At 39.3% G+C, this 70,708-nt stretch overlaps 2 protein-coding genes and 1 pseudogene across 4 annotated transcripts; 2 read left to right on the top strand and 1 right to left on the bottom strand.

Moving 5' to 3' along the window:
* The first annotated feature begins 25,774 nt into the window (after nt 1-25,774).
* LOC309829220 (olfactory receptor 5BS1-like) lies at nt 25,775-26,704 on the top strand (annotated as a pseudogene). Its single transcript has one exon. The product of its transcript is annotated as an olfactory receptor 5BS1-like (transcript).
* Nucleotides 26,705-49,237: 22,533 nt separating this feature from the next.
* Nucleotides 49,238-62,386, top strand: ZNF641 (zinc finger protein 641). 2 transcript variants are annotated; one of them, XM_082665334.1, is made up of 6 exons: nt 49,238-49,370; nt 52,040-52,248; nt 52,872-52,963; nt 54,155-54,284; nt 55,083-55,196; nt 56,066-62,386. In XM_082665334.1, exons 2-6 carry the CDS (start codon nt 52,065-52,067, stop codon nt 56,818-56,820), a joined length of 1,275 nt encoding a protein of 424 aa, XP_082521460.1. In that variant the 5' UTR covers nt 49,238-49,370; nt 52,040-52,064; the 3' UTR covers nt 56,821-62,386. The 2 variants fall into 2 exon arrangements, with proteins under 2 accessions (XP_082521460.1, XP_082521461.1); XM_082665335.1 differs by lacking the exon at nt 49,238-49,370 and adding an exon at nt 49,390-49,432.
* A 4,979-nt stretch (nt 62,387-67,365) lies between these two features.
* On the bottom strand, nt 67,366-68,181 carry H1-7 (H1.7 linker histone; the record flags this gene model as incomplete). Its single annotated transcript, XM_082666151.1, has 1 exon — nt 67,366-68,181. One exon carries the CDS (start codon nt 68,179-68,181, stop codon nt 67,366-67,368), a length of 816 nt encoding a protein of 271 aa, XP_082522277.1.
* Between the last annotated feature and the right edge of the window lie 2,527 nt (nt 68,182-70,708).

Here is a 70,708-nt window from a genome sequence, read left to right as displayed (position 1 = left end):
ATTGCCTATAACAATTAAAATATCCCCTCACTGTGGAAAAGTCTTTTAACTGTAAATTAGCACTGTAACAGAGGAACACATTCTAACTAGTAATTAGGAAAATAATTAATCATTAATAAAACAATGGGAGAGGATTATTGTAGGGTTTCTACATTGAACATGCAAACCTAATGGCCGCCAGAGTGCTTAACATATCAAATTAACTTCCATTGTTATTCCTTCTCTGATCTGTGGGTTACATGTAATTATATTGCTTTTTCACCAAACATTTAAGGTTTTCTAGCTATTTTTATTGATTTGTACTTAAATTAGAGACCATCATGCTCTGTATGATTTCAATCCATTGGAAATTTATTTAGATTTTTAAAATATTTTTATTTTATCTTGGAGTATAATTGATTAACAATGTTGTGTTAGTTTCAGGTGTACACAGAGTGATTCAGTTTTACATATACATGTATCTATTCTTTTTCAAATTCTTTTCCCATTTAGGTTATTACAGAGTATTGAGCAGTGTTCCCTGCACTATACAGTAGGTTCTTGATGGTTATCTATTTCAAATATAGCAGTGTCCTGGCTTATGGTGAACTTTAGAAAATGTTTCCTGTGCATAAGAATGAAAACAGTGAGCATTCTGCAGTTGTGAGCTACAATGATTTGTGTATGTCAATGAAGTCAAGATGTTACTCATTCTTTTCCAATCTTTCACATACTTACTGGGTTTTGGTCTACTTTTCTATCAGATGGTAATTAAGGGTGGGGTTTGTCTATTTCTTTTTTTAGTTACATTTTTACTTTATATATATATATGTATATATATTGAAGTTTTGTTATTAGGTGATCTATCAGTCATTTGTTGTTGCACAACAAGCATCCACAAAATCTTAGTGGCATACAGCAGTAACTGCTTAGTTAGTTCTCACTCATGGGCATACAGATCAGCTGAGGTAGCACAGCTGCAGATTGGCTGGACTTGGTTCCTGGCTGTTATCTATTCCAAATGTCTCATTCTGGGGCTTAGGTTGAAGGGGCAGTGCCTTTCTGGGGCTATTAGTTTCATCATGGAGGTTAGAAACTCTCAGAAAGACAAATGGAAATATGCATTCCCTCTTAAGGCCCATGCTCAGAGCTGGCAATCTGGCACTTCTATTTACATTCCATTGGACAAAGCAATTCATTCCCATGGACAAGCCTAACTTCAATGGAATAGAGAAGTGTATTTCTCTATGGAGGTGGTGAGGAAGGGTTAAGTAGTAGGTATTTGCTGAACAATGATCTAATCCACATGTGCTTACAATTAGCATTTTTATATGATCTTATTGGATAGACTCCTCTATCATTGTTAAATGTGTCTTATCTCCAGTAAATTTTTTTTGCTTTAATTCTACTTTGTTATTAATATAGTTTCACCAACTTCCTTTAGGTTAGTGTTGCTTGATATATAATTTTCCATCCTTTTAATGTCATTCTAAGTGTCTTTATATTTCAAACATGTCCCTTATAAGTAGCATATACTGGAGTTTTGTTTTTTAATCCAATATGATCATCTTTATCTTTTAATTGGAGTGTTCAGTAGATTAACACTTAATATAATTATTCATACATTCTGGTTTAAGTTGACTATCTGACTATTTTCTTTAAGTTCCATATGTTCTACATTCCTTTTTCTATCCTTTTATTTCCTTGCTTTCAATTTACTAAGAATTTTTATTATTCTATTTTTCCCCTTTACTAACTTGTTAGATATAAATTTTTTTCACTATTTTTAGGAGTGGCTCCAGAAATAACATGTGTTCTTGTTTTATTCAAGTCTAATGTAGAGTAGTACTTCTGTTACTTTCTAAATAGCAGAAGGACCCTAGAACCTTTTAACTGCATTTCTTTTTTTTTTGCCTTTTATTCTACAGCTAGCATATATTTTGATTATATATATTATTTATAAACAGTTGAACCTTGAACAACATGGGTTTGAACTATGTGGGTCCACTTATACATGGATTTTTTTCAATAGGAAATTCTACAGTACTAAGCAATCTGTAGTTGGTTGATCCAGGGATGTGGGACAGCAGATGTGGAGGAACCCAACTGCATATATGTAGGGCTGACTATAAGTTATATGTGGATTTTCCACTCCACGGAGGGTCAGTGCCCCAACTCTCTCTTGATTCAAGATCAACTGTATATATATATACATATGTATATAACTTCTGTATGTAGATAACTGTATATATATACATATATATAATATCACAAGATATTGTTGTTTTTTTAACATCTTTATTGGAGTACAAGATATTGTTGTTATTTTATTATTACTGTTGTTATTTCATGCAGTCAATATTCTTTCAAATTTACCCATGTATTTATCTTTTATTTTTTTATTGAAGTATAGTTGATTTTCAATGTTGTATTAGTTTCAAGTGTACAGCAAACTAATTCAGTTATTTATATATATGTATAGATATTCCTTTTTAGATTCTTTTCCATTTTATAGGTTATTACAAGATATTGAGTACAGTTCCCTGTGCTATACAGTAGGTCCTTGCTGTTTACTTATTTTAGATATAGAAGTATGTGCACGTTAATCTCAAACTCCTAATTTATCCCTCCCTGCCCCACTCTCCCCACTCTCCCCTCTGGTAACCGTAAATTTGTTTTCTGTCTGTGAGTCTTTTCCTGTTTTGTAAATAAGTTCATTTGCATCATATTTTAGATTCCACATACAAGTGATGTCATACGATATTTGTCTTCCTCTAACTTACTTCCCTTAAAATGATACTCTCTAGGTCTATCCATGTTGTTGCAAATGGCATTGTTTCACAAGTCCAGGAAGCACAGAGAGTCCCATACAGGACAAATACAAGGAGAAACAAGACACATATTACAAGACACATAATACAAGACACATATTAATCAATATCAAAAATTAAATACAAAGAAAAAATATTAAAAGCAGCAAGGGAAAAACAACAAATAACACACAAGGGAATCCCCATAAGAATAACAGCTGATCTTTCAGCAGAAACTCTGCAAGCCAGAAGAGAGTGGCAGGACATATTTAAAGTGATGAAGGAGAAAAAACTACAACCAAGATTACTCTACCCAGAAATGATCTCATTCAGATTCAATGGAGAAATCAAAAGCTTTACAGACAAGCAAAAGCTAAGAGAATTCAGCACCACCAAACCAGCTTTACAACAAAAGCTAAAGGAACTTTTCTAGGCAGGAAACACAAGAGAAGAAAAAGACCCATAAGAACAAACCCAAAACAATTAAGAAATTGGTAATAGGAACACACATATCAATAATTACCTTGAATGTAAATGCATTAAGTGCTTCAAACAAAAGACACAGACTGGCTACATGGATACAAGAACAAGACCCATATATATGCTGTCTACAAGAGACCCACTTCAGATCTAGGGACATGTACAGACTGAAACTATGGGGATGGAAAAAGATATTACACGCAAATGGAAATCAAAAGAAAGATGGAGTAGCAATACTCATATCAGATAAAATAGACTTTAAAATAAAGACTGTTACAAGAGATAAGGAAGGAAACTACATAATGATCAAGGGATCAGTCCAAGAAAAGATATAACAATTATAAATATTTATGCACCCAGCACAGGAGCACCTCAACACATAAGGCAAATGCCAATGTTCATAAAAGGGGAAACTGACAGTAACACAGTAATACTGGGGGACTTTAACACCCCACTTTCACCAACGGACAGATCATCCAGACAGAAAATAAATAAGGAAACACGAGCTTTAAATGACACAATAGACCAGATAGATTTAATTGATATTTATAGGACATTCCACCTGAAAGTGGCAGAATACACTTTCTTCTCAAGTGAACACAGAACATTCTCCAGGATAGATCACATCTTGGGTCACAAATCAAGCCCTGATAAATTTAAGAAAATTGAAATTGTATCAAGTATCTTTTCCGACCACAATGCTATGAGACTAGATATCAATTACAGGAAAAAAAATCTGTAAAAAATACAAACACATGGAGGCTAAACAATACACTACTTAATAACCAAGAGATCACTGAAGAAATCAAAGAGGAAATCAAAAAATACCTAGAAACAAATGACAATGAAAACACGACGACCCAAAACTTATGGGATGCAGCAAAAGCAGTTCTAAGAGGGAAGTTTATAGCAATACGCTCCTACCTTAAGAAACAAGAAACATCTCAAATAAACAACCTAACCTTAAACCTAAAGCAATTAGGGAAAGAAGAACAAAAAAACCCCAAAGTTAGCAGAAGGAAAGAAATCATAAAGATCAGATCAGAAATAAATGAAAAAGAAATGACAGAAACGATAGCAAAGATCAATAAAACTAAAAGCTGGTTCTTTTAGAAGATAAACAAAATTGATAAACCATTAGCCAGACTCATCACGAAAAAAAAGAGGACTCAAATCAATAGAATTAGAAATGAAAAAGGAGAAGTAACAACTGACACTGCAGAAATACAAAGGATCATGAGAGATTACTACAAGCAACTATATGCCAATAAAATGGACAACCTGGAAGAAATGGGCATTGTTTCATTCTTTTTTATGGCTGAGTAATATTCCATTATATATACTTATATACACCACACCTTCTTTATCCATTCATCTGTCAATGGACATTTAGGTTGCTTCCACGTCTTGGCTATTGTAAATAGTGCTGCTATAAACACTGAGGTGCATGTATCTTTTTGAATTAGAGTTTTCTCCAGATATGTGCCCAGGAGTGGGATTGCAGGATCATATGGTAACTCTATATTTAGTTTTTTGAGGAACATCCATACTGTTCTCTATAATGACTGCACCAATTTACATTCCTACCAGCAGTGTAGGTTGGTTCCTTATTCTCCATACCCTTTCTACCATTTATTATTGGTAGACTTTTTAATGATGGCCATTCTGACTGCTGTGAGGTGATACCTCATTGTAGTTTTGATTTGCACTTCTCTAATAATTAGCAATATTGAGCATCTTTTCATGTGCCTGTTTGCCATCTGTATGTCTTCTTTGGAGAAATGTCTGTTTAGGTCTTCTGGCCATCTTTAGATTGGGTTGTTTTGTTTGTGATATTAAGCTATATGGGCTGTTTGGATAGTTTGGAAATTAATCCCTTGTCGGTCACATCATTTGCAAATATTTTCTCCTAATTTGTAGGTTGCCTTTTCATTTTGTTTACAGTTTCTTTGCTGTACAAAAACTTTTAAGTTTAATTAGGTCCCATTTGTTTATTTTTGTTTTTATTTCCATTATTCTAAGAGACAGATCCAAAAAAATATTGCTACAATTTATGTCAAAGAACATTCTGCCTATGTTTTCCTCTAGGAGCTTTATAGTATCTGGTCTTATATTTAGATCTTTAATCCATTTTTAGTTTATTTTTGTATATGGTGTTAGAGAATGTTCTAATTTCATTCTTTTACATATCCAGTTTTCCCAGCACCACTTATTAAAGAGACTGTCTTTTTCCCATTGTATATTCTTGCCTCCTTTGTTGTAAATTAATTGACCATAAGTGTGTGGGTTTATTTCTGGGCTTTCCATCATGTTCCACTGATTTATATGTCTGTGTTTGTGCCAGAACCATACTGTTTTGATTACTGTAGCTCTGTAGTATAGTCTGAAGTCAGGGCGCATGATTCCTCCAGTTTCATTCTTCTTTCTCAAGATCGTTTTGGCTATTTGGGGTCTTTTGTGTTTCCGTACAAATTAAAAAAAATATTTGTTCTAGTTCTGTGAAAAATGCCCTTGGTAATTTGACAGAGATTGCATTGATTCTGTAGATTACCTTGGGTAGTATGGTCATTTTAACAATATTGATTCTTCCAATTCAAGAACATGGTATATATTTCCATCTGTTGTTTTGTCTTCAATTTATTTTACCAGTATCTTATAGTTTTCAGAGTACAGGTCTTTTGCTCCCTAAGTAGGTTTATTCCTAGGTATTTTATTATTTTTGCTGTGATGGTAAATGGGATTGTTTCCTTAAGTTCTCTTCCTTTTTTGTTGTTAGTATATAGAAAATCAGGAGATTTCTATATATTAATTTTGTATCCAGCAACTTTACTGAGTTCATTAATGAGTTCTAGTAGTTTTCTGGTAGCATCTTCAGGATTTTCTATGTATAGCATCATGTCATCTGCAAACAGTGACAATTTTACCTTTTCTTTTCCATGTTAGATTCCCTTTATTTCTTTTTCTTCTCTGACTGCTGTGGCTAGAACTTCCAAAACTGTGTTGAATAAAAGTGGTGAGAGTGGGCATCCTGGTATTGTTCCTAATCTTAGGGGACATGCTTTCAGCCTTTCACTGTGGAATATGATCTTATCTGTGGGTTTGTCATATATGGCCTTTATTATGTTGAGGTACGTTCCCTCTAAGCCCACTTTCTGGAAAGTTTTTATCATAAATTTATGTTAAATTGTATCAATAGCTTTTTCTTCACCTATTGAGATGATCATATGGCTTTTATTCTTCATTTTGTTAATGTTAATATTATTCTTTAATTTGTTATCACATTGATTGATTAGCAGATATTGAAAAATACTTGCATCCCTGGGATAAATCCCAGTTGATTATGGTGTATGATCCTTTGAATGTATTGTTGGAGTCCATTTGCTAGTATTTTGTTGAGTATTTTTGCATCTATGTTCATAAGTGATATTGGCCTGTAATTTTCCTTTTTTGGTGATATCTTTGTCTTGTTTTGGTATCAGGGTGATGGTGCACTCATAGAATGAGTTCAGAAATGTTCCTTCCTCTGCAGTTTTTTGGAATAGTTTCAGAAGGATAGGTATTAACTCTTCTCAAAATGTTTGGTAGAATTCACCTGTGAAGTCATCTATTCCTGGACTTTTGCTTGTTGGGTGTTTTATAATCCCTGATTCAATCAGTACTGATAATTGGTCTATTCATATTTTCTATTTCTTCCTGTTTCAGTCTTGGAAGATTGTACATTTCTAAAGATTTGTCCATTTCTTCTAGGTTGTCCATTTTATTGGAGTATAGTTGCTCATAGTAGTATCTTATGATCCTTTCTTTGTATTGCTGTGGTGTTAGTTGTAACTTCTTTTTTATTTCTGATTTTATTGATTTGGGCCCTCTCCCTTTTTTTCCTGATGAGTCTGGCTAAAGGATTATCAATTTTGTTTATCTTTTCAAAGAACCAGCTTTTAATTTCTTTGATCTTTTCTATTGTTTTCTTCTGTATTTCATTTATTTATGCTCTGATCCTTATGATTTCTTTCCACTACTAACTTTGGGTTTTGTTTGTTCTTCTTTCTTTAGTTGATTTAAGCATAAGGTTAGGTTGTTTGTTTGAGATTTTTCTTGTTTCCTGAGGTAAGCCTGTCTCACTATAAACTTCCATCTTAGAACTGCTTTTGCTGCAAACTGTAGGTTTTGAATCATCATGTTTTCATTTTCATTTGTCTCTAGGTATTTACCTTTTCTTATTGATCTTCACTCCCTCTTGCTTCTGGCTTGATTCATTGTCCTTTTCCCTGAAGGACTGTTATTAAATGTGCTGGTGATGAATTCTCCAATTTTTTGATTGTCTATAAGTATCTTTCTTTAGCCTTTTTTTTAAAGAATATTTTTACTGGCTGTAGAATTCTTGACAAATATTTTCTCCCAGTGCTTTGAGGATCACATGACTTTGTCCTTCAGCTTCCACTGAGAGGTTAGCTCTAAGTTTTAGTATTGCTAATTAGAAGGACTATATCATTTTATTCTAGCTGCTTTTGTTATTTTGGTCTTGGTCAGCTATTTCATTATATATTTTGTTGTGGAATTCTTTGTATTTATCCTGTTTGGAGTTTAGAGTTCTTCTTAAATCAGTAGCTTGATGGAAGCTTGTGTCAGATTGGGATAATCTTTAAATATTGCATCTGCCTAATTCTCTCCTCCCTCTCCTTCTGTGCATTAGATGTTTCCACCATTCGCTACATGTCTTTTATGCTCTTCTCTATATCTTCTGTCATGTTTTTCTCACTACTTAAGTCTGGATATTTTCTTCCAACCCATCTTCATCAAATCTCTCTTCTGTTATATCTAATAGCTCTTATACATATCCATTAAATTATTAATTTGGGTTATTTTTGTTTTCTGTTCTAAAACTCAAATGTGGTTTTTTTTTTTATAGATTTCAAGTCTCCTGAAAATGTCCATTTAGTCATCAAATTTCTTAAACATATTAGTTATATGCGAGTCCATGTCAATATCTGGATCTCCTATGGATCTATTGCTTTCTAATTTTCCTATTATTTTCCAATCATGTGGTATTGCCTCCTGGCATCCCTGATTCTTTTTTTAAACTGAATTCTGAGCATTTTGTTTAACAAATTATAGAAATAATTTTACCCTATGTGATATTTTCTTTCTTCAGAGAAGATATAGCAATGAAGGTAGATGAAAGATAACCTTAATCCAATCAGATTTATGCTGCTTTGAAACTGACCATCAGCCTTTAATGATAGCTGGTCTATTTCCAGTTTATACTTACTCTCTTAGCATGTAGCTCTTCTGAGGTCCTAACTAAAAATCTGAAGTGCTTACCAGATCCTCTCTTCTTTGGTGGTGTTAAGCACCAATTTTTGTCCTCTCAGACTTATAGGACAATTAGCATTTCTGCTCAGATGCCACTTACTGTTCTGATTTTTAACTACTCTGCTTCTGATTTTGTGTTAAAAATCAATGGACGACTTAAGGCAGAAAGCAGTATCAAATGTCATCATAACTTCTCTTCAGTTATATTGATCCCTCAAATTTCAGCTGTTTTGGTACATCTCTGGTACTATCAAAATTCAAAAAAGTATATACTTATACATTTACATTTGCTTAATTTTTAAAGTTGTTTTGGGGAGGGAATTTGGTCTTCAATACACTAGTCTGCCATTACCAAATACGACATCAAATTTAATTGCTTTCACTTTAATTTGGCATCCTTGCCATAATCAGAATGCATATCAGGTGCTAAAATCAGATTCCACTATCCAAATGATTTAGAATTAAAATAGTTTTATATTGTTTTGATGTGAAAACAATTAAAAGTTGTTCTAAGGAAATACAGAAATATCCACTAGACCAGAGAAAAAATATCTGATCTAGGAGCTGCTGATAGGAATACTCCCGTTGAAATGGCGATTAAACAACCTAATTAGAGTCTCCTAATTTATGGACACTAAAGATAAAAGTCATAGGCTCAATGTTAGAGAAACAATATCCATGAGGAAAGTGGATTAGGGCTGCCTCTAATCTGAATGTACTCCAATTCCAATCCAACAACCTCTCTCTTTTTCTTAAACTAATCTGACATTCTCCTTGTCCCTTAATGACCATAATGTGATATCAATCATATTATCAATAAAAAAGCAAGTTAGGTGTCCTCCTTTCTCATCCTTAAAATGTCCATTTCTTACTCCTATCTTTTAACATACACTAATAATTCCGTAATAACAGGAAAAGAATAATAGTTTGAGTGGTCAGTCTTGTTTAGTATCTAATTGTAATAAAAAAGCCTCTGATAATTCACTGTTAGTATGATGTTAGATGTCAGCATATAGCCCATGTTTTTATCAAGTTATAGTGATCCATTTTAGTTGTAAAGAGATATTATCAAAATAGATATTGAACTTTGTGGATTTTCAAAATTTATTGAGATTATTATATATTTCTTCTTGTTGGACCAATTATAAAATTTTCTAATATTAGAAGATCATTACATTCCATGAAAAAACCTATTAATTGATACACCATTTCATAAACCATTAAATTAACATGTATTTGAGAAGTGTTAACATATATTTATAATTAAAAGTGATTGATATTTAGGTTTCAGTATCTAGATTTTCGTAACTTAGTTATTTTTCTCAATTTAATTTTTTATATTGGAGTATAGTTGATTTACAATGTTGTATTAGTTTCAGGTATACAGCAAAGTGATACAATTATACATATACATATATCCACTCTTTTTCAGATTCTTTTCCTATGTAGGTTATTACAGAATATTGAGTAGAGGTCCCTGTGCTATACAGTAGGTCCTTGTTGATTATTTTATATATCGTAGTGTGTATATGTTAATCCCAAACTCCTAATTTATCCCTCCTACTGACCTTTCCCCTTTGGTAACCATAAATTTGTTTTTGAAGTCTGGTGAGTCTGTGTCTGTTTTGTAAATAAGTTCATTTGTGTCATTGTTTTAGACTCCACATGTGATATCATATGATATTTGTCTTTCTGTGTCTGACTTACTTCACTTAGTATGATAATCTCTAGGTCTATGCATATTGCTACAAATGGCATTATTTCATTCTTTTTTATAGCTGAGTAATATTCCATTGTATATAGGTACCACATGTTCTTTATCCATTCCTCTGTCAATGGGCATTTAGGTTTCTGCATGTCTTGGCTGTTGTAAATAGTGCATGTATCTTTTTGAATTACATTTTTTTCCAGATATATGCCAAGAAGTGGGATTGCTGGTTCATATGATAGTTCTATTTTTAGTTTTTTAAGGACCCTCCATACTGTTCTCCTTAGTGGCTGTACCAATTTACATTCCCACCAACAGTGTAGGAGGGTTCTTTCTCCACACCCTCTCCAGCATTTATTGTTTGTAGAATTTTTTGATGATGACCATTCTGACCAGTGTGAGGTGATACCTCATTGCAGTTTTGATTTGCATTTCTCTAATTAATTAGTGACACTGAGCATCTTTTCATGTGCCTTTTGGCCATATGTATGTCTTCTTTGGAGAAATGTTTGTTTAGACCTTCTGCCCATTTTTTGAATGGGTCATTTGTTTTTTTGATATTAAGCTCATGAGCTGCTTGTATATTTTGGAGATTAATCCCTCATCAGTCACTTCAATTGCAAATATTTTCTCCCATTCCATGGATTGTCTTTTTGTTTGGTTTATGGTTTCCTTTGCTGTGCAAAAGCGTTTGAGTTTAATTAGGTCCCATTTGTTTATTTTTGTTTTTATTTCCATTACTCTAGGAGACAGACTGGAAAAGATATTGCTGCAATTTATGTCAAAAGTGTTCTTTCTTTGTTTTTCTCTAGGAGTTTTATAGTATCCAGTCTTACATTTAGGTCTTTAATTCCTTTTGAGTTTATTTTTGTGTACAGTGTTAGAGAATGTTCTAATTTCATTCTTTTACATGTAGCTGTCCAGTTTTCCCAGCACCACTTATTAAAGGATTGTCTTTTCTCCATTGTATATTCTTGCCTCTTTTGTCATAGATTAATTGACCATATGTGCATGGGTTTATTTCTGGGCTTTCTATCCTGTTCCATTGATCTATATTTCTGTTTTTGTGCCAGTACCATACTGTTTTGATTAGTGTAGACTTGTATTATACTCTGAAGTCAGGAAGCCTGATTCCTCCAGCTCCACTTTGTTTCTCAGGATTGCTTTGAATATACAGAATCTTTTGTGTTTCCATACAAATTAAAAAATTTTTTTGTTCCAGTTCTGTGAAAAATGCCATTGGCAATGTGATAGGGATTGCACTGAATCTGTAGATTGCCTTGGGTAGTATAGTCATTTTGATATTTATTCTTCCAATTCAAGAACATAATATATCTTTCCATCTGTTTTTGTCATCTTTGATTTCTTTCATTAGCATCTTATAGTTTATAGAGTACAGGTCTTTTGTTTCCTTAGATAGGTTTATTCCTAGGTATTTTATTCTTTTTGATATGATGGTAAATGGGACTGTTTCCTTAATTGCTCTTTCTGATCTTTTGTTGTTAGTGTATGGACATGCAACAGATTTCTGTGTATTAATTTTGTATCCTGCAACTTTACCGAATTCATTGATGAGGTCTAATAGTTTTCTGGTAGCATCTTTAGGATTTTCTATGTATAGTATCATGTCATCTGCAAACAGTGACAGTTTTTTCACCTAGAATTTTATTAGTTTTAGATTTTACATTTAGGTCTGTGAGTTGATTTTGCATAAGGTGTAGGGTATTGGTCAAGGTCTTTCTTATCTATGTATACATACAAATGTATGTGTATATATATATATATATATATATACACACACACACACACATACACACATATATAATACATATATTATTTGCTTCTAAATGTCCAAATGTTCTAGCACATTTCTTAAAAAATACTGTAATTTCTCTGTTGAACTGTTTTGTAGCTTTATCAAAAATCCACTGACCATAAATAAAATGGTTTATTTCTGGACTCTCAAGTCTGTTTCATTGATCTATATTCCTATCCTTTTGACATTATCATACTGTCTATAAGTCTTGAAATTAGGTAGTATGAGATCTTCAACTCTGTTCTTTTTCTAATTTTTCTGTTTGTGTATTTTTAAGCTATTCTGGTTCCCTTGACTTTTCATATAAAATTTTTGTTTGTTTGTTCTTGTGGTACGCGGGCCTCTCACTGTTGTGGCCTCTCCCGTTGCGGAGCACAGGCTCCGGACGTGCAGGCTCAGTGGCCATGGCTCACGGGCCCAGCCACTCCGCGGCTTGTGGGATCTTCCCAGACCGGGGCACAAACCTGTGTCCCCTGCATTGGCAGGCGGACTCTCAACCACTGTGCCATCAGGGAAGCCCAAGAATTGACTTCTTAACAATGCTGAATCTTCCAATTCATTAATAGTGTATGTCTCTGCATTTTTTAAGATCTTTGGTTTTTCTCATCAATCTTTTGTAGTTTTTAGCATATACATTCTGCACAAGTTTTGTAGGTTAATACCTAAGTACTTCACTTATTTTTGGTACTATCGTAGATGGTATTTTTAAAATTTTGAATTAATTGGGATTCCTTTTATTTCTTTTTCCTCTCTGATTGCCATGGCTAGGACTTCCAAAACTATGTTGAATAAAAGTTGTGGGAGTGGACATCCTTGTCTTTTTCCTGATCTTAGAGGAAATGCTTTCAGCCTTTGACTGTTGAGTATGATGTTAGCTGTAGGTTTGTCATATATGATCTTTATTATATTGAGGTTTGTTCCCTCTCCAGTTTCTGGAGAGTTTTTATCATAAATGGGTGTTGAATTTTATCAAAAGCTGTTTCTGCATCTGTTTAGATGACTGTATGGTTTTTATTCTTCAGTTTGTTAATGTGTATCACACTGATTGATTTGTGGATATTGAAGAATCCTTGCATCCTTGGGATAAATCCCTCTTGACCATGGTGCATGATCCTTTTAATGTATCATTAGGTTCGGTTTGCTAGTATTTTGTTGAGGATTTGTGTGTCTATGTTCCTCAGTGGTATTGGCCAGTAATCTTAGTTTCTTGTGGTATCTTTGTCTGGTTTTGGTATCAGGGTGATGGTGACCTTGTACAATGAGCTTGGGAGTATTCCTTCCTCTGCAATTTTTTGGAATAGTTTCAAAAGGATAGGTTTAACTCTTCTCGAAATGTTTGATAGAATTTGCCTATGAAGTCATCTGGTTCTGGACTTTAGTTTGGTGGGAGTTTTTAAATCACAGTTTTAATTTCAGCATTTACTTGTGATTGGTCTGTTCATATTTTCTATTGATTCCTGCTCAGTGTTAGGAGATTGTACATTTCTAAGAATTTGTCCATTTCTTCTAGGTTGTTCATTTTATTGGCATATAGTTGCTTGTAGTAGTCTCTTATGATCCTTTGTATTTCTGTGATGTCAGCTGTAACTTCTCCTTTTTTGTTTCTAATTTTATTGATCTGATCCCTCTCCCTCTTTTTCCTGATGAGTCTGCCTAAACGTTTATCAATCTTTTTATCTTTTCAAAGAACCAGCTTTTAGTTTGATTGATCTTTCTATTGTTTTCTTCTCTATTTCATATATTTCTCTTCTGACTTTATTCTACTAATTTCGGGTTTTGCTTTCTCTAGCTGTTTTAGGTGTAAGCTTAGGTTGTTTATTTGAGATTTTTCTTGTTTCCTGAGGCAAGATTGTACCACTAAAAACTTCCCCCTTAGTACTGCTTTTGGTGCATCCATAGGTTTTGGATTGTCGTGTTTTCATTCTCATTTGTCTCTAGGTATTTTTTATTTCCTCTTTGATTTCTTCAGTGATCCATTGATTCTTTAGTAACATATAGTATAGCCTCTACGTGTTTGTGTTTTTTACAGTTTTTTTTTTCTTGTAGTTGACTTCTAATCTCATAGCATTGTGGTCAGAAAAGATTCTTGATATGATTTCAGTTTTCTTACATTTACCAAGGTTTGCTTTGTGTCCCAGCATGTGATCTATCCTGGAGAATGTTCCATGTGCACTTGAGAAGAATGTGTATTCTCCTGCTTTCGGATGGAGTGTTCTATAGATATCAATTAAGTCCATCTGGTCTATTGTATCATTTAGGGCCTGAGTTTCCTTATTGATTTTTTTCAGGAGTCTGTCCTTTGATGTAAGTGGGGTGTTAAAGTTCCCCGCTATTATTGTGTTACTGTCAAGTTCTCCTTTCATAGCTGTAAGCATTTGATTTACATATGAGTTACTCCTATGTTGGCTGCATATATATTTACAAGTATTGTATCTTCTACTTGTATTGATCCCTTGACCATTATGTACTGTCCTATTTGTCTCTTGTAACAGTCTTTATTTTAAAGTCTATTTTGTCTGATATGACTATTGCTACTCCAGCTTTATTTTGATTTTGATTTGCATGGAATATCTTTTTCCATACTCTCACTTTCAGTCTGTGTGTGTCCCTAGATCTGAAGTGGGTCTCTTGTAGACAGCATATATACAGGTCTTGTTTTTGTATCCATTCAGCCAGTCTGTGTCTTTTGGTTGGAGCAGTTAATCCATTTGCGTTTAAGGTAATTATTGATATGTATGTTCTTATGGTCATTTTGTTGATTGTTTTGAAGTTGTTTTTGTAGGTCTTTTTTTTCCCCTTCCACTTTTCTTCTCTTGTGATTTGATGACTATCTTTAGTGTTGTGTTTGGATTGCTTTTTATTTTTTGTGTACGTATCTATTGTAGATTTTTGCTTTGTGGTTACCATGAAGTTTTGATATAGCAGTCTATATATAAACAATATTGTTTTAAGTTCCTGGTTTCTTAATTCCATATGTATTTCCAATATCCTGCATTTGTACTCTCCTTATCTCATGATTGTTAGTTTTGATGCCATATTTGTTTGCAGATGATATCCTACCTTTCCTGTATTTTCACTTTTACCAGTGAGCTTTTCCAAATTCATAATTTTCTTGTTTCTAGTTCTGTGCTTTTCTTTTCCACCTAGAGAAGTTCCTTTAGCATTTGTTGTAAAGCTGGTTTGGTGGTGCTGAATTCCCTTAGCTATCCTCTTCTGTAAAGCTTTTAATTTCTCCATCAAATCTGAATGACAGCCTTGCTGGATAGAGTATTCTTGGTTGTAGGTCTCTCCCTTTCATCACTTTAAATATACCATGCCACTCCCTTCTGGCTGCAGAGTTTCTGCTGAAAAATCAGCTGATAACCATATGGGGGTTCCCTTGTATGTTATTTTTTGCTTTTCTCTTGTTGCTTTTAACATTTTCTCTTTGTCTTTAATTTTTGATTAATAAATGTCTCGGCAAGTTCCTCCTTGACTTTTTCCTGTATGGGGCTCTCTGCACTTCCTGGACTTGAGTGAGTGTTTCCTTTCTCATGTTAGGGGAGTTTTCAGTTATTATCTCTTCAAATATTTTCTAAGGCCCTTTCTCTGTCTCTTCTCCTTATTGGACCCCTATAATGTGAATGTTAGTGCATTCAGTGTTATTCCAGAGGTCTCTTAGACTGGCCTAATTTCTTTTCAGTCTTTTTTCTTTATTCTGTTCTACAGCAGTGGTTTCCACCATTCTATCTTCCAGCTCACTTATTCATTCTTAGGCCTCATTCATTCTGCCGTTGTTTCCTTCTAGTGTATTTTTCATTCCAGTTATTGTATTGTTCAACTCTTGGTTTGTTCTTTAAATCTTGTAGCTCTTTGTTAAACATTTCTTGTGGGGAATTCCCTGGCAGACCAGTGGTTAGGACTCCATGTTTTCACTGCTGAGGGCCTGGATTCAATCCTTGGTCAGGGAACAAAGATCCCAGAAGCTGTGCAGTGTGACCAAAAAAACATTTCTTGTATCTTCTGGTCTGTGCTTCTGTTCTTTTTCCAATATCTTGGATCATCTTCACTATCATTATTCTGAATTCATTTTCAGGCAGATTTCCTATCTCAACTTCACTTATTAGCTCTTCTGGGTTTTTATCTTGTTCCTTCATGTAGAAAATATTTCTCTGCCATCTCGTTTTGTTTAACTGTTTGTAGGCTCCATTCTGCAGGCTGCAGGATTGTAGTTCTTCTTGCTTCTGGTGCCTGCCTCCTGGTGGGTGAGGTTGGTCCAGGGGCTTGTTCAGGTTTCCTGGTGGGAGGGACTGGTGTCTGCCCACTGGCGGGTGGGGCTGGTTCATGTCCCTCTGGTAGGCAGGGCCATGTCAGGTTGCATGTCTAGAGGTAGCTGTGGGATCAGGAAAACTTCACGCAGGCTGTAAAGGGTGTGGCACTGTTCACACTCTGTTGGTTGTTTCACCTGGGGCACCCCAGCATTGGAGCCTGCAAGCTGTTGGGTGGGGTCAGGTCTCAGTGCCAAAATGGCAACCTGTGGGAGATCTCATACTGAGTAATATTCCCTGGGGCCTCCACGACCAGTGTCCTTGCCCCCACTGTGGGCCATAGCCAACCTTCACCTCCCCAGTAGCACCTCCAAGACCTGTAGGTAGGTCTGGCTCAGGCTCCTATGGAGTCACTGCTTTGCCCTGGGTTCCAGTGCATGTGAAACATTGTGTGCACCCTCCAAGAGTGGAGTTCTGTTTCCCCCAGTTCTGTGGAGCTCCTGCACTCAAGTCCCACTGGCCTTCAAAGCTGAATGCTCTGGGGGCTCCTCCCCTGATGCCAGACCCCAAGGCTGGGAAGCCTGATGGGGGCTCAGAACTTTCACTTCTGTGGGAGAACCTCTGCCATATAATTATTTTCCAGTTTGTGGGTCACCCATCCAGCAGGTATGGGATTTGATTATATTATAAAAAGCACCCCTCCTACCATCTCATTATGGCTTCTTTTTTGTCTTTAGTTGTAGAATATCTTTTTGGTAGGTTCCAGTTTTTTTTTGTCAGTGGTTGTTCAGCAGTTAGTTATAATTTTGGTGTTTTGTGAGAGGAGGTGAGCTCAAGTCCTTCTACTCCATCATCATGTCCTTGTTCTATTTATCATACACTCAAATCGTTTGCAATGGTGTTGACTTTCACTTCATTTCTTCTGTCAAAGACTGAAAAAATATGTATAAGTTTGACACCAACATTGTGCCTCTGGATGTATTTCATGGTATTACCATGTTTTTGCTTCATTTATTTTGAAACTGAATTTTGTAGCCTTAAAAGATCATGGAAGTTTTGTCTTCACTGTGGGTTATACCTCTTATCGTTATATTATAATGATATTATAAAATGGAACTCTTTTATAGTTTAATGTTTTTTCTTTGAATTTCACTTTCTGTGATGTTAATATTTCCACCTTGTTCTTTCTTTTTTAGAAGTCACCATGTATATCTTTGCCCATCATGGCAGCTTTAATGTTTCTGTATCATTTTGTTATATGCTTAAAGCACCATATCATTAGATTTTTGTTTCTTAAATCTGTGCCTTTTAATGAGGTTACTTAAAACTTTGTATTTAATACCACTGTGATTTTTACATACAGTTATAAATTATGGGTTTAATTTATTCAACTGTCTTATTTGATCATTTTTGTTGTAAACTTCCTTTCTCTACTTTTATTTTTGCCATAAAAATAGACAAAAGAGCTAAAGTTCATCAAGCTATCAGCCAGCAGTGTTCTGTATACTATTAAAAAAAAGTCTTTATTCATTATAACATCCTTGTAAGGTAGAAGTTCCATTTTTAAAAACGAAGATACTGAGTGTGTCTGAGACCATTAACTTGCCTAAGTCACTTAGCCAGTAAGTGATGGAGTCAGGATTGATGTCCAATACTTCTTCAGTACAAAATGAAAATTCATGACCAATCTCTTTCCCTTTCTCTCTCTCCCCCCCCCCTCAGCTTCATTGTTTTATCATCTCTAGTGAATTGGAACATATAGCTTGTGACCTTCTGATTATAAAATGGTCTACTGAGCATATGATGCAGTATTTCTTTTAAGAAACAAACCATGGAAAAATATTAAAGAGGGTTTTTAAGTGAATTTACCTATTGTCAAATCAAAAGGGTGATTACTTAGAAGACCAGATATTAAGCAGTTACTGAGAAACTGAAAGCAGTTCTGATGGTACTAAAGAGAGAAATAGTAACTTGAAAGTATGCAAGGGTGAACAGAAAAGTACCAACACAAAAAAGTAGGAGAAAAATCAGAAAGTTTCCTGATTAGACAAGTAGAAGCCAGGAAGAGGGGAAAGTAAAAGGGTACCAATAGGGACTTTGGTTGGAGTAATGCATGAGCAAATACACGTGGCATCAAACAGGCAACTGCAACTGGGTGACGTGTTTCATTGTAGGACCAGAGCTCGGGAAGAAGAGAGTGCCTCCCTTTGGCTGATGATGTCAGGGAAGAACAATAAGTACTGGAGGCCAGAATAATATTACCTGGTGTACCCTATCTGGCAGCATATGCCCACATAAAATCAAATTTCTCCATAAAGTATGGAGCTCAAGCCCTAGAAGCTGCTGCTACTTCTCCACAAAGCTATGTAGTTGGGAACCTCAACTGCAAAGTTCATAAGCAAAAGAGCAAAAAAAAAAAAGTATATATAATACACAGACAAGCTCTACCCACCACCAGTCCCTCCCATCAGGAAACTTGCACAAGCCTCTGAGATGGCCTCATCCACCAGAGGGCAGACAGCAGAATGAATAAGAACTACAGTCCTGCAGCCTGTGGAACAAAAATCACATTCACAGAAAGATAGACAAGATGAAAAGGCAGAGGGCTAGTTACCAGATGAAGGAACAAGATAAAACTGAAGAAACACAACTAAATGAAGTGGAGATAGGCAACCTTCCAGAAAAAGAATTCAGAATAATGATAGTGAAGATGATCCGGGACCTCGGAAAAAGAATGGAGACAAAGATTGAGAAGATGCAAGAAATGTTTAAAAAACACCTAGAAGAATTAAAGAACAAACGAACAGAGATGAACAATACAATAACTGAAATGAAAACTATACTAGAAGGAATCAATAGCAGAATAACTAAGGCAGAAGAACGGATAAGTGACCTGGAAGACAGAATGGTGGAATTCACTGCTGCGGAACAGAGTAAAGAAAAAAGAATGAAAAGAAATGAAAACAGCCTAAGACAGCCTCAGGGACAACATTAAACACAACAACATTCTCATTATAGGGGTTCCAGAAGGAGAAGAGAGAGAGAAAGGACCAGAGAAAATGTTTGAAGAGATTATAGTCAAAAACTTCTCTAACATGGGAAAGGAAATAGCCACCCAAATCCAGGAAGTGCAGCAAGTCTCATAGAGAATAAACCCAAGGAGAAACACGCCAAGACACATAGTAATCAAATTGGCAAAAATTAAAGACAAAGAAAAATTATTGAAAGCAGCAAGGGAAAAATGACAAATAACATACAAGGGAACTCCCATAAGGTTAACAGCTGAGTTCTCAGCAGAAACTCTACAAGCCAGAAGGCAGTGGCATGATATACTTACAGTGATGAAAGGGAAGAACCTACAATGAAGATTACTCTACCCGGCAAGGATCTCATTCATATTCGATGGAGAAATCAAAAGCTTTACAGACAAGCAAAAGCTAAGAGAATTCAGTACCACTAAACCAGCTCTACAACAAATGCTAAAGGAACTTCTCTAAGTGGGAAACACAAGGGAAGAAAAGGACCTACAAAAACAAACCCAAAATGATTAAGAAAATGGTCGTAGGAACATACATATCGATAATTACCTTAAATGTAAATGGATTAAATGCTGCGACCAGAAGACACAGGCTTGCTGAATGGATGCAAAAACAAGACCCATATATATGCTGTCTACAAGAGACCCACTTCAGACTTAGGGACACACACAGACTGAAAGTGAGGGTATGGAAAAATATATTCCATGCAAATGGAAATCAAAAGAAAGCTGGAGTAACAATGCTCATAACAGATAAAATAGACTTTAAAGAATGTTACAAGAGATAAGGAAGGACACTACATAATGATCAAGGGATCAATTTAAGAAGAAGGTATAACAATTATAAATATATATGCACCCAACATAGGAGCACCTCAATACATTAGGCAACTGCTAACAGCTATAAAAGAGGAAATCGACAGTAACACAAAAATAGTGGGGGACTTTAACACCTCATTTACACCAATGGACAGATCATCCAAAATGAAAATAAATAAGAAAACAGAAGCTTTAAATGACACAATAGATCAGATAGATTTAATTGATATTTATAGGACATTCCATCCAAAAACAGCAGATTACACTTTCTTCTCAAGTGCGCACGGACCATTCTCCAGGATAGATCACATCTTGGGTCACAAATCAAGCCTCGGTAAATTTAAGAAAATTGAAATCATATCAAGCATCTTTTCTGACCACAACGCGATGAGATTAGAAATGAATTACAGGGGAAAAAACGTAAAAAACAAACACATGGAGGCTAAACAATACGTTACTAAATAACCAGGAGACCACTGAAGAAATCAAAGAGGAAATAAAAAAATACCTAGAGACAAATGACAACGAAAACATGATGATCTGAAACCTATGGGATGCAGCAAGAGCAGTTCTAAGAGGGAAGTTTATAGCTATAAAAGCTACCTCAAGAAACAAGAAAAATCTCAAATAAACAATCTAACATTACACCTAAAGGAACTAGAGAGAGAAGAACAAACAAAACCCAAAGTTAGCAGAAGGAAAGAAATCAGAAAGATCAGAGCAGGAAGAAATGAAATAGAAACAAAGAAAACAATAGCAAAGATCAATAAAACTAAAAGCTGGTTCTTTGAGAAGATAAACAAAATTGATAAACCATTAGCCAGACTCATCAAGAAAAAGAGGGAGAGGACTCAAATCAATAAAATTAGAAATGAAAAAGGAGAAGTTACAACAGGCACCACAGATATACAAAGCATCCTAAGAGACTACTACAAGCAACTCTATGCCAATAAAATGGACAACCTGGAAGAAATGGAAAAATTTTTAGAAGGTATATCCTGCCAAGACTGAACCAGGAAGAAACAGAAAATATGAACAGACCAATCACAAGTAATGAAATTGAAACTGTGACTAAAAACCTTCCAACAAACAGAATTCCAGGACCAGATGGCTTCACAGGTGAATTCTATCAAACATTTAGAGATGAGCTAACACCTACCCTTCTCAAACTGTTCCAAAAAATTGTGGAGGGAGGAACACTCCCAAACTCATTTTATGAGGCCACCATCACCCTGATACCAAAACCAGAGAAAGATACTACAAAAAAAGAAAATTACAGACTAGTATCACTGATGAATATAGATGCAAAAATCCTCAACAAAACACTAGCAAACAGAATCCAACAACACATTAAAAGGATCATAAACCATGATGAAGTGGGATTTATCCCAGAGATACAACTTTTCTTCAATATACGCAAATCAATCAATGTGATACACCATATTTACAAATTGAAGAAGAAAAACCATATGATCATCTCAATAGATGCAGAAAAACTTTTGACAAAATTCAACATCCATTCATGATAAAAACTCTCCAGAAAGTGAGCATAGAGGGAACCTACCTCAACATAATAAAGGCCATATATGACAAACCCACAGCAAACGTCATTCTCAATGGTGAAAAACTGAAAGCATTTCCTCTAAGATCAGGAACAAGACAAGGATGTCCACTCTCACCACTATTATTCAACATAGTTTTGGAAGTCCTAGCCACGGCAATCAGAGAAGAAAAAGAAATAAAAGGAATACAAATTGGAAAAGAAGAAGTAAAACTGTCACTGTTTGCAGATGACATGATACTATACATAGAGAATCCTAAAGATGCCACCAGAAAACTACTAGAGCTAATCAATGTATTTGGTAAAGTTGCAGGATACAAAGTTAATGCACAGAAATGTCTTGCATTCCTATACACTAATGATGAAAAATCTAAAAGAGAAATTAAGGAAACACTCCCATTTACCATTGCAACGAAAAGAATAAAATACCTAGGAATAAACCTACCTAGGGAGACAAAAGACCTGTATGCAGAAAACTATAAGACACTGATGAAAGAAATTAAAGATGATACCAACAGATGGAGAGGTATACCATGTTCTTGGATTGGAAGAATCAATATTGTGAAAATGGTTATACTACTCAAAGCAATCTACAGACTCAATGCAATCCCTGTCAACTTACCAATGGCATATTTTATGGAACTAGAACAAAAAATCTTAAAATTTGTATGGAGACACAAAAGACCCCGAATAGACAAAGCAGTCTTGAGGGAAAATAACGGAGCTGGAGGCATCAGACTCCCTGATTTCAGACTATACTACAAAGCTACACTAATGAAGGCAATATGGTTCTGGCACAAAAATAGAAACATAGATCAATGGAACAAGATAGAAAGCCCAGAGATAAACCCACGCACCTATGGTCAACTAATCTACGACAAAGGAGGCAAGGATATACAATGGAGAAAAGACAGCCTCTTCAATAAGTGGTGCTGGGAAAACTGGACAGCTACATGTAAAAGAATGAAATTAGAACACTCCCTAACACCATACACTTAAAATAAACTCAAAACGCATTAGAGACCTAAATGTTAAGACTGGACACTATAAAACTCTTAGAGGAAAACATAGGAAGAACACTCTTTGACATAAATCACAGCAAGATCTTTTTTGATCCACCTCCTAGAGTAATGAAAATAAAAACAAAAATAAACAAATGGGACCTAATGAAACTTCAGAGCTTTTGCACAGCAAAGGAAACGATAAGACAAAAAGACAACACTCAGAATGGGAGAAAATATTTGCAAACAAATCAAGGGACAAAGGATTAATCTCCAAAATATATAAATAGCTCATGCAGCTCAATATTTAAAAAACAAACAACCCAACCCAAAAATGGGCAGAAGACCTAAATAGACAATTCTCCAAAGAAGACATACAGATGGCCAAGAAGCACATGAAAAGCTGCTCAACATCACTAATTATTAGAGAAATGCAAATCAAAACTATAATGAGGTACCATCTCACACCAGTTAGAATGAGCATCATCAGAAAATCTACAAACAACAAATGCTGGAGAGGGTGTGGAGAAAAGGGAACCCTCTTGCACTGTTGGTGGGAATGTAAATTGATACAGCCACTGTGGAGAACAGTATGGAGGTTCCTTAAAAAACTGAAAATAAAATTACCATATGATCCAGCCATCCCACTACTGGGCATATACCCAGAGAAAACCATTATTCAAAAGACACATGAACCCCAGTGTTCATTGCAGCACTCTTTAGAATAGCCAAGTCATGGGAGCAACCTAAATGCCCATTGACAGACGAATGGGTAAAGAAGACGTGGTACATATATACAATGGAACATTACTCAGCCATAAAAAGGAATAAGACTGGGTCATTTGTTGAGACATGGATGGATCTAGAGACTGTCATACAGAGTGAAGTAAGTCAGAAAGAGAAAAACAAATATCATATTAACACATATATGTGGAACCTAGAAAAATGGTACAGGGCAGGGAAGAAATTGAGACACAGATTTCAGGGCAGAAATTGAGACACAGATGTAGAGAACAAATGTATGGACACCAAGGGGGGAAAGCTGCGTGGGGGTGGGGGTGTGATGAATTGGGTGATTGGGATTGACATATATACACTGACGTGTATAAAATTGATGACTAATAAGAACCTGATGTATAAAAAATATAGACAAAAAAGCCTAGGGCCTATGTGAAGAAAATAAAAAATTATACTGTAAGCAAAAAGAAAAGGCTGAAACAAAGAAAAGGTAGAACAAATTGTAAAGCTTACTGCCAAAGTAATATTGACATATTGGTGAAAAAACAACTCCAGCTGAAATCTCAAGGGAATTTTTCAAACTATAAATCCAATTACGAAGTGAAATTATAAGAATAAATGAAAAAATAACATAAAAGTATAAACATTAGAAACCAGCATCGTTATATATTAAAGTATATACCGTATCTACAGTCATTAGAGAGTGTGGCACTACTGTAAAAACAGACACATCAAAGAATAGAATAGGAAACCTAGAAATAAAAGCCAGTGAATATAGAAATTTAAGACAGGTTTATAAGCTCTCATCTCCAATTCCAAAATCTCCAAAAATCTCTAAAAGCCAAACTTTTTTTTCCAGAACTAGTTTGGAGGAAACACTGGAAGTTAATTGATATGAGGCTATTTGTAGACTCTTAAAATCCCATGTAGAAGGGGTACTCAGAAGTTTCATTATAGAAATAGTAATATGTTTGACTACAGGGTGCAGCAGAGGTGTTATATAATATGTGGTATATTCCATATAAATTTTTTCTGAAGGATTGGGGTAACATCAGAAATATACTAAAATCTAGATGGGTGAGTAAAATTTTCACTAATGTGGACTTTATGTCTCAGACGAAAAGTTATCTAAGTCTTAGTGTTTTTACATGTAGAAAACTTTAAAGGCAATATATTTTATTACCCAAGGAAGGGTGCCAAATTCTATTATATTTTTAAGGCTTCTTATGGAAGAAAGAAGGTTATTAATTGTTTCTGCTCTATTTTAAATGGATAAATGTGAGTAGTTCTGCATATAAACTGAGTGGATATGCTTGATGGAAAGGGAGAGACAAGGGAAGTGAAAGAGCATGGTTGATTCAGAGAGATGCTCAAAGAGAAGGGTTAAGATGGAATACAGAGCAGAGAGAAGCACTCACCAGAGGTGAAGGAGAAGGGCCTCCTTCCCGCGCTGGAGGGGAGAAAAGAAGAATAACTCCATGTGTGGGGATTAGGGAGTTAGAGATCGCCCATAACAGGAACAGGAACATGTCCTCTGCCAATTATCAGCTGAGAGTTAGGAGTGTGAGGTTAAAGGAGCAGGGAGCTTCAAGAGAGTAATGAAATGACTGAACTTGTCACAGTGAGAAAGGAGAGTATATGTACTTGGTTGAAGAGAGAGAGAGAGAGAGAGAGAGAGAGAGAGAGTGTGTGTGTGTGTGTTTTCAGAATGCTAGGACTATCAGGGAATAAAGACTCTAAGCAGAGTCTCACACACTGGAGTTCACCTGGTCCCCTAATAGTAAAGCCATTTATAGCCAGAAGCATTCTGCAGTCCTGTGTCCTCCACTGGCCACAGCAGGACTAGTAGCTTGTCCCTCTCTGGACTGAGAACCACATTGGCTCTGGCTGCTGCTGCCTCTCCCATGGGCAGTGAACTGGTCCTGGCTCCCAACAGTTCTTACTCAACATCTGTCTCCAGGGCTCAGCTGGCACAAGATTACCAATGAGTTGATGAAAAAAGAGATATAAGTCACATAAACTGGGCAGGCGCTGTCCTCAGGACTGAGGGAGACAAAAGGAGAGGAAAACGATAAGGAAGAGTACCAGATTCTCTTAGCTGAGACCAAAAGACTCAAATCCGCGCAACTGGATACTGGGACACTTTAGCCTTAAAGAGTGGATCTTTTATAGATTAAAAAGTCCTATTCACTGAGTGTGACTCAGATCGTTGTCCCACCAAATGAATAAGTATTTGTTTCTCTCCAGGGATAGGATATCTAAGAAACCATGACAAATCTTAGCATTATTGATGAATTTGTGCTGCTATGATTGTCTAGTGACCCGGATATCCAGACCATGCTCTTTGTTCTCTTCCTGGGGATTTACCTCCTGACCCTGATAGGGAACCTGATGATGATCCTGTTGATCAGGGCTGATTCTCACCTCCACATGCCCAGGTACTTCTTCCTTGGACATTTATCTTTCCTAGACATATGCTACTCTTTAGTCACTGTGCCCAAGATGCTGCAGAATTTCCTATCTCAGAAGAAAACCATTTCGGTGTGGGGCTGCATTACCCAGAGTTTCTTTTTCATGATTTCTGGAATCACTGAGAGCTGCTTGCTCTCTGCTACGGCCTATGACCGCTATGCTGCCATGTGTCACCCTCTGCTCTCCACCGTGGTCATGAATAGACCTCTCTGCACTGCAATCGTTGGTACAGCATGGGTGATGGGGTTTCTGAACTCACTAGTGAATAATCGTTGTGTTCAGAACTTACAGTTCTATGGTCCCAATCTCATCTCCCATTTCAGTTGTGAACTGCCTTCACACTTCCCTCTGTCCTGCAGTGATACCACACCTAACACCATCCTGCTGGCTAGGTTTTTTGCATTTCTAGGACTTGTGACACTTCCCCTGATTCTCTTCTCTTACTCAAAAATTATTCTTGCCATTCTAAGTACCTCTTCCTCTAAAAGCCAAGGTGAAGCCTTCTCCACCTGCTACTCCCATCTCACCGTGGTGCTCTTGTTCTATGGGACGGCTCTATTCAGGTACATCAGCCCCTCTTCAGGACCAGTACTGTAGTGAGTTATCTCTATACGGTATGGTGTGATCACTTCCTTATTAAACCCTCTCATTTACAGCTTCAAGAACTAGGAGGTAAAGGCAGCTCTGCAGAGGATGCTGAGGCAGCAAATATGTGTCTCAGGGTAAGAAACCTCAACATGATGTTTGTTCTATAAGAAAACCAATCTACAAGGGCTGAGAACTTTGTAAGCTTAGAGCTCATGTATAACTTGATTTTTAATTAAATTCAACTGTTTTTATTTCTTATTCAAAGTTAAGTAACTTCCAAAAGATAAGCAATATAGTCAGAGAAGTATTTGGCCCATCCTGGGTTTTAGGGGAAAGGTTCACAGACATTAGCTCCTACCATAGCCTTTGGAAACTAATCCAGAAAGAATGACTTCACTACAGTTGAGGAGGCTGAACCAGAACAAAGACTCTGACAAGAACTAAGATTCTGAGCCCAGGACTTTTACCTGTGGAGTTACACAAAGGAACCCATTAGTAGAAGGGCACAGAACAAGTAAACTACACGCAGACAATGCTCCAGGATAAGACAGTTCAGCACCCTCCATTCACCTGACCTGGTGGCACCATAGGCATCAAATGGCATGTGTGCCTGCAAATAGTCAAAGAATAGTGAACACAAAGAATGAACATATTAAATGTCCATGAACAGGTGACTGGATAAAGAAAATGTGATATATACATACAATGGAGTATTATTCAGCTTTAAAACAAGAAGGCAATTCTACAGTGTGTGACAACATAGATTGAGGCCATTGTGTTAAGTGAGAGAAGCCAGTCGCAGGAGAAATCCTGTGTAGCTCTACTTATATGAGATAGCTAAAGCAAACTCACAGAAGCAGAAAGCAGAATGGTGGTTGCCAGGGACTAGGGGAAAGGGGGAACTGGGAAGCTGCTACTCATTGGGTATAGAGTTTCAGTCAAGAAGATGAAAATAGTTCTGAAGATCTTCCACACAGCAATATGCATATAGTTAACAATACTGTACAGTTAAAATTTGTTAAGAGGGTAAAATTTATGTTTTGTGTTTTTTACCACAATAAAAATAAATATATATATAAGAAGATTGAACATATTGTTATGCTAAAAATTGATTTTTCATTCTGCTACAGCCTCTTGCCTGAAGGCATACATTATAAAATGCAGCATTTGTATTTGATGTATAAACATTCTGTAAACAAAAAAAAGCAGAAGTAAATTAAAGCAAATTAAAACATCAAGAGAGCATTATTTTTATATTTATCTTAACATAAAGAAATATCAAGAAATACAATGATAAAATGGGCACACAGATATGTGTATACATTGTTGACCATGTTTTATTTTAGCTAAACCTTTCATAAATCAATCTAGTTATATGTATCAATGTTAAGAGTTATAACATGATCATACAGGTTTTAAAACACCACTGTTATTATAAGTGAAGAAGTTCTTATACCTTCCCCTAAATGAAGATGCACACTGTCCCACTAGTCATTGTAGCTACCCTGGCTAAATTCATCACTACACATATTCCACCACAGTATCACGAAATAATCTGTTCCTTAAAGATCAAACTGTGAGTGACATCAGCAAAATGAAGAAATAGGAATACTCAATCGTTGTTCCCCCATAGAAACAGCGATGTAAAAATTATGAACCAAAATACCTTTATGAGAATTCCAGATTCCAAATAAGAAGTTTCAGCACCCCAGATAAGCACAAAAACCAAGAACAGCCACGCTGAAATGGGTAAGAAGAGCAATTTCACTTTAACTGCATTAGCCCCTCCCTGCAAACTGCACAGCCCAGGGCCAAGAGAGATCTCCTCAGCCAATGACTTCTCCCATGGTGGGGAAAAGAGATTAGAGTGTGCGCTCAGCCTCCGAGCCTTTCAGTGCACTCACTCCCCAAGGGTCCAGGTCCTGTCTCACCTCACACCAAGTGCTGAAGGAACTAGCATAGTCCAGATGCCTGGGGCAGCTAAGAACAAAGGAAAAGCAGAGGGTGGCTTCCTACAGCTAGCAAGGATCTTCAAGATTGGGAAAATGTGCAGAACTGAGGCTTCTCCCTCAGAAGGGAGGCAGAGGAGTAGGGCATGCCTCCAATGTCTTTACCTTTCAGGGTCCTACCCACGGCACTAGCTTCTGTGTAGCCTCACATCAAGTGCTGACAGAACCAGCAAAGTTAGACACCAGAGGGAATGAGAGATTACAGCCTCCATTAAAAAAAAAAAAAAAGGCTGGTCATCTGGAACAATTTAGAGTGTTTGTGTCTTCAAAAAATGCAGACATCAGCACAAAGCTACAAGGGACTCGACTGATCTTTCAGGAAAATATAACATAGTCAAAGGAGAAAAATAAATCTCTAGTAACTGACCCTAAAGAAATAGAGATCTATGAATTTGCTGACAAAATTCAAAACAATCTTCTAAAAGAAGCTCAGTGAGTTACAGTAGAACTCAGTCAATTAAGCGAATTCAGGAAAATGATATATGAACAAAATGAAAAACATCAATAAAGAGATAGAAACAATAAAAAGAACCACTCAGAAATACTGGAGATGAGAGCAGATTGGTGGTTGCCAGAAGTGGGGGATGGGGGTTGGATAAAATGGGTGATGGTGTCAAAAGGTACAAACTTCCAGTTATAAAATAACTCCTGGGGATGTAATGTACAGCATGACAAATATGTTAATACTCTATTGTATACCTGAAAGTTGCTAAGAGAGTAACCTTAAAAGTTCTCATCACAAGAGAAAAAAAAACGTAACTGTGTGTGGTGATGGATGCTAGCTAAACTTATTGCGGTGATCATTTTGCAGTGTATACATATATCAACCATTATGTTGTACACCTAAAACGAACACAATGTTATATGTCAATATCTCAATTAAAAAAAAAAACCTCACCATTTAAAAAATGACCATAAAGATACAGAAAAGGAGAAAAACTGGCAACAACACTATGGATTTTAAATGAGAGAGGAACAGTTGCTAAAATCCAGGTGGAATTTCAACCAACTGTTTCATTGATGATGGACTGAAAACATACTTTTAAACTACTTTTCATGAGCCCTTCCCTCTGAAACATGACAGATGTCAAAACCCAGGGAAAATTTGGCATCCCCTACCCACACTGTCTGCATTTAACTCCAGTATGCAGGTACTTTGCTGACCATAAACAAACACCTACTGAGGCAGAGAGAACTAAAGTTCTATTATTTACCTTCTCTTCCACCTCCTAATCTCATTAGCATCTATCTCTCCTTTAATTCAGAAACAAGTCCCAGAAACAACACAGCAGAAAGAGGGATTCTGTGGGTCAGAAATTGGAAAGGGCACAGTAAGGATGACTTTTATGTGCTTCACCCCATCTGGGCTTCAGCTAGGAGGAGTCAAAGGCTTGGGGTGACTCAACAGCTGGGAGCTGAGATTACCTATATGCTCCTTCAGTCACAGAATCTGACACATAGGCTGGGAGGACTTGATGACAGAGAATGCCCATCAGAGTGGTTTGGCTTCATCACTGCATGGTACCCTTTGGATAGTCAGACTTATGCATGGCATTCCTGGGCTCTGAGTATGAGAGTTCAAGAGAAGAAGGTAAAAGTAGCATGGACTTTTCTGGCTTTACCTAGGAAGTCATCCAGCATCACTTCTACTTCACTCTGATTACAAGTGAGTCTAAGCCCACTCAGATTTGAGGTCAAGAGCAGACCCACTAATCAGTGAGAATGTCAAAGGAGATACTGCATCATCTTTAGAAAATAGAATCTGCCATACCCTGTAAAAGAAACTAATAAAATAAAATAAAAATACTGGAGCTGAAGAGTGCAATGACTGCAGTGAAAAATTCAACAGCAGACTTAGAAAAAAAACAGAAGAAGCAATCAGTGAACTCAAAGACAGAGCATTTAAATTATACAGCCAGAGGATCAAAAAGGAAAAAGAATGAAAAAGGTGAAGAAAGCCTAAAGGGCTCAGGGAACTCCATCAACTGAGCCAATGTACACATTTTAGGAGTCCTGAAAGAGAAGAGAGAGAGAAAGGGGCAGAAAGCTTATTTAAGGAAATAATGGCTGAAAACTTCCCAGATGTGGAGAGAGAAATGGGCATCCACATTCAGGATGCCAGAGGATGTCAAATAGAAGAAACCAAGAAGTCTATACTGATACATTATAATCACATTTTCAAAGATAAAGAAAGAAATTTCAAAGCAGCAAGAGAAAAGCAACTCATCACATATAAGGGAACCCCATAAGGCTATCAGTGGATTTCTCAGCAGAAACCTCTCAATCCAGGAAAGATTGAGATGATATATTCAAAGTGCTGAAAGAAAAAAATTAACAACCAAGAATACTGTACCCAGTAAAACTGTTCCTTAGAAATAAAGGCAAGATAAAGTCTTCCAGAAAAACAAAAGAAGAAATAGAAAACCTTAACTGGCCAATATAAATAAAGAGATTATCAGAAAAAGTAAATAACCACATTAAAAAATGGGCAACAGAACTGAATAGACATTTTCCACAGAAAACATACAAATGGTCAACAAGTATATGAAAAAGTGCTAAATATCAGTAATCATCAGGGAAATGCAAATCAAAAACAGTGAGATATCACCTCAAACCTATTAGAATGACTATTACAAAAACAAACAAAAGATAAAAAGTGTTGTCAAGGATCTGGAGAAATTGGAACCATCTACTCTGTTGGTGGGAATGTAAATTGGTACAGTGGCTGTAGAAAACAGCACTTATATTAGGTGCATATTTGTTTATGATTGTTATATCTTCTTCTTGGATTGATCCCTTGATCATTATGTAGTGTCCTTCTTTGCCTCTTGTAATAGTCTTTATTTTAAAGTCTATTTTGACTGATATGAGAATTGCTACTCCAGCTTTCTTTTGATTTCCATTTGCATGGAATATCTTTTTCCATCTCCTCACTTTCAGTCTGTATGTGTCCCTAGGTCTGAAGTGGGTCTCTTGTAGACAGCAAATATATGCGTCTTGTTTTTGTATCCATTCAGCCAGTCTATGTCTTTTGGTTGGAGCATTAATGTAGAACAATGTTAACTCTCATTTGGGAAAAAGGTTTAGCTACCCATTATGTAGTAAAGTTAATTCGGCCCAAAATTGTACTATTAGGGATTTATCCTAGAGAAACTCATACACACTGTACCAAAATAAATGTACAAAAATGTTCATGGTAGCCATGTTTGTAATAACCAAATATAGGAAATAACTCATGGACACGTACAATAGAAATTAAAAGATAAATTTTGATATATCCATACGGTGAAGTGAATACAACCAAAGAAAATGAATAAACCTTTTCACATGAAGTAGCATGGATCAATCTTAAATATAATATTGAACAAAATCGTACATAAAACATTATTCCATTCATATAAAGTTCAAATAAAGGCAAACAGGACTATATTATTTAGGGTTGCACATATAAATGATAAAACTATTTAAAAAGTAAGAAAGTCAGTAAGAATGTTAGGGCAACCTGTATTATCACTAAGAGGAGAAGGAACAGGGTTCTTGTAGCAGAGTTGTGTACAGTCCCAGTGCTGGTAATGTACTATCTCTTAACCTTTAAAATTTTTTCTTGTACAGTGGTCACATAGATCTTTGCTTTACAATTATTTGTTAAATTGTACATATATGTTGTGTGTACTTTTCAGTATATATGGCATATTTTACTTTCTTGAATAAACTGTAAACAACAAGATAAATGGTGAAATACTAAAATAATTTCTATTAAAACCAGATATTGGGCAGAGATGCCTGTTTTCTCCACTATTTCCTAACATTGTTTTGAAAGTTATAACTAATGTAATAGACATGAAGATGAAATACTTAGAATAATTATAAAATACCAAATTACTTATTTTGTATGCACATGATATGATTATATTCTTGGACTCAATAGGCTGAGGGTTGGGGGGAAGAATGAGAATTAATAAGAGAGATTAATTTGGCAACACAAAAAATAAATACACAAAAAATAGTCTTTCACTATCCTATTAATAATCAATTTGAACTGAAAATAGGAGAAAATCCATTCACATTAGCAACAAAATCATAAAATAACTAGTAATAAATTTAACCAAAACAGGTATAGAATTTGTATGACTAAAACTATATTTAGTGTCATAAAACAAGATCTGTATAAAAATTTCTGAAAACAAATGTTTGTAGAATTACTATCCTTTTGTTTAAGCTTGATCAAATACACCAGGAAAACCACCTGGACCTTGGGTTTCCTTCTGATTTATGGTTACAAATTCAATTTATTTAGTTGATATGGGACTACTGTGGTTTCCTATATTTTCTTGTAATTTGGTAATTTGTGTCTTTCAAAGAATCTGTCCACTTCAACTAAATTGTCAAATTCATTGGCATAAAATCATTTATAACATTCTCTTATTAGGTTTTAAGTCTGTGAAGGATCTGTAGTGATACACTCTTTTATTCCTGATACTGATAATTTGTCTTTTCTCTTTTTCTCTTAATCAATCTAATGGAGGTTTATTAACTTTACTGATTTTTTAAAAAAGTTTTTGGTTTAATTCATTTTCTTTATTGTTTCTTATTTTGTTGACTTCAACTTTGTTTCTTTATATTTATTTTCAGTCTACGTTGATTTTTTCTGACCTCTTAAGATGGATTTTAGACCTTTCTTCTTTTCTAATATAAGCATTTAATTTCCCTTTAAGTATTAATTTAGCTGTACCCCACAAATGCTGATGTTTTCATTTTCATTCAGTTAAAAAATAATTTACTATTTCCTTTGTGGTTTCTTCTTTGACCTCTGGGGTTATTTGAAAGTGTGTTGTTTGACATTTAACTATTTTGGGATTTTCCATATACTTTCAAATATTGATTTATAATTTAGTTCCGTTGTGATCAATTTCCTTAATGGATAATCATAGTTCTAGCTTCAGACTGTTCCATGTGTATTCAGCTGTTGTTGAATGGAGTGTTCTATAAATGTCTACTAGATAAAGTTTGTGGTTATGTTATTCAAGTCTTCTATATCCTTACTGATTTTCTGTCTACTTTTTATATTAATTAGTGAGAAAGGAGAGTTAAAATAAATTCACAAGTATCATTGAGAATTTGTCTATTTCTTCTTTCAATTCCATTAGTTTTTCCTTCATTATTTTGAAGCTCTGTTGTGTCTTCTTGGAAAATTGATTTTTTTATTATCATGAAGTGTCCTTATTTATCCCTAGTAGTATGGCTTGTTCTGAAGTATACTTTTCCCTATACTATGGCTTGTTCTGAAGTCTACTTTGCCCTAGATTTCTATAACGCCTTCACTTTCTCATAATTGTATATAATGTTATATCCTTTCCCATCCTTTTACTTTTAAACTAAGGCAAAGGCTGCCATTGCCAATAAGAGTGTGCACACATAGAGGGAAAAGAGCTGACTTGAACTCCAGACCTGCCTCTGACCAGGGCAGAAGCAACCTTTCCAGTGTATGTGTCCCTGCCTACATTTGGGAGGAGCAAAACTAGTTCCAGGGTGGAGACCACCAAAGCCTGTAGGAGAAAAACCAGCTTAATAGCGTAGCGCCAGGCACTGAGGCCCCAACCCAGCCTCTAACTAAGGCATATACACAGAGGAAAAAGTGAAACCAGCATAGAAGTGCAGTCCCTCAGGCCCCAGCCATAACCCAACCAAGGCAAAGACTACCATCACACCCAGGAGAAATACAACTGCTTCAGGGGTCCTGCTCCAGCACCTTGGGCCCCAAACCTGCCTCCAACAGGGTGGTAATAGCCATTAAGCATACGAAAAGTCCTGATCACACTTGGCTCTGGCTCTAGCCCTTCAAATCCATCCCTACTTCCCACCAAGGTGGTGGTTGCCAGCAGAACCCAGGGTAAGATGTGGCCCATGCTCACTTCATATCCAGCTCTCCTACCAAAGGCACTGGGCACATGCAGACTACATAGGGATGCTCCCACACAAGGAAATGACTTCAAGACTGAGACAGGTAACTGCTTCACCTAATTTCATAAAGAAAGAGAAAGTTAAAAACAAGATGAGAAGACAAAGGAATATGTTTCAAACAAAAGAACAAGAAAAAAACCACCCTAATGAAACAAAGATAAGTAATTTACCTGATAAAGAGTTCAAAGCAATAGTAATAAGAATGCTAACTGAACTTGGGAAAAGAATAAATGAACACAGCAAGAATTCTTAAAAAGAACTAGAAAATATAAAAAAAGAGCCAGTCAGAGCTGAAGAATACAATAACTGAAATAAAAATTACACTAGAAGGAATTAACAGCAGCTTAATGATACAGAACACACAAGTGATCTGGAAGATAGAATAATGGAAACAACCTTATCAGAACAGCAAAAAGAAAAACACATTAAAAAAATAAGGATAGTTTGACAATGTCAAACATACACCAAGAATGACAATGTCATTCACCATTCACAATGTCATACACCAATGACAATGTCAAACATACACCAAGAAGGAGAAGAGAGAGACAAAAGGGGGTAGAAAATGTATTTGATGAAATTACAGTTGAAAACTTCCTGAACCTAAAGAAAGAAATAGATGTCCAGGTACAGGAAGCAAAGAGAGTCCTAAACAAGATGAAACCAAAAAGACCCACACCAAGACATGTCATAATTAAAATGCCAAAAGTTAAAGAGATAATTTTAAAGGCAGCAAGAGAAAAACAAAGGGTCACATACAAGGGAACCCCCGTAAGGCTATCAGCTGATTTTTCTGCAGAAATTTTGCAGGCCAAAAGGGAGTGGAATAATATGTTTAATGTGCTGAAAGAGAAAAACCTACAATCTAGGATACTCTACCCAGCAAGGTTATCATTCAGAATTAAAGGAAAGATAAAGAGCTTCTCAGACAAGCAAGATCTAAAGAGTTAATCAAAACTAAACTGACCTTACAAAGTGTTTAAGGGTCTTCTTTAACTGAAATAGAAAAGACTACAACAAAAATAAGACATTATAGGAAAGGAAAAATCCCACATGTAAAGGCAAATATATGGTAAGGCTGTGGATCAACCACTTAAATAAGTTAGTACAAAGATTAAAAGACAAATTGTAAAATCAACTATAACTACAATAAACAGTTAAAGGATAGACACAAAGGTGTAAAACATGATATTGAAAACACAAAACATAGTGGGGGAGGGTAAAAATGTAGAGCTTTCAGAATGTGTTTGAACTGAAATAACAAGATTAAAACGAGTAGGTAAGCTATAATAGGTCAACATATATGAACTCTATGGTAACCACAAATCAAAAACCTCCAATAGATACATAAAAACTAGAGAGAAAAGAATACAAGCGTACCACTAAAGAAAATCATCAAACCACAAGGGAAGAGACTAAAAGAAGAAAAGAACAGAGGAGAACTACCAAAACAACTAGAAAACAAGTAACAAAATGTTAATAAGTACATACCTATCAATAATCACTTTAAATGTCAATGAACTAAATGCTCCAATCAAAAGAAACAGGATGGGTTGTTTGTATAAAAAACAAGACCCATCTATATGCTGCTATAAGAGACTTATTTCAGAGATAAAGACACAGAATGAAAGTGCAGGGATGGAAAAATATACTCCAAGCAAATGGAAACAGAAAGCTGGAGTAGCAATACTCATGTCAGGCAAAATAGACTTTAAAACGAAGTCTATAACAAAAGACAAAGAAGGGCATCATGTAATGATAAAGGCATCGATACAAAAAGAGGATATAACACTCATAAACAAATATGCACCTAATATAAGAGCACTTAAATATAAAACAAGTACTAACAGACATAAAGGGAGAAATTGAAAATAATACAATAATAAGAGGACACTTTAACACCCCACTTACATCAATGGACAGATCATCCAGACAGAAATCCACTAAGAAAACTATGGCCTTAAATGACACATTAGACCAGTTGGACTTAATAGATATCCACAGGGCATTCCATCAAAAAACGGCAGAATAAAACAAACAAACAAAAAACAGCAGAATACATATTCTTTTCAAGTGCACATGGAACTTTCTCTGGGATACCTCACATGCTAGATCACAAAGCAAGTCTCAACAAATGTAATAGGATAGAAATTATATCAAGCACATTTTCCAACTATAATTGCATGAAACTAGAAATCAATCACAGGATGAAAAATGGAAAAAACACAAACAAGCGAAGACTAAACAACATGCTACTAAAAATCCAACGGGTCAACAAAGATATCAAAGAGGAAATTAGAAAATAGCTTGAGACAAATGAAAACAAAAATACAACTTTCCAAGTCTATGGGATGCAGTAAAAGCAGTTTAAGAGGGAAATTTATAGTGATATGGGCATACCTTAAGAAACAAGAAAAATCTCAAACAACTTAAACTACCACCTAAAGAAATTAGAAAAAAGAGAAAAAACAAAGCCCAAAGTCAGGGGAAGGAAGGAAATAATAAGGATCAGAGAGGAAATAAATAAAATAGAGACCAAAATAATAGAAAAGATTAATGAAACCAAGAGTTGGTTCTTTGGAAAGATAAACAAAATTGATAAGCCTTTAGCCAGGCTCATCAAGAAAAAAGAGAGGGCCCAAATAAAATAAGAAATGAAAGAGGAGAAATTACAACCAATATCACGGAGATACAAATACTACAAGCAATGTATTCATGTAGTATTCATGAGAAAATACTACAAACAATTACATGCCAACAAATTGGACATACTAGAAGGAATGGATAGATTCCTAGAAACATACAATCTTCCAAAACTTAACCAGGAAAAAACAGATAATCTGAACAGACTGATTACTAGTATTGAAATTGAATCAGAGTGAAAAAAACTCCTAAGAAACAAAAGTCCAGGACCAGAGAGCTTCAAGGGGAAATACACCAAACATATAAAGAAGAGCTAATACCTATCCTTCTCAAACTTCAAAAAAACTGGAGAGGACAGAATACTAACAAATTCATTCTATGAGTTCACCATTACCCTGATACCACAACCAGACAAAGACACTACCAAAAATAAAGAAAACTATAGGCCAATATCCATGATTAATATATATAAATCCTCAACAATATATTAGCAAGCTGAATTCAACAATATATAAAATGAATCGTACACCGTGATGAAGTGGGATTATTCCAAGGGTGCAAGGATGGTTTAATATTCACAAGTCAATCAATGTGATACACCACATTAACAAAGCAAAGGATAAAAATCACATGATCATATCAATTGACACAGAAAAAGCATTTGGCAAAATTCAACATCTCTAATGATAAAAAACCTCAACAAATTTGGTATAGAGGGAACATATCTCAACATAGCAAAGTCCATTTATGACAAAATCAAAGCTAGCATCATACTCAATGGTGAAAGCTGAAAGCTTTTCCTCTAAAATCAGGAACAAGACAATGATGCCCACTCTCACCATTTCTATTTAATATAGTATTGGAAGTCCTAGCCACAGCAATCAGACAAGAAAAAGGAATAAATGGCATCCAAGTTGGAAGGGAAGAAATAAAACTGTAACTATTTGCAGGTGACATGATGCTATATATAGAAAACCCTAAAATCTCTACCAAAAAAATTTAGAATAAATGAATTTAGGAAAGTTGCAGGATACAAAATTAATATACAGACATCCATTGCTTCTCTATACACTAATAATGAGCTATCAAAAAGAGAAAGCAAAAAAACCCATTCAATATCACATCAAAAAGAATAAAATACCTAGGAATAAACTTAACCAAGGAGGTGAAAGACCTGTACTCTGAGAAATATAAGACATTGATGAAGGAAAGTGAAGATGATACAAATAAATGGAAAGACAGCCATGTTCATGAATTACAATTAGAAAAAGTAATATTGTTAAAATGGCCATACTACCCAAAACAATCTACAGATGTAATGCAATCCCTATCAAAATACCCAGGACGTTTTTTACAGAACAAGAACAAACAATCCTAAAATTTATAGGGAACCACAAAAGACCCTAAAATAGCCAAATCAATCTTGAGAAAGAAGAACAAAACTGGAGGAATCATGTCCCCTGACTTCAGATTATACTTCAAAGCTACAGTAATCAAAACAGTATGGTACTGGCACAAGCACAGACACATAGATCAATGGAACAGAATAGAAAGCCCAAAAATAAATCCATGCACTGCGGTAAATTAATCTATGACAAAGGTGGAAAAAACATACAATGGGAAAAAGACAGTCTCTTCAATAGCTGGTGCCAGGAAAACTGGACAGCTACATGTAAAAGAATGAAATTAGAACATTTTCTCATGCCATATACAAAAATAAACCCTCAATTTGGATTAAAGATCTAAATGTAAGACCAGAAACCATAAAACTCTTAGAGGAAAACATAGGCAGTACACTCTTTGACATAAGTCTTAGCAATATTTTTTATGGATCGGTCTCCTTAGGCAAGAAAAACAAAAGCAAAAATAAACAAACAAATGAGACCTGATTAAACTTAGAAGCTTAGAAAGCATCAACAAAACAAAAGGACAACCTACCGAATTTGGAGAAAATATTTACATTGGTATGTCTGATAAGGGGCAATATCTAAAACATGTAAAAAGCTCATACAACTCAATATCAAAAGACCAACCTGATTAAAAATGGGTAGATTGCCTGAATAGACATTTTTCCAAAGAAGAGATACAGGTGGCCAACAGGCACATGCAAACATGCTCAACATCACTAATAATCAGGGAACTGCAAATCAAAACCACACTGGGTTATTACCTCACACCTGTCAGAATGGCTATCAGCAAAAAGACAACAAATAATAAATGTTGGCCAGAATGTGGAGAAAAGGGAGCCCTAGTACACTGTTGGTGGGAATGTACATTGGTACAGCCCCTGTGGAAAACAGTATGGAGTTTCCTCAAAAATAAAAATAGAACTATCATATTATTCAGCAACTCCACTCCTGGTTATATATCCAAAGAAAATGAGAAAACACTAATTGGAAAAGATATATGCACCCCAATGTTTATAGCAGCATTATTCACAATAGCCAAGATATGGAAGCAATCTAAGTGTCCACCAACAGATGAATGGATAAAGAAGCTGTGATTATATATATATATATATATATATATATAAAATCATACATACACACACACACACACACACACACACACACACACACACAATGGCATATTACTCAGCCATAAAAACGAGCATGAAAATTTGCCATTTGCAACAACATGGATGGACCGGAAGAGTATTATGCTTGGTGACATAAGGCAGACAGAAAGACAAATACTGTATGTTTTCACTTATATGTGGAATGTTAAAAATAAAACAAATGAATGACTATAACAACACAGAAACATACTCAGAGGTACAGAGAACAAACTAGTGGTTACCAGTGAGGAGAGGGGTGAGGGGAGAGGCAAGATAGGGGAAAGGGATTAAGAGGTACAAACTAGTAGGTATAAACTAAATAAGAAAGGCAAATATATTGTACAGCACAGGGAGTATAGCCAATATATTATATTTACTTTAAATGGGGTAAAATCTATAAAAATATTAAATCACTGCTGTACACCTGAAACTAATATAATATTGTAAATCAACTATACTTCAATTTAAAAAAAGACAACAAATAACTAAATTAAGAAACTATACTATGTCAATGAGAAATCTGCTTAGAGTAAGTTTGTGCACTATAAAATAATGGCAATTTGAGATTACACCACTTTGAAGCTGTCTGCCTGTAACATGATATTTCACAAGTGCTAGAACTCCCTGGCGATCCTGTGGCTAGGACTCCGTGCTTCCACTGCAGGGGGCCTGGGTTCGACCCCTGGTCAGGGAACTAAGATTTTGCAAGCCTCACAGCATGGCCAAAAAAAAAAACCAAGTGCTGTCTTGACCCAGTCTTCCTGCCATGACTGAAACCCTCTATTCCACTTAACCTGCAATTTGTCAAATCCCCATCCCAACTACTTCCCTTATCAGGCTCTAACATTACTGGGTTATTTCTTTTTCTTTATTTTTTTGGCTGTGTCAGGTCTTAGTTGCGGCCTGAGTGGTCTTCGTTGCAGCCTGCGGGATCTTTGTTGTGGCTCGCGGGCTTCTCTCTAGTCATGGCCTGCAGGTTTTCTCTCTCTAGTTGTGACGCATGGGCTCCAGAGTGCATGGGCTCTGTAGTTTGTGGCATGCAGGCTCCAGAGCACGTGGGCTCTGTAGTTTGTGGCACGCAGGCTCTCTCGTTGAGGCGTATGAGCTCAGTAGTTGTGGCACGCTGGCTTAGTTGCCCCACGGCATGCGGGATCTTAGTTCCCCGACCAGGGATGAACCCGCATCACCTGCATTGGAAGGCGGATTCTCTACCACTGGACCACCAGGGAAGTGCCCACTCTTGGGCTATAATACATATATACCCAACTGCCAGAGGCCCCCTTCTCCATACCTATACCGAGGGACAGCCCCTTCTTTCTTAGGCCTGAAGAATTATTCAAAATACCCAATACCCTAGAAGCCTATGAAACCTAGCTACTCCTGTTTGCCATACATAAGCATTTCCTGCAGTTCCAGCTTACTGTTACCTATCCCTGGGTGCAAATTCCTGTGTGGCCCTGTGTGACAGCCTTGTCTAGTTTGGAGCTATAAGTAACAAAGAGTTCTGCCTTTCATCTATCTGTCTTTGAGTTGTGTCCCATCATCAAAAAAACTTTAAATCTTATAAAACATCTAGTCTTACCCTGACTGCAACACCAGCTGTCACTGACTGACAGCTGCCTGTACTTGGTTCACTATTTACACTGACTACAAATTATTTCTGCCAAGTAGTGCCAATTGCCAACTTCTTGCCTTTAAATAGTGCTTTATAAGTTTTATACCATATGCCTATATTTTTCCTTAATTTAGTCCTCACAACAGCTTTTAAGGAAAAAATGGCATGATATTACACCAATTTGATTGATGAGGTTAAGGCTCTAATCTGTCACCCAGAGGCAAAGCCAGAACTAAAAACAAATCTTCTGGTTCTTAGTTTAGTGCTATTTCTAGCACAACTTTGTGCCCACCATTCAATTTAGCACTATCTTTTAAATTAAAATTTTCCTATTTAAAGAGTACACAAGAAACTGTTAACTCCTTGTAAGGCCACTCCTTTCCTCCCCCTCAATATCAAGGACAATAGGACTTAAGGGTAAGCCACAGAACTCCCTAAGCCTTGACACCATCACCACCATTGCCAAGCATGATTTAAGGGACCTCGGAACTCTGGCACTTCTGGAAAGACAGCCCCTCTAGCCTTAACTCTGTCCACAATAGGATTGGAAGAGGGTCCACAAGTGCAGCACACTTCTAATGAGATCCTCATTCTACCACACACACCTCATCTACTCACTCCCAGCCAACCCTTATACCTTACCTCACCACTGACAAGATGACTAGACCAGTCCCAAGAAGGGGGCTATAATTAGAACTGATTATCCACCTACCCCTGAGAATACTAATGCCCTCATGTCCTATATCTCTGCTTACAACACAAGAATCCTTGGCCTCCAGATCATTCCTCATCATAGAGATTCTTACCCTATCATAGTCCTCTACACTGCCTAATTTGAATTAGACTCTAACCCCCCAAACAACATCTAACTCCTTCCACTGTGACCTCTGGAATTCAGGATTTGTCATCAGTAAAATCAAGTAAATATTCTCTTTGCTCTTCATTGCTGCCTCAAGTACCACTTTCCTCCTTCCTCCCTAAATAATGTCCTGATCCTTTGAGACATCAAGCCATACCACACACTACCCTTCCTTGTTATTATCACCTACCATAGTCCTGGTCATTCTCCTTCTTTCATTAAAGACTCCCTCAACTAGCTTGCTATCTCACTCTCCATAACCCCATCATCATTCCTGGTAATATCCATGTGGACGATCCATCTTATGGCCTGGGTTCAACTGCACAAGTATGATCATTAAAATACTGAAACATTTTCATAGCCACTAGTGCCTCCAAGACCCTGCATAGCACGATAGCCTACATTCATTTTGATGGATCCATGCCTACCCCTAGTACTGGCAGTTAAATATTTTGATTACTATCCCTGCTAATACCAAGCCTCCCAGTTCTTTGACTTTTTCTTACCTTAAATGATCTTGTCTACCACCTCAGTCACCCACTTTCACAATCATATCCTATATCTAGTTAGTACCAACAACTGCAACCCCCATCCTAATCTCCAGTTAAAGCATCCTACTCTGCCACCTACACCTTCAGCTTCAACCAATTTGTCTACCTCACTGTGACTCAGGAAAAAAATTTATCTTTCATCCCATCTTTGCTCTGTCCCACGCTACTGAAGTCTTCTTTTCACCCATTATGCAGCTTCAATTCCTAAGTCTTATCATTTACTCTATTCTTACTATGTATTAAATTGTCTATTTTGTCAACTGAAAAAAAGTGCACAATGTGAAAGTTGCGAGTTAGGTTTATTTGGGGCAAAATGAGGACTATAGCCTGGGAGACAGCCGCTCAGATAGCTCTGAGGAATTGCTTCGAAGAGGTGTGTGTGGGGGAGGTCAGTGTATATGTGATTTTGCTGAAGGGCGATACGTGCAATCAAGCACACATTTTGGCAGAAGGTTACTGCTGGTCACAAGAAGGTTGCTGATAGTCACAAGGAGTAGATGTCTCCATTAATGATTTTAGTGCTTTCCTAGATATGAGAAGATGCAAAAAATTGGGCTCATTAAAACCTTCTCCTAAAAATATCTATCTGAAGGCCTGTTCTGTCAGTTTTTCCCAGAGCACAGAGTGCCTCATTCCTGACCTCCACCCTGAACTCCTTTTAGGGTGTGTTGAAGGTCAGCAACTACAGTGGCTAGTGACCTAATCCTTGTAGAGGCAGATGGCGAGTGACAATTTTTTTTTTTTTTTTTTTTTTTTTGCAGTATGTGGGCCTCTCACTGCTGTGGCCTCTCCCGTTGCGGAGCACAGGCTCCGGACGCGCAGGCTCAGTGGCCATGGCTCACGGGCCCAGCCACTCCGCGGCATGTGGGATCTTCCCGGACCGGGGCACGAACCCATGTCCCCTGCATCGGCAAGCAGACTCTCAACCACTGCGCCACCAGGGAAGCCCAACGAGTGACAATTTTAAGGTGGCAATTTACATCATCTCATTTACTCTTCACAACAACCCTACAAAGTAGGTATAATGATTTTCATTTTATTAATTAGGAAACAGGTATATCTACATAAATCTGCCCAGGATTATAAAAATAAAAAGTGAGATTCTACGATTTTAAATGTCTGAACCACTATTTCCTTAAAAATAAACTAGGGATAAAGATAATTTATCTATCTCCCTGAGTTGTGAAGATCACATGTACAAAAAAGCATTTTGTAAATTGTGAAGTGCTCTACAAATACCAGTTTTAATTATCGACTACTGACTAGGGGACCCTTACCCTTTCTTTCCACAGGAATCCTAACCTGACACTTCCCTCAACCTTCCTCTTTCTTTTATAGTCCTAGACATAGTGGACACAAACAGCTGCACTGCCCTGTTGGTAGAAAACTCATCTCTGACATCAAGCTTCAAAACTTTGAATGGAAGAAAAGCAGTGTTATAAATGGTGATTAGACTCTAATTAGCAACTGGAGGTATGGTTTATTATAGCGGAAAAGGTTTTTGTAAGCCAAGCTGCTAATTCATTGCAATCAACTGACTAATAAAGAAACTCTTATAACACAATCCTAAACTGGTGAACACCTGCATTATATGTTTTTATTCAAACCACAGCAGAACAAGAGTTCAGAAATGAAGGAGCTAAGGCTGACAGGCAAGAGACTGAGTCTCTTAAGGTCTTTTGAAGTCCAAAGGAGAACTTGGAACCTTAAATGATTGTGACCTCTCCCTGAGCCCCAGGAAGAACACAGCTGTGTCCTGAGGAACTGTACTGCACACACTAGAATCTGGCTTTGGGTCCAACTCATCCCATTCGGTCGTTCTGAACTCTATCAACAGGGCAGCCCTGGATGACCAAGTTTCCTTAGAATGATATAATTGGACCCACCAGGTATATCACTTCCTTATAACACTAAATATAGTGACTCTCTATTACTTGATATGGCAAATTAAAAATCCTTGACCCACTATTCTAATCTTTCTATCAATTTCCCCATTTCTTCTCTACTCTAGATAGGCATGTCCACACCTGTGTGTTCTTCACCCCACAGCAGGTACACTTCTGCCTTCTGATTCTACCCAAGATGCTGTTCCTACATTTTGCCCTCAAAGCTGATCTTGAAACTCTTCCACCAGAAAGTGTTAAAAAGATGGAATCACCTGCCTGCTACTCACTGCATATTTAATTACCCCACCTTACACAGCAGTTTGGACTTGTCCATATATTACTGTGAAAGGTAAAGTACCACTCTGGTGACAGGTGCACCAGATTATAAGTCTAAGGCCAGGGTTCAAGTCCTAATTTTGCCTTTTGGCTCACTGGATGCTCCTAAACCCACGCTGAGATAATATCTGCAGTTTGCTGATTGAAAGCTAAAGAGATGGCACATTAAAGCTAATAAGCTAAATATAAAGGTATTTTATATTTTTTTCCCTGTGATGTTAAAAAACAAAGTTCTGGCATAAAGTAGATGTTTATTAAATATTAATGACCCATTATTGGGCCATCAGGCCAAAGATGACTATTTTGCCTCCTTTTTCTTTCCTCTTTTGATATAATCTGCCAGCTCTCCCCAAATCTCTCTTTCAAGTAAAGACAGCTTGGTTATTTAACTTAATTTAATTATATGTGTGACAGAGGCAATGCTAATTGTTCATCAAACCCCATTTCCTTTTCTACTGGGGTGCACACACTGTACAGCCACCCTGCAGTTAGGTGGAACCATATGAGCATGCACCTTAGTCATGAATTCTGGCTAAGGAAATGTGTGAAAATGATGGAGAGCACTTCCAGGGCTTGTCCCTGATATCTCCAATAAGTCAGCCACAGCTTTCCTCCTTTATCTGAGGCCCACAGATTGGATGATTCCAAGGCAACAGGGGATGGTAGAACCACAAGATAGAAGAAACCTGGTCTTTCCATGATTGCAAGGAGCAGACACCCCACCCACTGGCTCCAACAAGCCTGCTACACACTGTGACTTATGTGAAACATAAGCTTTTATTATGTTAAACCATTGAGACACTGGTATTGTTAACATACCCAGATTAACATACCTTGTATTTCTCACCTGTGGAAACATAAATGCAAAGAACCCCTGGACTTAGTTCCAGGACCTGAGATACAAATCCTGGCTTAACACCTCCCCCAAATACCCTATGATCTGCTCTACAACATGGTCTATACCCTTCCTCAACTGCATGTCTAGCACATTCTCCTCTTTTTTTTTTTTTTTTTTCTGGTACGCGGGCCTCTCACTGTTGTGGCCTCTCCTGTTGCGGAGCACAGGCTCCAGAGGCGCAGGCTCAGCTGCCATGGATCACGGGCCCAGCCGCTCCGTGGCATGTGGGATCTTCCCGGACCGGGGCACGAACCTGTCTCCCCTGCATTGGACTCTCAACCACTGAGCCACCAGGGAAGCCCACATTCTCCTCTTTTTCATTAATGGAGACCTCCCCACTCTTCTCTCCCTCAAGACTTCTGTCAGGCCTATCTCTGACCTCCCACCCATACATGTTTACTTCTTTGCTCCTAGTGCAAAGTATATTCCTCTACTTCAGCACTTGTCACATTTTATTGCAAATATTTGTTGACATGTGTTTCCACAGACTGAGTTCTTGAATCCACAGACAGACAATTCCTTTGGGACCTTTGACTTCCAGGATTTAGTTACAGTGCCTGGCACATAGCAAAAAATAAATATATATTAAAGGAATGTTTGTCACCTATGACCTTAAGTGAGTCACTTATTTTTTAAGTCTATAAAATAAAATTGTACAGAATTGTTCAGATGATGAAGTAATGAATGTGATTTGTAGATTATAAACAGATTCTAACAGTAATCTGTTTATTCTGTTTTGTAGGCCCTTTCTCATCTTTTCCAGTCAAATCTGTCTAATGCTTCGAGGTAGCTTTGTCCAGTAGAAATAAAATGTAAGCGGCAAATATAAACACCTTAGTACCCATAATTTTAAAAGTTGAAAGAGAGAATCAACATTGTGAAAATGACTCTACTACCCAAAGCAATCTACAAATTCAATGCAATCCCTATCAAACTACCACTGTCATTTTTCACAGAACTAGAACAAAAAATTTCACAATTTGTATGGAAACACAAAAGACCCCGAATAGACAAAGCAATCTTGAGAACGAAAAACCTAGCTGGAGGAATCAGGCTCCCTGACTTCAGACTACACTACAAAGCTACAGTAATCAAGACAGTATGGTACTGGCACAAAAACAGAAAGATCAATGGAACAGAATAGAAAGCCCAGAGATAAACCCACGCACATATGGTCACCTTATCTTTGATAAAGGAGGCACGAATGTACAGTGGAGAAAGGACAGCCTCTTCAATAAGTGGTGCTGGGAAAACTGGACAGGTACATGTAAAAGTATGAGATTACCCAATAAAGATGTTAAAAAACAAAAGTATGAGATTAGATCACTCCCTAACACCATACACAAAAATAAGCTCAAAATGGATTAAAGACCTAAATGTAAGGCCAGAAACTATCAAACTCTTAGAGGAAAACATAGGCAGAACACTCTATGACATAAATCACAGCCAAGATCCTTTTTGACCCACCTCCTCCTACAGAAATGGAAATAAAAACAAAAATAAACAATGAAACGTATGAAGCTTAATGAAACGTAAAAGCTTTTGCACAGCAAAGGAAACCATAAACAAGACCAAAAGACAGCCCTCAGAATGGGAGAAAATATTTTCAAATGAAGCAACTGACAAAGGATTAATTTCCAAAATTTACAAGCAGCTCATGCAGCTCAATAACAAAAAAACAAACAACCCAATCCAAAAATGGGCAGAATACCTAAATAGACATTTCTCCAAAGAAGATATACAGACTGCCAACAAACACATGAAAGAATGCTCAACATCATTAATCATTAGAGAAATGCAAATCAAAACTACAATGAGATACATCTCACACCAGTCAGAATGGCCATCATCAAAAAATCTAGAAACAATAAATGCTGGATAGGGTGTGGAGAAAAGGGAACACTTCTGCACTGCTGGTGGGAATGTGAATTGATACAACCACTATGGAGAACAGTATGGAGGTTCCTTAAAAAGCTACAAATAGAACTACCATATGACCCAGCAATCCCATTACTGGGCATATACCCTGAGAAAACCATAATTCAAAAAGAGTCATGTACCAAAATGTTCATTGCAGCTCTATTTACAATAGCCCAGAGATGGAAACAACCTAAGTGCCCATCATCAGATGAATGGATAAAGAAGATGTGGCACATATATACAATGGAATATTACTCAGCCATAAAAAGAAATGAAATCGAGCTATTTGTAATGAGGTGGATAGACCCAGAGTCTGTCACACAGAGTGAAGTAAGTCAGAAAGAGAAAGACAAATACCGTATGTTAACACATATATATGGAATTTAAGAAAAAAATGTCATGAAAAACCTAGGGGTAAGACAGGAATAAAGACACAGACGTACTGGAGAACGGACTTGAGGATATGGGGAGGTGGAAGGGTGAGCTGTGACAAAGCGCGAGAGAGGCATGGACATATATACAGTACCAAACGTAAGGTAGATAGCTAGTGGGAAGCAGCCGCATGGCACAGGGATATCAGCTCGGTGCTTTGTGACCGCCTGGAGGGGTGGGATAGGGAGGGTGGGAGGGAGGGAGATGCAAGAGGGAAGAGATATGGGAACATATGTATATGTATAACTGATTCACTTTGTTATAAAGCAGAAATTAACACACCATTGTAAAGCAATTATACCCCAATAAAGATGTTAAAAAAATAAAGTATTAAAAAAAAAGTTGAAAGAAGTAGGTGAAGTGAATATCAACAATACATTTTAGCCGAACATATTCAAAATATTGCTTATTAGCTATTGTACATTTTGTTAATTAAGTCTTCTAAATCTGGTGTGTATGTTACAACACACCTCAATCCGGAGGCTGGTGGCTCCCGCAAATTGGACAATGCAGGCGCAAGGCCGACTTCAGACACACGTCTTGGTGAAGTCAACCTCGTTCAGAATTAGTGACTCCTCCTCAACGCTCTCTCCAGCCCCTTATCATCACCCTGGCTATCCTGAAACCTAGAAGGTGAGCTCCTTGAGGAATTCCAGACCGTTGTCTCGAGAAATCTCTCTCACATCGATCGTTGGCATGTGAGGATAGGTTGTTAAATGTCGAGGTAATTAATGAACCTGTGTGCAAAGGACCCCACGGGAGGCCGCGTGGCCAGGACGGAAGATGGTCAGTCAGGGAGAGGGCGGGGTCGAGCCGCCAAGGTCGGCCGGGATCCTGGCGCCTGGGCCCACGGCGTCCAGGGGCGTCGGGCGCCGAGAGGCGGGTCCGGGCCGCCTGGGGGCCCTGGAGGCGCAGCCCGTCCCCCGCCCCGGCCCCCACGCCCCTCGGCGCCGCCGCGGCCGCCGAGCCCCGGAAGCGGGCGGGGATTTCCTGTGCCCGCCCCGCCCGCGCCCGCTGGGCCGCCGTCTCCGCCTGTCGCTGGCTCCGCGGCCGCCGGCTCCGAGGAAGCGAGGGCAGAGGGGAGGGGCAGGCGGCGTCCGGGAGGGAGGCACCGGGCCACAGGCCAAGACGACCGGGGTGAGTGGGGCCGGGCGGAGGGAGTTGCGGCTGGAGGGAGGGACGCCTGGCTTCCCGGGGCGGTGAGTGGGGCCGGTCACCCGTGGGGGCGGGGAGGAGGGTCGTCGCGGCCTCTGGGTCGCTGCCATTCTGGGGGGATGTGGGTCGGCCACACTGACACTCTGTGCTCGCCCCTCCCGTCTCCCCGTCCCCCCATCGTCGCTGTCAGGCCCCGCGGGTTCGCACCGCTGTCACCGCTCGCAGGTTACCCCGCGGCTCCTTTTTCTTCACTTGCTCATGCCCCAGTTCACGAGAAACCTGTTTTCTGACCTCACTTCCCCTGCTCCAGCTCTGCCTCTCTCGGGTTCTCTGAAATCTGACCCTCTCCAGGGGCACTGTGACAAGGAGGGCAGAAGCAACCTTACTCTGGAGCGGGCGCCCGTCCCGCCCACGCCCCGCCCGGGACAGGGGCCAGGCTTCTCTGACAGCGCGACTGTCCCTGTGTCCTTGGACTACTCATTTCGGTAGCATGGCCCTTTCTCTATCCAACAACACTTGCTGCAGAAACCAACTTCTGCAGGTGCTATGCCCCCCAGATATGTGAGGAAAAGGGGGAAGTGAAAGTCTTAGAACCCCGACTCCAGTAGGCCTGGGATCATCCTGGAGCCGGGAGAAACCAGGTTAGGGCTGACACCTTAACTGCCCAGATGCTGGCTCTGAGAGAGCAAATATTTTAGCAAATGCAGTTTGAGGACAAGTACCTGCCCCCTCCTTTGCTGATATTTCTGCTAGCACTTCCACAGGTTTTCTGTCAGTGGTCTGGAGAGGCTCACATCTGGCCTGTGAAAGAGGCTTCCTATCAAGGGACTCTGCTGCTGGAGAGAGATGGAGAAGTGGGTCTCAGAGGTGTCCAGATATTTACCTAGAGGTAAAGTCCTGAAAGAGGACTTTCAAACGGAGCTAGAGAATGAGGAAGACATCTGGTGAAGAGAGGGAATTCATGCTTTACATGTTAAAAGTTAAGTGAATACAGGGGCTGGAATTCAGAGGAAAAAGCTAAAATGGAACTTTTCCTTTATTGCTTTATTGGGAATTGTCCTTTCTCATGAGAATTCTCTGAAAAGGAAACCTTGTAAGCTGGGAATCAGTCCAGGATGCTCCCATGAGGCCCTGAGACATCTCTGGACTTCTGAGATGAAAGGGAAATTTGTTCCCTTCCTGTGCATTGAGCTTAGAGTTCCCACCTACCTCTTTTGTCGAAGACAAATAGGCAAGAAAATAAACAACTTGACAGTTGTCATTACCAATCCTGGGCTCCTGGATTCTTGCAAATGTTTTTGGATGGATATGAGTGAGCCAGAACAGTTACCAAGGTTCTGACCTGTTTTTGGAAGACTTTCACTGGCTCTGACTGCTTGGGCATTGAGTAAGAATCACAAAAATATGACGTTGCCAAGCAAAAAGGGACTCTTCACAGTCTCATAGACTATTTCCCTGCTGTAAGGCAGGGAGACCGCTATCACAACACAACCTGTCCTGCTCCTAAGATGTCCAGAGCAAAAAGCCTTCAACCAGGTCCTATGCACTGCAGGATTATTAGGAATGTTTTTTTAATCTAACCTAAATCTCTTCTCTTGCAATCAAGAGAAGAGATCTACATAGAGATAGAAAACATCTCTTTTTATTCATTGGCAGCATCATTCATCAGCCTTCTTCCCTAGTCAAGAGAAGACTATGTCCACTGTTTTGAACTTTCCCCCAGTGTACATATTTCCCATCCCTTTCTTCACTTTTGTTTCTTCTGATGGAACACACTCTGGCTTGACCATACGCTTCTTTAAAATTGAGTACATTTTTATAATGAGATCTGACTGGTTCTATCCTGTGTCTCAGGTTCTTTCCTGTGTCTTAAATCACAGGGCTGTTAATTCACCCCAGGGTCATGTTAGCAGCACCTGCTTCCCCTTTTCTACCTAGTCCAAACCCTTTCTTTTTTTCTTTTCCCAATCAGACATTAGCTCCTCACTGACCAACAGTTTCTCTTATCTTTTAGGGTTGCTTTAGAGTCTTATACTTGCTTTCCAAGTTATTGATCTTTCTACCATATTTACTACCAGTTCTCATTTTCTGCAACAGAGTGACAAGTTATATGTCTGTTTGTTGAGGCTTGTCCTAAGTAAGGCACCATTTGGTACAGCCTCATAAAAAATACACCCTTTGACTAGGATTTCTACCTATAGTAATCATTTCATTCTAAACTAACTGATGAGAATGGGATTTGTGGCAGAAAATCTTATGTGTAATTACATCTGTTTTTGTTGAGTGCAAGTCTGTTTGCATCCTGTCCTGCATATTTCCAGATTGCTTACATTCAGTGGTTGAAATTTCCAGTTAAGTATTTTCAGTTGTTGAAATTAATTGATAGCTTTTGAATTTCCAGAATTGTTCTTTTTTTTTAAAATGAAGTTCTTCCAGCCCCAAAATAACCATTTGTGACTTTGCTATGTAGCACCTGCTCTTTTCTGGCTCAGCTTCAATTGATTGGAACACATCAAGCTTTTAAAGTTCATCTTTCATCAAGCTCCTCCTATCCAGTGTCATCTTTTATCCCTGGGCTGTTCTCCATAACTCCCTTAGGAATATCACCCCTTTCCATTTTCATGGGCATAACAGATATGAATTTGTTCCAGGTCACAATTTGGGTTTGTAGCAAAGATGCTTTCAGAACAGACTGCAGCCTTGGGGACAGGATGGGAGTCAATGAGTGTTCAGCTGGATGGAGCAGAGCCCCAGGTGGAAAGGGGAAGCCAGGAAGAGGGGCCATGGAGGACAGCACCAGGGCCACTGGAGCACCTGTGCTGTGACCTTGAAGAGGAGCCACAGTCGCTTCAGGAGAAGGGTGAGAGCCCGGAGGGGGTGTGTGTGGGAAGCACAGTGCAGAGAATAGTCTTCTAATCTCTGTTGAAAAAGTAGAGTTAAAAATCCCCAAATCGCCATGGACTGACTGCACAGCATAGTCAGTACCAGGACTAGGTCACAGAAATATAAGGAACTTCTGGACTCTGGTCACAGAAATACTAATATAATGAACACCTGGATTCTGCAAACCATGTAACTGGGCTTCTCCCGTTTCTTGCATAATCACTCCCTCCACGTGCTACATGGTTAGTGGTAACAAATATGGGAGACAAAGGAAGTGACAGAAACACTGACTGCTGTTGGAAAACACACTCAGTAAAATGCACTTTACAAGATGAAAATTACATTCAAATAATATAAGTTCAAACCACAGCTAGTCGAGTAGAAATGGATGAGATAAATACTCTACTAACAACCACTCAGTACCCTTTCAGGATATTTTGAGGCAGGGTCTTTTCTACTACATTTATGCATTGGAGTCTTACCAATGGGTATAAATATAGAAAAAAAAAGTGACCCTTAAGCCCCTCTAAAATAGGGCCCAGGCTCTAACTGGGAAAGATGGATGCTCCATGTCTAATGGTTCCTCTCTCCCCTCACCAGCTCAGTCGGCTCCCTGGGTTCCTGCCATTCCCCAGGAAGGGAGCACTGGAGATTGGGAGATGGCAGCTGCACTGCTTGCAGCTGGATCACAGGTGGGCTGTGTTCTTCCTTTGGCCTCTCTCAGGGTTTTCTCAACGCTGCCTTTCTACAGCCTTTGCATCATTCCATTGATTTGTCATTTCACATGACCACTAATGGTATGTCCATTTTATGTCTGAACAGATTCTGTCCCTTTCCAAGGGGCTCATAATACCGTTTTAAAAAATGAATGGAGGCATGATGAGAAGAAGGGAATTCCTAGAGGTTAGGTGTTTTTTTTTTTTTTTTTAATGGATGGCTGTGCTATCCACAGGGGGAATTTAAGAATAATTCATTAATGTCCTTTAAGAAATGAATCTGGAAATATTAGGAAAAGAGGACCTGAAGGAAGCTTAGAAGAACATAAAGTAGGCAGGATTGGGTGGATGATAGAGCATTTATGGAAAAGAATAGAAGATAGAAAGATGTAAAAAGGGGCAGAGCCAGAGAGAGAAAACAGGTTTAGATTCAGAAGGCAAGGGGAGAGCCGTGGGAAGACAGTAATAATAGTAGTAGTAGTATCCATACTCCCAAAGTGCTTACCATGCTTGCTGTTCTCTGAGTGCTTTATGTATATTAACTCATTTTACCCTGAGAGAAACTCAGTTATCCCCATTTTACAGATGAGAAAATTGGACAGGAAAAGATTAAGGCACTTGTGTAAGGTCATACTGCTAATAAGTGGCAGAGCTCGGAGTCATTTGGCTCCAGAATCTGGGCTCCTAACTGCCACACTATGCTGCCTTAAAAGACAAGGATATGGCATAATAGGGGAAGGGGGCAAGAAAGAATATTTTCTCTATATTCTTTTGTGCTGATAGGAAAGGAAAGGTCAAGTGGAGAAAGGAGGAGCTAGGACACAATTTCTACAAGGAAAAGAATAAGGCCGGTGAGAAGAGACTGGGCAGACACCTGTAACTAAACAGAGGGACCAAAGAGTTTGTGGTACCTCCAACTTCTCATGGTCCCAATTTGGGAAAATCCTCTACAGCCGTTTTCCTCACTCATTCACAGACCATTACCTTTACCCCTTTCCTCATTTCCTCTTCACCAAAACCATATGCCCTGCCCAGGGACCTCTGGGCAGTTCTTTTTCTAGACACTCTCTTGCCCTCTCCCCTCTACTACTACCTCAGCCTTTTATACTGAGAACCCATTTCCCTTAAGGAACAGCTGCTGACAGATGATGCTACATTTTGTTTCAGGGCCTGGTAACCATCAAGGATGTGTCACTGTGTTTCTCTCAGGAGGAGTGGCGGAGCCTGGACCCTTCTCAGACAGACTTTTATGGAGAATACGTCATGCAGGAAAACTGTGGGATAGTAGTCTCTCTAAGTAAGCATGACCTTCCCCAGCCACTAAATGACTGTGCTCTGGGAGAATGGAGTCGTCTGCTCCAGGGCTGTTGGAGAGCGTCTATTTGGGGTTCTTTTCTAGGCAGAGAATCTGTCTAAGCTTCCACTAGAGAAAGAATGCTAGAGTTAATTCAAAGGGAATGGAAGTAAAGTGTCATATTTTTAAAAACAACAAAATGATGTGAATTATTAGAGAAGAGAACTTTAGGCTCTTCTTGGTTGGGAATTGGGAGGTTCTTTCAAAGCAGAGAGAAGGACATCTAAGAGATGGAACTGAGTCCTTGGAAACTCAGAAACCACCTAGGGAAAGATGGGAGTGTAGGTGGTGAGACAGCTGCAGTAGGGCTAATTAAGTGAAGTTATGACCAGAAAAGACAGTGGGACTGGAAGTATTTGAAATTTGAGTGGAAGAAAGCACTCATTGGGAAGAAAGTATGATTTTCTGAAAGAAAGAAGAGGGACTGAACAGAAACGGGAGGGGGGAAGAGGGAAAGTCTTGTATCTGGCCTTCTATCTTTTCATGTTTTAGTATTTCTCTGCTGATGTGGTTGCACTGTGTCTTAGCTGCGGCACACGGGATCTAGTTCCCTGACCAGGGATCGAACCGGGGCCCCCTGCCTTGGGAGCATGGAGTCTTAACCGCTGTACCACCAGGGAAGTCCCCTGGCCTTTCTTTTATCTATAGAGTTCCAGGGAATAATCTAGGAAACAGCTTTTTTCAGAAATGAGAATTACGGTTGAACTAATTGACATCTCTGTTTTCCTTTCCCATGGGCAGGATTTCCAATCCCCAAACTGGACATGCTTTCTCAACTAGAAGGAGGGGAAGAGCAATGGGTTCCTGACCCCCAGGACTTAGAAGAGAGGGACATTCTGAAGGTCACATATACAGGTAATGACGTAGAACACACTCAGCCACGGCCTTCACCCCTTTTGGAGTTTCATCATTACACGGCCCTCTAATCCGTCCTCTGCCTCAGAGAGTTACAGTACTGAAAGGTTTAGAGATCTTTTTCTTCAAAAGCAAGACAGTGTAACACAGTGGTTTAGAGGGCAGGCTCTGGAGCTAAACTTTGTGGATCTGAATCCAGGACCATACCTGTGGAACCTTGGAAAAGTAATTAACTTATCTTTGGGTTCCTCATCTATAAATTATCGTGAGATTTAAATATGTAACCATAGTAGAACAGTACCAGCCACATAATAAGCACTCAGTAAATGTTAATTGTTGTGGTTGTTCAACCTGCCACCCATTGTGGAAATGCCTTCCACAGTGTCTCTAGTGCTGACAGGTGGTCACCCAGCCAGTGATGATTGTAGCACGTTTCTTAACTCTCTCCATCTATGCTTAGGCAGGAAGATGGTGATTAATAGTTTTTTTTTAAGTGCTAAATAAATAACAGTAATAAATAAGTAACAACAATAGCATGGACCATTTACTAGTGCTTACTATATGCAGGTACTATCTGTCTTATAACATCTATCTTATAATGATTCCCATTTTACAGAAGAAGAAATGAAAGCCTACAGAAGTTAAGTGGGAAAGCTGAGATTCGAAATTGGGTATCTGTCTCCTAAGCCTAGGCTTTTAACCTCTGTACCTCTTGCACTGTCTTATACAACATTAAAATCTGTTCTCTCAGCCTTTATGGGGTGAGGTTTAGGCCCTAATAGGCATCATACAACCTCACCTCTGACTCAGGTTCTGGGGTACTCCCTTGTGACTCCCCTCTTGGGGTCGGTATTTTCCCTTCTCCACAGGAGATGGAAGTGAGCACGAAGGGGATACCCCTGAACTAGAAGCAGAACCTCCCAGAATGTTATCTAGTGTGTCTGAAGATACCGTTCTCTGGAACCCAGAGCAGGATGAGAGCTGGGATTCCATGCCCAGGAGCTCCAGAGGCATGCTCCTTGGCCCACCATTTCTTCAGGAAGATAGCTTCTCAAACCTTCTGTGTAGCACAGAAATGGATTCCCTGTTAAGACCGCACACGTGCCCCCAGTGTGGGAAACAGTTTGTGTGGGGCTCCCACCTTGCCAGGCACCAGCAAACACACACTGGGGAGAGGCCCTATAGCTGCCTCAAGTGTGAGAAGAGCTTTGGGAGAAGACATCACCTGATCCGACACCAGAAAACCCACCTACATGACAAACCCAGCAAGTGCTCTGAGTGTGGCAAGAATTTCCGATGCAACTCCCATCTGGCCAGCCACCAGAGAGTACATGCAGAAGGCAAGTCCTGCAAGGGCCAAGAGGTTGGAGAGAGCCCTGGGGCTCGGAAGCGGCAGCGCGCTCCCCCAGTGCCGAAGTGCCACGTGTGCACTGAGTGTGGGAAGAGCTTTGGCCGACGGCACCACCTGGTGAGACACTGGCTGACGCACACCGGGGAGAAGCCCTTCCAGTGCCCGCGCTGTGAGAAGAGCTTCGGCCGTAAACATCACCTGGACAGGCACCTGCTGACCCACCAGGGACAGAGTCCCCGGAGCAGCTGGGACAGAGGGACATCTGTCTTTTAAAATCTGTTTCTGTTGCAGCTGTGGTCACATCTTTCAACCGGTGCTACCAGGAGTCTCTGCCAGAGCTGACCCTCTCCTGCACCCCCGTGGCCAGAGTCATGAGTCCCAGTCCATCCCTAGAAAGATGAGGTTCCAGCATTGGCCAGAGTATTTCTCACCAGTTCTATGAGATGCCACATAAAGTAGAGTTTTTTGGGCAAAACTTTTGGGAAACAGTGCCTACTGCATGGGCTGATATTCAGCCTGAGCCCATTTTCCAGGGTACAGTGGTACCAGCAGTTTTTGGCTAAGGCCCAAACTGCTTGGATTGGTTGGTTGGAGCTTATGCCATACCAGTCGTTAAATATTTTGAGTATCACCCTTCCATAACATAACTATTCTCTCTCTCTCTCTCTCTCTCTTTCTCTTTCTCTCTCTCTATATATCTATATCTATATCTATATCTATCTATATATATACATATATATATATATGAAGAGAAAGACCATATTGGCATATTAAAGTCTCTGAAAATTTATGCAGTAGAGCAAATGGTTAAGCCTCTTTTAATGCAGTGTTTCCTAAATTTATTTGACTTCAGTATCCTTTTTATCTCATATCCCACAGAACTGGTGACTCCATGAAACATACTGGTGAACACTGGGTTAGAGAGTAACGAGGAAACAGGAAAGAGATAGTGATCAGGCACCCAGAGCCCCCTTTTTTATCCAGATGAAAGCTGAGGGGCCGACCTTCTTATTGTGTGGGCCCATCATCCTTACACCGATCATCTGAACATACATCCACACCTCTCACCCAACCTGCTGAAAAACAGAAACAATAACCTTCTCACCCCTATTCCTGCTCCCTTCACCCTGTGTATACATATATCCAGCTGAGAGACCACACTACAGTGCTAAGAGATGGACCTTATACCCCCAAGTAACCCAGGCCCACACAGAAGAAAAATACTTTATCCCCTTGAACAGACCCCTTTCCTCTTGACAGTGTCTTTATGTGTCTGTGTATCTGTGTGCAGGGTCTTTGAAGAGAGCATGCAAAGTGCAAACTGTATAAGCTAGATTTTCTAGGGGCTATGTTCTGGGGATGAGGGTAGTGGGGATTGTAAGGATTTTTTTGTTTTGTTTCAAGATAGTAAGTAAGCTGAGTGATCAAGGGAGCCCTAGTGGAAAGGGTTAAGTTGTGGGAGTTGAGATATAAAGCCTTCCCCAGTATCACTGAGATCAAGACAACTGTGGATATTTAAGTCTAGGTCTGAATCTCTGGGCCACAGATTCTTTTTGCCAAAGTGGAGAGAGAAAGAGACATCCTCAGTGAGGTGAGCTGTTTCTTAATTGATTTTAAGCAAGGTACATATAGAAGCTTTGTGCTTAGTGGATTTTTTGGTCTTGTTTGAAGTGCTGCGAAATTAAGGCAGGAGTCACAGTGCCTGCAGGTTGTTATCGTCACTCTTGTTTGACCTTGACTGCCTCATCAAGGGGGCAGAGTTATTCTTGTGGATCTCATTCCCCTAAACAGAACTTTAGGGGAAATGGCTGTGGCTTAGCTATTCAGCTGATGCAGGGTAATGAGCTTTCTGGTTGATTTTCCTCCCAATTCTGGAAAGGTGTCTGCACTAAGACTCTTAACTCCAGAACTTGCATAAGTATTCTAGCATCCATTAGTTGATGAGTTGGTCATTGTTTCTCTTTGTTGATGATGTGTTAATACCAATCTTATCATTTAAAAATTACCTTGTATGTAAGAACAGTTTGGGGTTAGGGAGGGAGAAAAGCAAAGAGGATGGAAGTGGGATATTTTCTCTTTAATGCTTAGATTCCGGTTTTTCCTTAACACACGTTTCTCAACCACAGTTGGTGGAATTAACCAGAGAGGCAAGAGGAAGTTAGCTGCAACAGTCTAGTTTAATGACTGTTCCACTTCCTTAGGAAAAACTGGGTGAATCATAGCTCCTTAGAGTCCTGGGCCCAAATGGAGCCAAAAATAGGGTCATTTTGCTCACTGGGCTTCTTAGAGTGGATATGACTTGAGCAACCCAGCCCCAACCTCCCTTCTACTCAGAGCAACCTTCCCTCTTTGCCCAGAATGTACTTCTCTTGCTTATGTTCCTATGAATAGAGCAAAATGGCCAGCCCTTTGTAAGGCATCCTTGTCCCAGGTCCTCAGAGACAGGAGCATTTTAGGATCAGTATTAGGAGATGCCCCAGGGCACAGGAAAATATTGGGTTCCACTGGCAAAACTGGACTATGCCATTTCTTTTACCCTCCCACTATGCCTCATTCATTAATACACATCAGCTCTTTGTGAGCAATGGTTCAGTACCTGTTTTGGATCACAGGCCCTTTTGAGAATCTGATAAAAACCAGAAACTCACTTTTGAGGAAAAAAAGATCTTAGTAATTCACTTAGTTTTGCATACACATTTAACAGGTTCAGAGCTCATCCATGGAGTCACTAAACAGGGGTCACAGAAAGGGAGTCACCCTGACCCAATATGGTCATTATATATTTGTGTCAAGAATTACAAGGCAAGGATCACTAAACATTTTAAGGACTAAGATACCAGAGGCAACAGGATATAAGGAGTGTCTAGTCTTTAATGACTTGAAGGGTAGTGCTTACATTCTACTTTATGTTTTTTAAAAAATTCATATGACATGCTGACAAATCCAGCTCCTCACGAACCTTGTTTTAAAGACTTGTATGAGGTGACTGTCCGTACCATCGGATCATGCCTCTTAACGACCAGGTGTTAACCTCCAGCCTTTGATCTGCTTTAGTAATTGTAAGGTGAGAAAGTGAAGCCCCCAAAGTGTAGGTGCACTCATAGCACCCAACTGAAAGGCAGCATGGCGTCTAAGGGCATTCTGCAGAAGGGGCATCCCTTTAGGTCATTTCTGCTGTACTGCTGTCTTCTCTACCTCCGTCCAACACCACTTCCCTTGGACGAAAAATAAAATAAGCAACAGCCATCAGCTGGGCAAAGAGATTTGAGTGGTTTTTCCCACAGGGAATACTCCCATCTTCCTCCCAACTGCCTCTGCCACATGTCTACCCTATCCTATCCCCTTTAAATAAAAAATATCTCCGTGTTCTCTCTGAGCAAAATGTAAAATAGGGAAGTCCATCTTTAGGGACCTGTCACCTTTTTCCCTCTGTGTGGTGCCTCTACCCTATTCAGAGCCCAAGTATCCTTGCCTTTCCACCCCATCAGAGTATCTCTGCAAAGAATCCCTTACAATGGAGATTGTAACCAAAGGGTTAGCTTTCTCAGAACTATCTACATTTTAAACTGTAGTTCTGATAGTGGAAGTGGAAAAGGGAAAAGATTTTCCCTTGTTAAAGTGATGTTACGCCTTCAGGGAGCAAAGGGGTGATGACTGGGGACAAAATCCTCCCTTTTCCAGCACTCCTACAGTCAAACCACTGTTTCCTATTTCCATCAAGGGCAAGGTGAGCCCTGACTCAGAACCAGAGGTTCCAGAAGACAAGTTCTTTCCATCTCTGTTCAGTTGAGTACACTGGATGGGGGTGAGTGGGGTTGGGCAACAATGGAAAAGTGAAATCTATTCCCTTAGGCCCCTTAGAGATCCTGAGATGGCAAAGTTTACTTCTATTCCTCAGAGTGCTGTACTAGGCCATGGATCTCAAAATGCAATCTTCGGACCAGAAGCATCAATATCACCTGAAACTTGTCTTAGAAATGCAAATTCTCACCCTGGACAAACTGAATCAGAAACTTTGGGGATGGAACCCAGGAATCGGTCTTTTAACATGCCTTTTAACCAGGGTATTTGATGTAGGCTTAAGTTTAAGAACCACTGGCTAGGAGATTCAAATTCCATTTTAATCAGTGGTTCCTCACCGTCTTCAAATAGGGAGAGATGGAATCTTCACACCCCTGTTCTCAGATTTATTTTCTGCAAAATCCTAGGGTAGTTGCTCCTCAGTTCAATTCCTCTCGAGTCCCAAGTTATTCCCCCACCCTTAAGTCAGTGAAAGAACTGGGTTAGTCACCAATTTCAGAAACTGTGGTGGGGTAACTACCAAGCTGTTGTAATTGGTTGGGGCTGGAGCTTCTTAAATGGGTATTGAGAATTCATGGGTCTAGAAATCTGAAAAGACAAAAAGGAGCAGACACCTCAAAGAAGGTAAATCCAATGTAAAACCGAAAAATCCAAAGAAATGGTCCTCCTTTGTTAGTTATCTGGTCCTTTTTCAGGCCTAATAAGTTGCCCTGGAGGTAGGCGGGGTGGGCATTTAGCACAAAGGTAGAGAGTAAGGCCATCTGTCCCAAGCCCCTAAGGACCCACGTATTCCTACCCCACAGTTGCACTGGAGACCAATAAGGGGCCATGCAGAGGATTCCTAACCATGATTTGGCCAACCCAAATCATGGGCAAGGGCAGCAGGAGTATTAGAGAGCCCCCAGGACATAAGAGGAAACCAGGGTCATTTAGTAAGATATGACACAAGCAAGATTTGAACCTAGACTCTGTTTACTAGGTAGAGGTTGTAACCAATTAAGCCATGGTACCTATGTCAAAACTGCTTCCTCCTGCTTTGAAGATTCTGTCCAGTTCAGGCTACAGGAAAGGATCTGTCTTGCAGGCCCTGGCCCTGATACCTCCTCCACCCCCTCTCCTAGACATACCCATGAAGATAGTTGCAAACCTGCCACCTCTGTGGGGCTCTGCAGCGTCAGAAGGTTAGAGTGAACCCAGGTTTCTTTGGGGGAGGCAATCAACCCCTGTCTCCTAAGGCAGAGAAGGGTGGCTACAGCTTTCTTCAATTCCAGGCCTCAGGCTCTCCCTCTCTCCTTTCCTGCCACAGCCTCCACCCAGTAAGCAGAGCTCTTCCTCCACTCTTCACTCCCACTTCTGTTTTTCAGTTGGTCTGGCTTTCTGTTTTGTTTTGCCTGGGGAATGCCACACCTTTCCAAGGGTATTTGTTCTTCCCAATTCCTATCCTTCTTCCATTATAGTTTCTCACTTCAAGTTTCTAGCCAATTCCATTCCATCGTGAGCCCACTTGCTACCTGTCCCTCTGCCTATCGTCCCGTTTCTTTTCTGTCATCTTCAAGCCTAAGTAGAGTCCATTGCTCATATTTCCCACTTTCTTCCCTCAGATTCTTGGCTTGGCTGTAGCATCTCAGCTGCCATCTCCCCACTCTACCTCTCTCTCTCATACACATCTCCGCACATCTGGACTTGGCCAAGGTTGCCTGTACTGCCAAATCCAGGCTCTTTACTCCCTCCCTACAGGCTCTTCTTCCCTTGATGAAGTTTCCATTTTTTGCATGCTTACTACGTCCCAGGCACTGGCTGTCCCAGGCCTGGGAGACTGAGTATGGTGATGGCCCCTGTACTTAGCATGTTCCTCAGCCGACCCCTCCACTGCCACCACTTTCCTGCCACACCTCAGGACACTGTGCGCCAAGGGACCCTCTTCCAGGCAACTCTGGGGGTGTATGCCCACTGGCCATCCAGCCCAACAGCCTAGTGCCTGCCAGATTTCTAGCTATTGTCTGACTTGGTTCCCTCTGATGGACAGTGAACTTCCCATTGATTACCCAACCAGGGACCTTCATCTGTATCTTTAGAGATCTATAATACAGTATGATCCCTGTCAGTTGAATAAAGGATGTATTGGCTGTGTCGCTGACTTCCTTTCTCCATCCTCTCCTCTCCCTTCCATTCTCAGCTCTTCTCTCCTGATAAAAAGGCTGCAGCAGAGTGGGAAACACCAGATGGCTCCAGGGGGAGTCATGCAGCCATGCAGGAGCCCCCTCGCTGCCCCTCCCAAAACACACACCTCAAGATACCACAAGTTAGGTCTCCCCACCTCCCTCCTAGTGTCTTGGCTCCCAGATGTCACTCCCAACAACTAGGGAGGCAACCCATTCTGGAGCCTCAGGGAGCAGAGTGCTGAGCAGGCCGGGCCAAGGGTGAGCTGAGTGAGGGCCTAGCACATGAATTTAAGGACGCCTTCCATCTCAGGGTCGTTTAAGGGCTGATCCACTCTTGAGAGACCCTTAGAGTGCTGAGCCTGAGTCTGGAGCCTGAGGTGGTGGTGGTGACTGAACTGACCCCCTAGACAAATTTGCAATTATTGGAGGTTTGGGGGGAGCCAGAGGAAACCTGCACAGTTGGGGTTAGACAGGAACTGGGTCCACCAGATGCATTCACCTTTGAGCGTGAAGAGGATGGGCATCTGGTAGAGGGTATCAAGAGGACAGGGTAAGAAACAGTGTGGGGAAAAAACATGGAAACCTGGCCTGGGTAAAACCACCAGCCTGTGACCCACTGACATGGCCTCTCACCCATGGAGCTTCACTGGGGTGGGGAGAGGGAATCACTTTGCAGGCATTGGGTGCAGCCCAAAGGCTTTGCTCTTCTTCATGGGAGTTGCCTTCAAGAGCTTCAGTCCTACTGCTTAGGGGGTGATCTGCCTCTGCAGCTTTCTTAACACCAGCCAGGCTGTTTTGCTACCTGCCTCGTACTGCATATGTTTCATTATTTTCTTGCGTTCACTCTTACTCCCCCCCTCCCCAGGCACTTGGAGTAAAACGTTTGACATGTCTGATCTTTCCCCTAACCAAAAAGGGGAAGAGGGAAGGAACTGACAGAGGGAGGAGAAACACAACTGTGATTGTTCATTGATGGGCCTGTTCTCTCAGCCAGTTCCAGTGGTCGACTGAAATCCTGACTTCCTTCTACTTACTCTCCTATCAGTGTCTTTCCTAGCATTGACAGGACTCATGCTGACACTCCGTCAGTCTTCAGTTCCTCTCTTCCAAATTCTTTGGCTTTTTTAAAGTCCTTTCCAGCATGGTGTCCATCAATTAATTCCCCAAGCAACCTGTCTTCCTGTCCTTGCTAGGCCCTTAGGTTTTGGCTGGATCTGCAGCCCAACCAGACAGCCTTGCCATGTTAGAAGTCCTCAGAGGAGAAAGAAGAATAGGAGAAATCTATTGCTTTGAGACCACTGACAAATGGAAATATTTTCATGTTCTGAAAACACACTCCCCCCAATGTGTTGGAGAACACTTTTCCCTACAAGAAACCGCTAAATTATTAAAACACTCAAGTGTATAAATGAATTCTAAACTTCTGACCTTTCCCTACATAAAAAAAGATGTAGAGCTAATGAGTAGATGGTGAGGCCCCACTCAACATCTATAACTGTAGTGAAGAGAGCACTGGATTTGCAGTTAAAAGTCAATTTCTAAATTGTACATTTTCTAAACATTAGCTTTTTAATTTAAAATCTAAGAGATTGTAGTGAAGTAAAATGAAATAGTGCATGCGAAAGTATAAACCACCTTATAAACGAAAAAGCTATAACTGACAATTATGTGGAAATTTCTACCTTCTTTTTGAACAAGTTACAATTTATACGAATCTGAAAATGTGTTAAATGAAACACATTTCTATGTGTTTCCTACAATTCCCATCACCTTCCCTCACAATAGAGAACCACTTAGATTTTTTGTGTGTAATCTTCCAGAGTTTCTTTATACAATTGCAAAGAGATATGTTTTCCTTCATTTTACACAAAAGGTAGTCTGTATACTCAATGTCTTGAATTTTTTCCACTTAATTTATCTTGGGGAGCTTGTCATAACAATACATAGAGAATCTCCCCCTTTTTGTAGCTGTATGCTGTTTCACTGTATTGAAGGTTCACAGTTTAACCAGTCCCCTAGTGATATTTCCATTAATATCATTTAGTGCAATGCTGCAGTAAATACCTTGGACATAAGTCTTTTCACAAATGCATTAATATCTAAAAGGTAAATTCCTAAAAGTGGTTCCACTGGGTCAAAGGACATCTGAATTTGTAATTCTGAAAGCCAAATTTCTTCCACTGGGGTCATGGAGATTTACACTCCCACTAGCATTGTATGTGAGTGCCTGTTTCCCCACAGCCTCACCAATGGAGTAGGTTCTTAAACATTTTAGATTAAAAATGCTGTCTTATTGTTTTAATGTGCATTTCCCTTATGAGTAAAGTTACACTTTTTTCATATATATATATATATATATATATATATATATTTTTTTTTTTTTTTTTTTTTTTGCGGTATACGCGGGCCTCTCACTGTTGTGCCCTCTCCCGTTGTGGAGCACAGGCTCCGGACGCGCAAGCTCAGCGGCCATGGCTCACGGGCCCAGCGGCTCGGCGGCACGTGGGATCCTCCGAGACCGGGGCACGAACCCGCGTCCCCTGCATCGGCAGGCAGACTCTCAACCACTGCGCCACCAGGGAAGCCCACTTTTTTCACATTTTTAAAGGCCATTTGTATTTTTTTTCAACAACTATTGAATATTTGATGCTAGAGGACATTACAACTCTAAAGTCCAACAATTTTCTGATCATCGTTACACTAGGCAGTTGAGATAAAAGAAGAGCAAAGAATTGATGTCAGGGATGTCCTATTTGCTCTGACCAAGGTTAAATACCCGAATATGCCACTAGAATGTGAGCACTGAAAAGTGGGGATTATGTTTTATCCATCTTTAGTCCCAGCAAAGGGTTTAGACTCTCGCAGACACTTAGTCATTTGTGAACAACAGGGATGAGATGAGTTATTCTTAGGAATTTCTTCCACAGAAGTATGGTCTAGATAATCTGGATAGCCTACCTATGAGTTAAGGTCATTTCTCATATTTCATTAGAACCACCCTAAAGCTTATCAATGAAAAATAATCTGAAATGACCATTGTTAGCTATGTAAGTTATATAAGTCTGGCACTTAATAAATTTGATAAGTTTACTGAGTGAATGAAGTTTGCTTAAATGAAGAAATCATCATAATACAAACAGAAGCATGAAGATTCTTAGGAAATCTAGAAAACAAATTGTTGTCAGTGTCCTTCCCATCCTAACTTAGGGGAAAAGGATTTCTAATTCCAGACCATCTTGTTCTTTAGGTAAAAACATCCTGGGACTATGAAGGAGCAATACATCTGGCTATCATAAGAGCATTTGATTAATTTTGTTCTGTGTTCTATAGACAATGTTTCTCATTATCTCTTTTCAGGTGTCTATTTTCTGACCGTTTGCTTCATTCTGCCACTCACAGACAATTCAAGTGCACAATAAACCTAACTACAGCAGGGGCAGATTTCAAAGTTCAAATCATCTATTGATGAGATACACTGCAAGCATTTTGCTGTTACACTGTATAGGCTTAAAGCAGTGATTCCCATTTAAGGGTGTGAGAGTGAATATCAGCATCACTTAAGTCTGTTTGTTTTAAATACAAATCCTGTTCCCCCTTGTAGAAGATATCAGACTTTCCTGGGGAAAGACTGGTCAGGTATACTCTAAAAAAACACTGATGTTTACTTCCCTAGGCATCATTTCTGTGTCCTGTCATGGCCTATGGCCTGAGAACTACTCGCACTGTGCTTAAGCCCTGCTTTCAGAACCCAAAGAAATCGTACATTTGCTCCAATTTGGTATATAATGCTTAGTACATGTTGTTTTTTTAAGAAGAGCAAAGACCTAGCTATTCATTATTTAGCCTTCTCCGTCTTATATTTCTGATATGCATTCTGTATATCTTAATAGTTTCCTCTCTAGGAGCTATTACTTTCCCAGTTGATAATTCCCTTAATGCATTTTGTCAATCAAAGCATATACCATGATGTCTAAGTCCCTCTTATCATTTTGCTGACACTTAATATCACCTAAAATAATCCTAGTCCAATTCCAACTTTTTTTTACAGAGAAGGAAACCAAGACCATGAATGATTAAGTGAATAACTCAGCTAAGGTCAGAGTGGCAGAACTCTGACTAGAATCCTGGTCTCATTAAGTACTGATCCAGTGTAGTTTTCTGCTGTAGCACATTATCACTCCATCACAAATTAGTTATACTCATATTTAACTCTCTGTGATAAGCACCTACCATGTGTCAAGCCTTGTGCTAGCTTTCACACACACTGTTACTTAACTAAGGATTAACATATGAGACATATTTTCTAAGTTAAAACAATTATCAAATCAGGGCAAAAACTACCAACCCATTACAATCAATTTTGGGAGAAGGGATTTTTTCCTAAAAGGAATTTCAGGTAAGAACACTTTGGATCAGTGGGACCACTTAGCCTAAAGGCTGTCTATTCTTCTCTTGCCCCAGTGATGCCCACACTTCTCTCCTTACATGCCCGTCCCCCCAGAACTCAATATGTATTTGCTAGGGTATCTAACATTAATTCAACACTTCGTCTAATCCCATGAAGTTGCTGGCTTTCTTCTACCTGTTTTCTTTCCTTCTGAAAGGCATTTTCTTGGCTCCTGCAACAGGAACCGAATCTCAACTCCTTTTTCTCTCTTCACCCGTCATGCTTCTGCTACAGGTCTCGCCTCAATACCCACCCTTTCCCTTCCAGGTGCGGCAGAGAGGAAACAGACACAATGTGGTGGAAAGGTCTTGTAAATAGTTTTGCCCATTTCAGTGAGTATGGAGCTGCTCTCATTGGAGCCTGCGGGGAAAGGCATCTGTGCCCGGAGGAAGGGAAGTTGCTCCCGCACTATGGATTCCTGGCTGCATTCTGAGGACCTTCAGATTTAATGGAAGTCTTTGTGCGAGCAGCCCTTGGGTCACGAGTCCTCCCCCGCCTATTCGAAGCCCTGTCGGTTTTAACGGAGGTTGGCTTCTGGATGGTACATTTCACCGGCTTCTCCGGGGCCTGTTTCTTTGCTTCCCTGGGCTTCGAGCGTGGCCTCTTCTTGTCTGGGGTCCTGGGCCTGATGTCTTCCTTCTCGGTCCGTCCTCTCCCCTCGTCCACTGCCTTGGCCCTCCCTTCCTCCTTGGCTCTGGAACTCACCGGTTCCCTGGCCCTTGGCCTTAGCCTCCTCATCCTCATGTCTGCCCTCAAGCTCTGTCTCCACACTTCCTGGGCCTTCTTGGCCGCCCTGCGTCTCCCGCAGCGCCTGCGTGGGCTCCGCGTCCAGAGAAGGGTTCTCCTGGGCGAGCGGACACCCTCCTCCAAACTCTGGCGTCCCGGCTTTCTCTTCGACTTCATAATCTTCCAGACCCTGAAGCAGCCGGCGGCGTCGCTGCCGCTGACCCGGAGGAGGGTGCCCTTCACACGAGATCCGGACCCTTCGTGCAAGTGGTGGCCGCAGTTCCTGCTCACTCTGTAGCCGGCATTTCTGAGCTCCTTTTTGAGAGCTGCCAGAGTCAGCCCTTTGTGTGCAGCGATGGCTTGGAGCAACAGCTGGGACACTTTGAGCACGGAGAGCGGGCCCCGCCTCGGCGGTCCCCCGAGGACGTTTTCCGTGGTCTGCTGGGTTTTAACGTCAGCACCTTGGGATTCGCCCATGGTCTCGGCCCCCTCAGCCATGGCCCCGCTCCCACTTCCGCGGGGCCGCTGGCTTTGGACCTCACTCACCAAGGTGTGAGCTAAGGCTGAGGCTGGCTGGGCCACGTCACAAAGGCAGGTACGTCACGTCCTAGTAAGAGGGCGGCAGATTCCAACCAGGTAGCGGGTCTTTCTCACTTTGAATAGCCAATCAGACGCCACTTCCTTCTAGGTCTAAACCAATCCGGATTTTCAGAGCCTATGCAGACCTAAAGAATCACCTTCATAATGTCCAGGGTTTTGTTTCCTGCTCTTATGTTCATACTTCTCATTGATCTTGATCTCAGCTGCTTTCTGAAGGGCACTATTTTTCCTGTGGTCCTGCACGCCATCTACCCACATTCTCCAAAGTGAGAGAAGTTGCTCCCAACCATCCACAAGTAATACGATGCCTTCAGAAAGTAGGTGTAGTAGTCTATAAAACACAACCCGGCCGAGAAACTCCCACCTTTAGGTCCCACCAGATAGATACATGCAGTCATATCTCCCTGACTCTCTGCACGGTCGATTTTTTGCAAGACTATGAAACAAAGGAAGAACCCACTGTGGTCCCTCTATCCTAAACATAATTCCCACACCTAGGAAGTTCAGATGCTTCATTTAATTGGATTGGAACAATCCAGATTCCAAATAGCCTAAGAACATTGGTCTAATCATTATTCTCCGAACAGACTTTGTGCTTTTCTGCTTCTTGTCCTGATTGCCTATCCCTTCCCTGTCTAGATAAATCCTGCTCATCTTTCAAAGTCCTACTAAATGCTTCCTTCACTGAAGCCTCCTCAGACTCTTTCAGTCAAATAATTTCTCTCCTTTTAACTCCCACAATTACTTCTGCAATCCTATACTGTTTTTTCTTTATCTTAAATTAATTTGGTATTAGATGGTACAATGTGGCACAATATTTAAAAAAAGAAAAAAACCTGCACCTGGAAAATATGGATACATATCCTAGCTCTTTAATAGCCATATGACATTAATAATCCCTTAATATTTTTGAATCCTACTTGTTTATCTAAAAAAATAAAATAAAAAGGCTTAATAATCCCTTCCTACCAATATCACAGAATTATTGCAACGATTCAAAAGAGGTGATGGTAGATAACAAAGGGCTACTCAAATATAAAGCATAAAATTAGCATAAAGTTATTTTACTCTGAATGTTAATGTCTTTCCAACTAAATAAAAAGGTCCTTGAGAGTCAGACAGTCTTTGAATTTCTATGCCCCATGCTGTACCTAACACTATCCTTCATTATATATAGCAGGCATTTGATTGAGTCTGCTTAAGTTCCTTGCTGGTGAGGAGGCTTTCTCTGGATTCAGCAGGAAACTCCCAGAAAATCAGGAGAAAAGAGCAGGATGAATTTCAAAGGACTGGAAATGAAGGCAACCAAGGAAGCCAGTTGCTCAAGGACCTCTTATTCTGGACACAGTTTAGCTGGGAATAATTCAAAGAATACCTCAAATTGCAAAGCACATCATACTTTTCCAGAGAACATTCACATATAATCTGCAGTCATAGGCTAGACTGTGGCATTGTTTCTTCCAGGAATCAGAGTTCCAGGAAGTTGCTTAGACCAGTGCTTCTTAAACTTTAATGTGCACTTACTTCATAAAGTACAGATTCCAATACATTAGATCTGGGATGGATCCAGAGATTTTACCTTTCCAACAAGCTCCCAGGTAGTTCCTGGTTAAAACACAAGTGTTGGGGGGTGGGGGAGAGTAGACAATGAGAAGGGAAGTGGCAGGAGATGAGGCTGGAAAGGTGGGTTAGGGCCAAGGTGTGAAGGACAGATACAACAATAATGACACAGATGTCAGTGGTCACACAGTAGTACATGGTAGAGTTTGGATTTAAACCTAAGTCTACTTAATTCTAAGGCCTGAGCTCTTAAAACTACTATGCTAGGTTTCCTTTTCTCCAAGGTTGACCCTCCCCACCCCCTTATACATCTCCATTATAGACTAGAGGGAAGTTTATAATCACAGCTCAGAATCAAGAGTATCTATAAGCACTCACTGTACCTTCTCCCAATCTTTTAATCAGGGCAGAGTACTGTGACGCTGAGGATCTCCAGGGGCAGGGGCTAACACATCAGCACAGGGACAGTGCATCAAGGAAGAGTTGCCAGATGGAGAGGCAGAACCACATGGTGCTGATTTCTCCCACGTGTGGCTATTCTTCATGGTTGCATAGGCCAGTGGTCACAGGATGGGGCAACCATCAGAGAAAAAAAGAAACTAAAGCGTTTGCTTTGAGAATGGGAGGAAAGTCAATGAAGTCTGACCTTCAAATCAGCTGACTCCAGGTAAAAACAGGTTGGCTGCACATAATGGTATCATCACAAAAGAAAGACAAGAACCAGATCAAACAACCATGTTTATTGATACCCCTGTGATTAGAAAGGAGGCCAACTGGAAACCTTTGGGAGAGGTTGAAATCAAAGGAAAAGAAATACATGAAAAAATATCAAAAACACCTATGGCAAAAAAGAGCAAACATTTTG

This window comes from Grampus griseus (assembly GCF_964374135.1).
Source record: "Grampus griseus genome assembly, chromosome: 11".
Lineage (NCBI taxonomy): Eukaryota > Metazoa > Chordata > Mammalia > Artiodactyla > Delphinidae > Grampus > Grampus griseus.
This window is presented reverse-complemented; position numbering and strand designations above follow the sequence as displayed.

What these genes read in the sequence shown, in the direction of transcription:
- ZNF641 (XM_082665334.1), top strand. Translation starts at nt 52,065, where the DNA reads ATGCTTTCAGAACAGACTGCAGCCTTGGGGACAGGATGGGAGTCAATG. An exon ending in ACAGTCGCTTCAGGAGAAGG is followed by an intron (nt 52,249 to 52,871) that starts GTGAGAGCCCGG and finishes TCCCCTCACCAG; the next exon opens with CTCAGTCGGCTCCCTGGGTT. An exon ending in TGCTTGCAGCTGGATCACAG is followed by an intron (nt 52,964 to 54,154) that starts GTGGGCTGTGTT and finishes ATTTTGTTTCAG; the next exon opens with GGCCTGGTAACCATCAAGGA.